Here is a 69,586-nt window from a genome sequence, read left to right as displayed (position 1 = left end):
CGAGGCAGTACAAGCTGAAAAGCACTCGTTAATGTGTCGTCTGCAAACTTTGCTTTCTCAAGAAGAAAGCTTCTGGAAACAAAGGTCAAAGGTCCAATGGCTTAAAGAGGGGGACCGTAATACCGGTTTCTTTCACCACAAGGCATCAAACAGGAAGAGGAAGAATCTAATCCAAGGTCTGTATGATGACAATGGCAATTGGTGTGAAGATGATGCTGATATTGAGAGAATAGTTTCATCCTATTTTGCTAACATGTTTCAAGCTTCAGAGCTGGATTTTGAGGCTATGGACACAACTATTGAGGCTATACAACCTTGTGTGTCTGAAGAGATGAACCATCAGTTGTGTTTGCCATATTCAGGAGAGGAGATAAAAAATGCCTTATTCCAGATGTATCCTACCAAATCACCAGGACCGGATGGGATGCCTCCCTTATTCTTTCAACATTATTGGGAGACAATTGGTGAGGAGATCATTGCTGCTGTTCAGTCTTTTCTCCATACGGGTCAGTTTTTAAAGCAAATTAATTTTACTCATATTTTCCTCATTCCAAAGGTGGCTAATCCGGAGAAGATGTCTGATCTTAGACCTATTGCTTTGTGCAATGTAATTTACAAGTTGTGTTCGAAGGCTATTGCCAACAGATTGAAGATTATTTTGCCTTCTGTAATTTCACCATTTCAGAGCGCCTTTTTCCCAGGGCGTCTGATTACTGATAATATTCTGGTTGCAAATGAAATGGCTCATTTTGTGCACAACAAGAGGGATGGGTCTGAAGGTTTCATGGCGTTGAAATTGGATCTTAGCAAGGCTTATGATCGTATGGAGTGGCTGTTTCTTAGGAAGGTCATGGAGCGATTTGGTTTTGCTCAGAGATGGATTGACATGGTCATGCCCTGTGTTACTACGGTTAGGTACTCTTTTCTTATCCGTGGGAAACCTAGAGGCTATGTGAGTCCCTCCAGGGGTTTGAGACAAGGAGATACCCTTTCTCCTTATCTTTTTCTAATCGGAGCAGCGGGTTTCTCCGCATTGCTGCAAAAGAAGCAAAGGGTGGGTTCTCTCCCTGGAATTGAATTATGTGAAGCAGCGCCATCTGTAAATCACTTATTGTTTGCTGACGATAGTATGTTGTATGCTAATGCTAGTCTAGAAGATTGTTATCATATCCAGGATGTAATTGAGACATATGGGAGAGCTTCAGGACAGTTGGTGAATTTTTGTAAAAGCTCGGTTGTGTTCAACAAAAATGTATCGGAGTACATGCAGGAGGAGATTGCTTTCCTTTTGGGTGTGGAGGTGGTGGAGTCACATGAGAAGTATTTAGGGCTACCCACTTATGTAGGCCGAAAGAAGTCTGCAACTTTTCAATATGTCAAGGACAAGTTGGCCAAGAAATTGGAAAATTGGCAGGGTAAATTGTTGAGTGGTGTTGGCAAAGATATTTTGATAAGGGTGGTAGCTCAGGCGTTACCTACCTATGCAATGAGTGTTTTTCAGCTCACAAAAGGTTTTTGTGAGGATCTAGAGCAAATGTGTGCAAGGTTTTGGTGGGGGAGCACTTTAGATAAGAAGAAGATCCATTGGAAATCTTGGGATGCCTTGTGTAACCCTAAGGAGGAAGGTGGGTTGGGATTTCGAAGTCTTGCTGAATTTAATTCGGCGATGTTGGCAAAACAGGCTTGGAGGATTATCACTAATCCTACTTCATTGATTGCTCGTATCTGTAGAGCAAAATATTTCCCTGCAGGTTCTTTTTGGACTGCAGAGCCCCATACTTCGCCTTCTTATTCATGGAGAAGTATTCTTTCGACAAGAGATTTGATTGTACAAGGCTCGTATTGGCAAATAGGAACTGGAATGCAGGTCAGAGTGTGCGTGGATCCATGGATTCCAGGCATTCCAAATTGCACTCCAGTTGTTCCTATTCCTGTGGTAAACATATCTCTCATGGTTAGTGCTTTAATTACTGATCATTCAACGTGGAATGAAGGTAAAATTCGGGATTTATTTTCTATTGAGGAGGCGGAGGCCATTCTGAGGATTCCTTTAAGCTCTAGAATGGTTGATGACCGGTGTGTATGGAGGATGGAAAAGAATGGGAGCTTTTCTGTTAAAACGGCCTATCGACATTCCTTTGTAAATTCTTCTTCTAGAACACCTAGTACTCTCAATGTGTCGGGTGTTTTTTGGAAGATTGTCTGGAAGGGGGTAATTCCTAATACTGCCAAGTTGCATATGTGGAGGGTGTGCAATGATATTCTTCCTTCCTTGGAACGATTGGCTTCAAGACATGTGGTCTTGGATTCTCAACTTTGTGTCCTATGCACTGTTGAAATTGAGTCTACATTGCATTTGTGCCGCCATTGCTCTTATACTAAGAGGGTGCTTCAAACTAATAGTAGGGTGCGTCAAGTGGCTTTGGCAGCACAAACTGATGGTTTGGATATGATTGGATGGTTGAGTCATTGTGCTAACCATTTGCAGAGAAGTGGCTTCGAGGAGCTCATGTATATGTTGTGGAGTGTTTGGAAAGAAAGAAACCTTAGAATTTGGGAGCAGAAATACTCTCATGCAAGTGATGTTGCGTTACGTGCAGCCACGAGGCTGGCAGAGTTTCGGCTTCACAATGGGAAGGATGGGGTTGCTGGACAATGCTCTAGGGTGGTAAAATGGAGTCAACCCCCAATAGGGATGCTCAAAGTTAATCTTGATGGCTCCTTCCTCGCTGCGTCAAGGAAGGGAGGGCTAGGTTTTGTGATTCGTGACTCGAATGGAACAATGCTTGCTGGAGGAGCTTGTCCGCTTCAGAATTTAATATCAGCTGAAGATGCCGAAGCTTTGGCATGGCAGGCAGCCGTGCAGTTTGTGTTACAACACAATCTAATGCCAGCTCTTTTTGAGACAGACTCGATGTTAGTACAAAGACAAGTCTCTGCCCATGGGAGCTTGAATACATCTGTTTTGGGAAGAATTTATGAAGATATTGGGGAGATGTTGGCTTTTCTCCCTAATGTGAGAATTAGTCATACGAAGAGGAGTGCCAATACTGTGGCTCACCTTCTTGCTGATTACGCCAAGTCTCTACAGCAAGAGACTTTTTTCTTTTCTGTACCTATTTTTCTTCAAGCTGCTCTTGCAGCTGACTCTACTGTTGTGTAATTGTTCCAATTTTTTTTTAAAGGGATGACATCATTTTACTAAAAAAAAAGATAAAATAGATAATCAGAATTCTATTTGGGTTACCAAGGCACTACGAGAATTGTTTTGATGTGGGCAGATAATAAATGAATATTATTATCATATTATGGATTAGAAATGCATTCCCTAATTAAATAAGGAGAAGACCCACAAGGAATTGATCACAAGATATATGCTGCTAAAGAGGAGAATTAAAAGAAGTTCAGATTTGGCAAAGGTTGGTATAATTGCATTGTATACAGATAAGGACTGTGGTGTAAATGACACCACGTATGGTTTTGTATTGGTAGGTGGTAATTTGGTGTAATTGCATCAAATATTTAAATGCATGGCACCATAAGCATTTGATTTCCTTGGTATCATTTTTTTTTTTTTTTTTTGAAGTGTTGGTATCATTTCTTTCATTTGCAATTGTTTATGTTTTTTTAATAAATGTTCACACGCTCAACATCAGACTAATAATTTTATGGTCACTCATGTTTTAATTATAATTTAGGATTGTTCTTTTTTTAGTAATATTCACACGCTCAAGTGCTCAACAGGTGATCTGTGGACTCAAGCGGCAGCCACGTACTCTCTCTCTCTCTAACCTAGGGTTAGGGTTTTTTCAACTGCGTAGCATCCTCTTTCACGTCAATGCACTACAACAGAAAATGTCATCGGCGACAACCCAAAGTTATCGTAAAAAGTCAACATTTCTCGCTGAACTGAAAATGCGACGACTTTGGGTTTCGCAACCAGTTGTCGCCTTATGTATTTTACTGATTGTCAAAAGCGACGAAATTACACAGTTGTCGTTTTTCCAATATGCCACGCAATTGGTTCCTCGCATATCACAAATTGTGACACTCACAAATGTACGTGTTACCAAAGACTATGCGAGACTTTATATTTGTTACTATTTTAAATATACGACGCTTCGTTTATGTCTCATATTCCATATGTAGGGCTTGGATGTTTGTTGCATTTTCAATGAGCGACGCAATTCGTTCCTCGCGTATGATATCTTGCGAGACAAGTGAGTGCGTTACAGAATGCTATAAGTGAGACTTTAACATAAAATTTCTAATATACGAGACCTCATTTACGTTGCATATTCCGTCTGCAAGGTTAATATGTTTGATCAAAAATTTATATGCGGGACTTTTATTTGTTGCAAAAAATAACTGCGAGGTTTCATTTTTGTTGCATATATTAATGTGTGACACATAGTTATTTGTTGTAGAAAACTATATGCGAGGCTTCTTGTTTGTCTCCTATAATTTCGTCGAGGAACTAATTGCGTCGCATATTGAAAAAACGACAACAATGTAATTTCGTTGCTTTTGACAATCAATAAAACACATATGGCAGCGATCGATGCAATGGCAGCCCGCTTGGCCTCCTCCTTAGCCTTGGCTGATGGAAAGAAACCGGTGGATCTGCGCCCGTCCAAAGGGTTGAGACAAACCGAAGCTTGCATGGTTGGCAAGTTACTCATGGTGAGGGAATACTCTCGTCGATCTTTCCTGGGAATGTTCCGGTCTGCATGGAGGAATAACGGCAGCCTCTGGGTTGAAGAAGTCAGAGAAGATGACAGGGTCCTGTTCTCATTCACGGACCCAAGTGATGTGGATAGGGTTTGGAAAGGCGGACCATGGGGCTATAACAGAGCTCCGATAGCCCTTGTACCATACGACGGTGTCAGCCCGGCGGCGGAAGTACCACTAAAGAAGTCATCATATTGGATGACGCTGCAAGGAGTACTGCCGGTGTTCAGATCGGAGCGCATCATGGGCCTTATCAGAAGCACATTGGGCTAGTTCAAAGAGATCGATTGTCCGGCGTTTAGGAACCAGGTCATGCGCATTCGAGTTGAGATTGACTACGTGAAACCCTTGCTGTTTCGTCGTCGTTTATGGGTGGAGAACGAAGTCCAGTTCAAGTATGATAAGATCTTTGGCCGGTGTGGCACATGTGGTTTGGTTACTCACGTCGACCTTCCCTGCTCCAGGCCAAAACTGATTGAAAACAATGATACACTGGTAGGGGTGGTGGCGTAACCCATGGTGCTGACAGTGATATGGGGACAGGTAGAACCAAACCCTAATATTAACAAGGTGGTAATGAACAACCAAACCTTAGTCTTCAAGGCCCAAGTACCAAATAGCATGCCAGAAGCTTTTCTTCCTCAATCTGTGGTGAATATATGCCGTTATTGAAGACAGGTACAAATCAGGGAATTAGATGAACCAAGGCACAACGAAAATCCGATCACAGGACAACGAGAACTTCGAGAAAATGATGAGGTAACAATCTTTAAAAAAAAACTACGTTTGAGTCTTGTTATTGGAAAGAAAAATCTTGATGCAGTGACCATGGGATTGCTGGAGGGACCTTCCACCAACACTGAACAACCCAAGAGGAAGAGAGGGCGCCCAATTGGTAGTGTGAACAAGCTGCCATATGGGACAGCAGGAAAAGGAAAGAATGCAAAGAAAGATGGGGAACCAGATACGGCAAAGAGCTAGAAGACCAACCTGATGCCGAGGTTGTTGGATGTTGATAAGTCTAAGGCAAGTACTAGCTCGATCTGACCCTAAGAGGAAATATAAGGTACTTGCATAAAGTCTCAAAAATCCAAACATTCTGAACTTCAAGCCTTCTCAAGTGGGAGTGATTTCTATATGCTTCTCTAAGATGTTTCTAGTTGATATGTGTATCACAATTGAGTGCTGTCAAATTAGACTAGATGATTGATTTTGCCTTAGAAAGCAAGATTATTCTTACTTAGTTTGTTAGCTTGCTGTTTTAGCGAGCGACCATTTAGACTACAATGAGTTTAGGTGTGACTTAGATAGGTTATCCAGACTATTTCTTGGATTTTCTTATGTAAGCTTGTGTTAGACTCTGGCCTGTTTTCATGGCTTTGATTTCTAATAATATCAAATCCTATTCAAAAAAAAAAAAGACAGGTGATCTGTGATTTTGTGGTCATTCATGTTTAAATTTATTATCAAGGGTTGAGATTAAAAAATTGAATTTAAAGAATTTTAATCTCAATCTTTAAAAATAAATCTAAGAGTGAGTGATCATAAAATTTATAGTCACATGGTAACCGTGCCATCATCACTGTGTTCTTTTTATTCATATGATTTGTCCTATAATTACTTATTTTTCCAAAATCACACCTTTTTTACATTGAGTTGTTATTTCAAATTAAAAAAGAAAAAAGAAAAAAGAAAAAAGAAAAAAGAAAAAAGAAAAAAGAAAAAAGAAAAAAGAAAAAAGAAAAAAGAAAAAAGAAAAAAGAAAAAAGAAAAAAGAAAAAAGAAAAAAGAAAAAAGAAAAAAGAAAAAAGCAGTGAACACTTCAAAATTTCAAGTAACAAGAATTCGAGTTTACAAGAATCGTTTCTAAGAAAAATGGGTTAATAGGTCAAGAATGGAGAGAGAAAGAGGCCGGAAGATAGAAAAAAGGAGCGTTTTAGGGTTGGGGTTTTCAAAACGGTTTCTACTGCTTGTCCGACGGCCCTTCTGTGCCAGCGACGGCGCCATACCTCGCCTGCATGAGGTAGGAGCAGCCGGACGGGCCTCTGGTTCTTTTGCTCTCTGCTATGATAAGCTTGGCTGTTTGGGTATGGTTTTCTTCCATTCTCTGGTGGCGGCGCTGCTGGTATTGATTGTCGGCCCACGCAGATCTGGTGTGGGCTGGGGGATGGCTTCGGGGCGACGTGATCTGGTTGGGTCTGTCCTTAGTTGCCGTGGTGGTTATGTCTGGTGGAGGGTCGGTGATCGACATGATGGTGGTGGGATACATTGGAGATGGTGGAGGTGGATGACTCTTAGCTTATGGAGGCTGCGCAGAGGTGAAGGTGGTGTTAGGATGTTGATTGACGAGATCTGTGGCATTCTCGACTAGGTTCATGATGTGTGGCGGTGGTTGATGACTCTGTGGGCATGGAGTTTGAAACTGGGGTGTTGGCTTGGGTTTGGGATGATGTATGGAGCTTGGTCAATCACCGACGGTTGGTTGGTTATCAGGTGGTTAAATAGATTAGGGCAGTGGCTGTGCAGTGGGTGGGTGGCTGTCCTTGGGCGGGTGGAGGTGGCGGTGCCTGAGCGGTTGGTCAATCATGGTAGTTTCTTTCAGTTTTTTATTAGGGTTTTAGTTTCAGGTTTTTGGTTAGGTCAAATAAAACGTCCCTACTCAATTGAGCTAGGGTTTGGAGGTTTTGGTCGTGTTGTGGAGCCATCTATATGGTGTTACTCCTGGGAACAATATGTTACAATTTCGATGTTGTTTGGTTATCAACGGAAATGTGGATTTCCCTTGCACGTGGTCTGGCGGTTTAGGGACACGGTGTGGAAGAGGGTGGAGTAATTCGTCTGGATGTTGGTGACGAGGTCGTATCGTGACACTCGGGATTGGTTATCTTTCTTGGTTAGGGGTTGGACCTTTTCGGTTCATGGATATTACTATTAGTGACGGACCCATAACTATGGATCTTGGTAGGAATATGTGTCGTGGTGTTGATACCACAACCGGTTATTCCAATGCTTTGTAATTTTTTTGGTTATTAATGGATTCTATTTCTTCTAAAAAAAAAAAAAAAAAAGGGTTAATAGATTCCGCATAATTTTGTTTTTAGTAACATTGATTATTGAACACCATCCAACTTTATACGACACCGTGTGGGTACTAGTCGTCATAGAGAAGTTGATAGTAGAGTGAAAATAATTGTGACTTGGCCGGCCACATCCTAATTAAATTCTAAAAGTGACATTTTTTATGATACATGTATATATATATATATATATATATATATATATATATATATGAAATGGAATGATGGATATGTACATTCTCAATCAAACCATGCTAGCTAGTATGAATTCATGACGAAGAAGAGATCAATAATTGAGTTAAAAACATGTGGACACTATTGTTTATCAATGACAACAACTTTATTAATTCAATATCAACGTCGTTGAATTCATTTCATTAATCATCGTCAAGTTAGTATTATTAAGATATTAAGCTTTCTTAGGAGAAACTGAAGAAATATACCAACAAAACCTTGAAATATTAAAAAAATCTGTTAATAATAAAATAGATAGGGATGATATAGTCAAATTACAAAAAAAAAATGGTGAAAGTGGGAAACATATAAGTATGAAAAAAAAAACCTACTTTCCTTATCAAAAAAAAAAAAAAAAAAACCTACTTTTCTGAAAAATTGCCCACTACCATAAAAAACTACCCACTCACTGTTAAAAAAAATGTATTAATTCTCACAAACATAGTATGTGGGGAATGTCTAGTTTATATTATTATTTGATAAATAATTTCACGGAATACATCAATTACTAATAGAATTCCATCTATGGATTCAAAACTTTTACTAATAGAATTCCATCTATGGATTCAAAACTTTTTCTATGTGGCTGAGATATACAATTCATACCGATTTTTTCTGCTTTCCTATCTACTTTTACCATGATCTCTTTGAAGCATTTGATTATTTGACAAAGCACATTCAACATTTTCCTAGGCATACCTATTTTAGATCAAGCAATACAAATCATTTCCGTGTGAATTTACTTTTCTTTCCGTTTCAATGGTCACGGAGATAAACGAAGTTCGGATACAACTAGCTTTGTAAATTTTAATTGAGAAGTTGTTTTAGCATTACAACAAGCTTAACCTTCGTTATCTTGCATGCCACATTTCCTTTATCTATATCAATTCATTACATACCTCGAGTTCTTGTTGTTTAATACCTAAAGAGTAATTCGGAATGAAATGGAATATTGAAAGAGATGTTTTAGCTATTATACCATCTACGGCTACCTTTCAACTAACCCACCACATGCACCCTAATATTTCAGAAGGGGGACAGATAGGAATAATTATGAAAGAAAAGAGAAAAAGGCAAAAGAAAAATTGATTAATCTGAAGGGGACAGATTCAATAAACTAGGGCAAGTAGACCTTAAATTTAAATTCCTAATTTGAGAAAGCAGGGAATGAAACAACATTAACTGATTTACGTGAACCATAGGAATAGAAGGTTAATTTCATACTGTAATGTAAGATGTCACTATCCCATGATAAGATGCGATGGAACATGACGTTGACTGGTTCAATTGGTCAACAACCCTAATCGACTTCGTCCGCAATCTCTCTCTAATCTATACTACAGCTAGTACTGGATATAATGAGGAGTAATCGAGGACGAAACAGCTAGCAGATTATAGGAGACATTTGGGATGGAAGGTTGCATTTAGTTTATTATCTATGATCACTGATCATAAAGTTTTTATCAAAAAGTGTATATTAATTAAGCAAAAAGGTAAGGTGTTGCAACTTGAAAATTTTTCTACTAACTAATTGTACCATTCATATTACTTATAACAATTTTCTTCCCTGTGAACATACATATCTGATAAACAAAAACAAACTAAATTCTTCGAATGCATGGGCAGCTAATTATACCAAAAGAAAAACAAGAATGCAAATATAGCTTTGGTACTGTAAATGTTTTCCAAATTCCAATGATTTCGTCTGTACAAATTAAGGGTTTTGACTTGCAATTGTGTCAAGGATGAAGTATGAACACACTTAACATTGGGACCCACCTAACCTTCCCAGTCCCCAGTATGGTTAGTTGGTGGGACTGGCCTCTACGCAAGCAGGGTTTCTAATTTTGTTTCGAATGGAACGCAGCGATTGACTTTGCTCGGTGCCAACTTCAAAGCCTTTGCTTATACCTGGTAAGAAAACAAAGAAAAAATTACCAGGACTGGACATTGAAGAAGGAGCTGGATGGCTTAGCTAGCTGGCTAGACAGACAGATCATATGATGGATACGTGTGGGAGATGCATGCTTTGTAAATAATGTGAAATCCATGGGGTATGCGAGGTAGGCATGAATGCAGTAAATGGTTTTGCCTTGCAGCGCCTGCGTGGCTCAGTTTCATTTATTTCGGGACGGAGAAGATTGCAGCAGAGAGAGAGAGAGAGAGAGAGAGAGTGAGTGTGAAGAACTGAAGATTTACAGTGCCACCAACCTTCACTTTGAAGGAGGTCCTAGGAGTCTCACAGGTCACACGCATGCAAACAAACCCTAGCTAATTCATCATGAGGCGCATGAGAGGAATTAAAATTAGAAAATATCTACCTACAGCCTACATTCCTATATATTTTTTTTGAAATGAGGGTTTGGTGCGGCTACTCTCTAGCCTTGATTAATGAAACTGCCGAATACAAGGGAGGGACATTGAGCCTAAACCCCTGATTACAAAAAGCATCTAAAGCACGTCCTGAAATAATATCAGAAGACTCTACAAAATACATGTATTCTAACAAGCACCAATTAGCAAATAGTGCACTATTGGCTACTCCATTTGCTTTGACAAAGCGGTGACATAACGGAAAGATAACTCGATTACAACGAGCATAAATACCAAAATCACAGCTTTCCTACTATGTTGCCGACGGAAAATAAATCCGACGACACTTAGTTTCATTCTGCCACTAGGAGGTTGCGACCATTTAACAATAGATCGTCGCCTCGCTAGGGCTGACAAGGCACTTAGAGTGCATACACACGCATGTAGCCCGACTCTCCCTACAAAATATAGCCTACATTCCTATATATATAAGGAAAGATTAAGAAAGGAAATATTTGAGGATTTTTACTATTTTACACTAGTATATGACTTAATTCAATGATTTCAACCGTTGATCCTTTAGATTCCTATGCAAGAATTGTGTCTACAAAAAATCAACCAAATCCATGATCATTTGGTCACTCCAAAGTTTGTAAACAAATGTAATCCGTTGGATAAAATTAAAATGAATATTGTGCTAATCAAATTGTTAAATGTTTTCCGATTTGGCTAATTTTTTTGTAAGATTCATATGTGTATAGGTAACTAGAGAATGAATGGTGTGATTATTAAAATACATGCTAAAAATAAAAACATACTCACTTTAAGAGTTTAAGGACGTCATCTCTTGATCCTCCCTTATATATATATATATATATATATATTTTTTTTTTTTTTTCTCAAAGGAAATGCTGTTAGATTAATGAGGATCCTTATCATTAACTTCTACAAGAACTAAAGCACTCTAAACTTTTTGATTAAAAATTGTTTTTTTGTAAAGCGTTCTTGTTGTGTAACTTCAAAAACCATGGACCGAAATTTCATTGGTATGATGAGTTTAAATCCCATTAACATCGAGGATATGTGAGCTGGGAATAGGAATTTATATAAAAAAAAATAGAAATGTTTTGTTTGCGTAGCACTATCATTATAAGTTACTAGAAAATGTCTACACACTTGGTGGACAGAGCTAGGGTTTGGAAGGGAGGACTATAGGGGTTTAACCGAGCTCCGATTGCTTTGGTGGACTATGATGGGGTGAGTCCAGTGATGGCGGTGCCACTGCAGAAGTCGTCATATTGGATGACTCTAGGGGTCATCATGGGCCGGGCTAGGGCTGGCCCTACCCTAAATTTTAGGGCTTAGGGTCGGGTCGGGCCTAGTCAAAATCAACAAAATTTAGGGCTGGGTAGGATCAGGCTGAGGCTTAAATATGCTAACCCTTACCCGCCCGAAAGGCCCGAGCCGCTAGGGTTGAAAGGATCGGGTCGGGCCAGCCTTCCGAATAGGGCAGAAATGGGCTGAAAATGGTCTTATTTTGTTTAACAAATAGAAATACATTATTTTTTTTTCTTTCTCAAAATGTGGCTCAATGATTATATAGGTAATACAAAACTCATTATTTTTGTTGATCATATTTAATACACACACACACACATACATACATACATATATATTGGAAGTCACTTATAACATTTATAAATATCAGTTAAGGTGGTTTATATTCAATTAACTATGTGTCTATGTCTCTAAATCTCCCAAAATTAATTGTTATTTAACGATGGAAATAAAAATTAAAGAAAATAAAGCTTAGAAAATCAATTAGAAAGAGATAAGTTGCATGTTATAGAGAAAAAAGAAACATATTTAAAAAATAGAAAATTATTACGGCTTAACTGGGCGGGCTTAAAGGGCTGGGCTGGCCTGCCCTAATGCAAGGGCTGGGTCGGGCTTAGGGCCAAAGGGCCAAATGATAACCCCTAGATGACTCTACTTGGTGTCCCTCTTTCCTTCAGATCCGAGCGAATCATGCGCCTCATTGGCAGCACGATCAGTGAGTTCATGGAATACGACCGGCAGGCGTTCAGGACAAGGGTGTTGCGCATCAAGGTCGAGATAGATTATGCTACGCCGCTGCTGCTCAAGCATTGTTTCTGGGTGGAGGACAATGTTCAATTTATGGTTAAGTTGAAGTACGACAAGCTTTTTGGACGATGTGACAGTTGTTGCCTTGTCCATGTCGGATTGCCTTATTCCAGGCTGGAATTAGTGGTGGAGGATGATGCACCAATAGGTGCGGTGGAGCCGCTTTCTGCCTTGGCAGTGTTGCGTGGAGGGCAGGGAGCAAGGGATAAGCGCTACTGCCGCTAGGGGTTTGAATCCTGGTCAAACCCTAGTCTTTCAAGCCCAAATCCCTCATACTATTTCGGAGGCCTTTATGCCGTCGGGCTCGACGGCAAGTGCAAATTAGAGACCTTGAAGAGCCACATCAGGATGCCCCACCAATCACTGGGCTTCACCGTCTTAGAGAAGGTGATGAGGTAACCATTTCTCCCAAGAAATTGAGACTTAGCTTAGTTGTTGGCGTAAAAAAAAATTAGATGCAGTGACTATGGGACTCATTGAGGCACTTGTTGGAGCTACTGACCATCCGAAGAGGAAGAGGTCGTCCTGTAGGAAGCCTCAACAAGTTGCCATATGGTACTGTAGGGAAGAGTAAAACTGTCAAGAATGATGATTATCAGAACAAGAAGACCGGCCACTAGGAAAAACAAGAAGACCAACCTGCTACCGAGGTTGTTAGCTACTGAAGATGGTGCTAACTCTGACTCTAAGGGGAAGAAGTTGACTCTATTTTAGTTACTTTGCCAATAAACATTCTATATACAAGTCTCTGTTAGGTAGGGTTCAATCTCTTGATTATCTAAGATGTTTCTAGTTGATCTTTGTACCACAATTGCGTGTCGGCAAATTAAACTAGATGAATGATTTTTTTCTTACAAAGCGAGGTTTGTCTCGCTTAGTTAGATTTGCTTTCAACGAGCGTCCCTTAGAATTTATTGAGTTTAGTTTTGGCTTCTGATTCTTTCCCCGACCAGTTTGCTTATGTAAGTGCTGTAGACTCTGACCTCTTTTCATGGCCTAATTATTAATGAAATTAATATCTATTAAAAAAAAAAACCATTCTATATTCAGGAAATATTTTATTCATCACATGTCTGCTACAAAACAAATTCTTGTTAGTAGACAAATCAAATTAGGTCCTTGACCCAAAGTACCAAAATAAAAGAAAATTATCCCACTTACCCCAGCAAGAGATTTTTATTCCCACCTACATAATTTAATGAGAAAAGACCATTTTCCCCTAAGCTTAATTATCAAACTACAACATTAGCACTCTCTTTCCACTCTCCTCCCTCTCTCACACCAGATTCTCTCTCTCTCTCTCTCCTCTCTCTCTCTGTCGCCGAGATATCAACGCCGGAGCTCCGGCAAAACCACAATGGTATCATTACAAACCGAAAAGACGCCATGGCAGACTTTATGAGCTCGCCGGCGCCGTTGAAGAAGAAGACGACGGTCGAAGATGTTGTTTGAGACGAAGGTGTGGCTGGTCTTCGCCGTGGCGGTGATCGTCTCTCTGCGAATCTCTTTCTGTTCCTCCGACGAACCACGCCTTCCGATTCAGACCGGATGATTTGCAGAACGGCGGCATGGCTCTGTCGACGACACCGAGCGCCCCACAGTCTTCCTCTTCCTCGGTCTCGATCTCGACCAGATCGACGTTATCGGCGGCGACGATAAGCACCTGGCCATAGAGAAGCTGGCAGAGCTTGGCGTCGTATCTTCTTCCCGGCCTTGGAGAGCTTGCCCATTGGCTTCCGGTTCCGATTCCGAAGAGAGAGATGGATAAGAGCTTTTCGGCCTCTCTCCACCGCTATACCTGCAGCGACTCCGACCGGGTCCTTGATTGGGTCGGGTTTGTTGGTGCTTGACCCAAATCAGTTTCTTTTTTTTTTTGGTGGTAAAATATGGCAGAAGCCCAGAAAGAAAGAAAAAAAAAGGGTTTTATTGGGCCCAATAGACGTCTATTGCCTCCCAATAGACGTCTATTGCCGGGCAATAGATGTTTTAAATTAATGTAATCTCTTCGTTTTTTTTTATTTAATCAAATTTTTATCTGTCTAATTTTAGAAAGATTAGTTTTCATTCTGAAAACGAAAGTTCTATTGGGGGGCAATAGACGACTATTGGGGGGCAATACATAGCTGATAGTCGTCTATTGGGGGCAATACATGGTTGATAGTCGTCTATTGGAGGGCAATAGACGTCTATTAGGGGGCAATACACTATCGGGGCAATAGACTTCTATTGGGGGGCAATAGGGGCAATAGATGTCTATTGGGGGCAAAAAAACATTTCCGGTGAGATTTTCAGCAAATTCCGGTGGGCGGCGGCCAGTGACCGGATTCCGGCGAAAGTTGGCCGGAATCCGGCGGCCGATGACCGGATTCCGGCGCCGGTGATGGGCTCCGGCGAAGTGTCCTATGGTTTTTCTCTCTTCCATTTTCTCTCTCTCTCTCTCTCTAAGTAACAAAGGGGTGAGGCGTAAAATGGTATTAAAAAAAAAATTAAAAACAAAAAAAAAAACTTAATGGGGTATTAGAGAAGACTCCGTTAGAGTGTATTGGGTAAGAGGAAATTAAAAAAACTTAATGGGGTAAGTGGGAAAAAAATTCCTAAAAATGGGGTAAATAGACAAAAACCCAATCAAATTATATTGTAAAAGGTATGAGAAAATAAGTCGGAAACATGTGGTACTTTTGAGTTTTGACCTATCAATACTTGATGATAAGATTATGTGCCCAAACTGTCCTTGTATTGTACAATGAAACAAAACAGAAAATTAATGCCCCAGAAGTCCAACATTCATATCTTCTGATTAATAGAGTGAACGTGTAATGTGATACAACCACCTAATCGTACATCTTATTTTCGAGGTGATGTCAATTTATCCTTCATAATTATTATATTATAAGAAGTGAATGTCAATTCAATTACATTATAATAAAGAAACTAATATTGATTCCGTTATCGCTCCATAATTCATGTCATTGTTCTTATAAAGATAATGTGTGGAGTACACTTTTTATATGGGAGGTGATAATTGAAAATTTCATGCTCGATCGACTACACTGTTATCAGAGAATTACAATTCTAATACAAATTAAGTACAAATTATTCTTATTGATCTCATATTGAGTTGTCTATTAATGTTTTAACCTAAATTATTAATTAGCTTAACTATATGATTTTGCTGGCGCTAAAGATTGAATTTTACAAAGACATTGCATGTTGCTGTCATTGATTCACATGATATCAATCATACTTGGCTGTCTTGTGTACGTATCTTAATTTCATCTCCAAATTAATACATGCATTATACATCGGAACACTTGGAGGTTATCTTCCTTTGTATCTACTTAATTACTTCCTTAGCCATAATTGACAACGATATTGTAGATGCACAAACCAAATTAAATTCATCATTAAAGGTGAACATTTTTTGGTTCACTTAATTAAGGAAATATCTCTTAGTTGTAACTCAATTTCTTACGGAAAGCTCCTTAAATAAGTTTTTATAATCCTTGAGTTGTACCCAGCGCGGCCTCATTTCGTATTATGTCGTATTTGTTTTTCACTTTCTTACATGAGTTAAATGAGTATTCGTCTTTTCTAACTTGCCAACGCTAGCTCCAGAGAAAAAACCTCTCGTCTCTCTCTAGGGTTTCGATAAAAGTCCCCCTTCTCCGTCCGGCGGCGTGCCCTAGGGGCTCTGTCGTCGGACGGGATGTGTTGTTCCGCCTACGACGGTGGAGGTAGTGGTGTCCTCATTTGTAGGGGGTTCGACCTGGGCCGCCGCGAATTGAGGAAGGTGGAGGAGGAGCTCATGGTCACTGTTGGGCGAAGATCTAGTTCTGGTCGGAGTGGTTGGTTGCTGAGGACGCCGTCGCTGGGTTTTGGCACCAGTTGGGTCGGGTTCTGGGTTGCTGCGAGGGTGGTGTCGAAGGGTGCTTGGAGGATCTGGGTTGGCATTATCGTTGTTTCCAGATCCGATCTCGAGATGGAGGATGGCTGGGCTGGTGGCGACGGGGTTGACAGGCGGCGGCTGGTGGCGTCTTTGCAGGTGGTGCTGCGACAGGTGCTGCGGCTTCTCGGCGGGGATGTACCAGAGCTGGGTTGGGCCTGGCATGTTGGCTGGGCTCTCCTTGCTTCTAGGGCTTGGGCTTGGGCCCTCTACTTGGGCTCAAACCAGGCTACTATTTTCTTTATAGTTTTTATTCTTTTATGTTGTTTAGTTTTATTGCGCGTTTTGCGAGTAATAAGTCTCTGCATTTGTTGTGTAGAGCTAGTCGGGCCTTTTGCCTGTGGGCGCACTCAAAGTACATTGTCTACACTAGGTAGGCGGCGAGTTCCTTGCTTCGTCAAATGGTCGCTACCTCCTAGTGGCAGGGTGAGACTAAGTGTCACTGGATATATTTTTCAGTGGCAACATGGTGGGAAAGCTGTGATTATGGAAATTATGCTATGCTGTATTCGAGTTGCAGATCGAGTTATCTTTCCGTTGTGTCACCGCTGCGAAGCAAATAGAGCCGTCTGGAGCGCGTTCTTTGCTAGTATGTGCCTATTTGAATACAAGTGTTTAGTAGAGTTTCATGATATTATTTCAGGATGTACTCTAAATGCCTATTGTAATCAGGGGTTTAGGCTCAATGTCCCCCCCTTGTATTCGACTGTTTCATTAATCAAGGCTTGAGGGCAGCCGCACCAGCCCTTTATTCAAAAAAAAAAAAAAAAAGAGTATTCGTCTAGGTCTCTCAAATTTGGTACCCAAATAAACAAAAAGAATCCAACTTGGTTAAAAATCTATATTGTCTTAGAAAAAATTTGTTTGACTAAAAAATGGCTCAATTTCTTCAGACTAAAACACAGTTCATTCAAATGTTTGATGTATTAATGATACTCCAAATGAATTTCAACATAATATTCATATATTGAAGACCATGATCATTCAACCTATTAGCATAAGTACGTTTTCCGTTATTAATGGATGGTTCTAAGGTTGAATTAAAAGAGGGACGAATTCTTGTGTAAAAAGTTGAAATAAAGAAACATATAAACAATGGGTCTTTAGGCATTAAGGCTTCGTTATAGTTGTTTGATTTGGGTTGTGTAGGTTTGTATTTTTTCTTTTGTTTTGTTCTTTTATTTTTTATCTTTTTTGTTTGACATTCTATTCTCTAGTCCTATGTTTGTCCCTTGAATGTGACCCATTCTCGGATGGTGTAGGGTTAGGGAACTTTTTCATTGTAGTCCCTTTAGGTTTTTAGTTTTTTGGTTAGGAGATTTCTGGCTGCTCTGTGCAGTATATATTGTGCTTGAATTTGTACTATGAGTGGTTTTTTGAAACCCTCTAGCTTGATGCAGTGACGTTATAACATATTGGAACTTGATTCCATTCCTCTAAAAAAAAAAAAAAAAAAAAACATATAAACATTCTTCCAAAGCTCTAATTTTTCATTATTATTATTATTTATACATTTTAATAATTCATTATATTTTAGACTTCGAAAATCTCAAACCGGGGTCGATGTTAGATCTCTCTAGCTAACGGCCATGTACTTATGCGTTTTTAATTTGGTGCTAAGGAGACTACTCTTTTGCAATATATAGCATCCTCCTTGTGACCAAGATAACCCTAATGGGAGTTTTATATCAATGCTATTTTATTAATTACAAAGTGAATGGTAATGATAACAATTTCATGCGATTAATTACGTTTACATCACCTCATCAACCTAATCTAAGTATAATAACTCAACGAATTTTGTAATATGTGTGTATGATTATATGATGACCGTTCATTGATGTAGTTCGATTGTGGTGGAATTCACGTTTATCAACGATTGACAATTATGTACCCATATATGTGTGCGATTGACAATATCAAAATTCGTATGCCAATATACTGGCTCTATATAGAAGAGTGATCATATCTCATATGTTATAATGCGCATGCATGAACCTCTTAATATCAATTTAATGTGGTTGATCTTTATTTCTGATTTCGCTACTTTTTTTTTTTTTAATCGAGATCACACAGTTTCTTAAAGGCTTCCTAGGTCTAAAGACTAGTCTATGCCGAGGGATCATCTCATAACGCTTCCTCCCCCCTGACCACCAAGAATAGATTGAGATTTAACTCCAATCAGCATCGGCGGGATTCAAACCCTAGTGTGGGGGTTCCACACCTAGAGGTTCTTACCAACTCGACCACCTGTGGTGGTTGATTTCGCTACTTCATCAATCCAATCTTGAGTATAATAACCGAATAGGTTTCATTTATGCATGTACTCGCTCATACATGCATGCATGGGTATCTATATCCATCGCCAAGTGAAAATTTTCTATTATTACGTTGCGTGCATGTGTATCAAACCGCTCTTTAACCACCGCACTTTTTTCATAACATCGACTAATTTACAAGATAAGACGAATTATAACCTATAGTATGATCTAAATCAAATTGTCTTCCCGATCCGAAGTACGATCCTGAATCCCTTTTTACTAATAGAAAGTTAAATTGAAATGTGAACTCGTAGAACGTGGGTGGTAAAAGATTCATAAACTACAGCAAAGAGATTGGAAGAAAAAGAAAACATAGAGTTTGGTAGCCGTCATCCGTTGCACCATACACTCTCCTAGGGGAAGAATTAAAACCCCATAAGAATGCTATCTTTTTCTTTCTCACTCCCTCCCTCTCTCTCATAGCAATTACACCTCTTAGTCTCTCCCTCCCACCATTAAATGCAATTGCACCCTCTCAATACGCTCTGCAATTACTCCTCGCTGCCATACTTTTCTCCCTCTGCCCCCTCTTTCTCCTTCCTTTGAATCCATCCTCTGCTCTTTTGCCTTTTTTTCTTCTTCATCATCCGTTTCTCTTTTTTTTTTCAACTTCAACTTCAACTTCAACTTCAAACCTATATATTATTCCTTACTATAAAACCTTAACATACCAAAGCCGTACACCGGAAAACCACTTCTGTGGCACCAAACAGTGGTTTCCCGGCAGCAAATCACTCCAAAATCGATCAGATCTGTAGCGCGTTTCCTGTCCAGGGCTTTTCAAGAACTCCAAGGAAGAAGATCATAGATACTGGTATTTCATAATTTTTATTATTTCTTCAACTTTATTTTTACATGTACTTTCATGTCTAATGCGTCGATTCCAGAATAAGTTTCCGTTTTCCTTTTTGCTGTCCTTCAGGCTTCTTTAATCTTTTTCATTTATTTGCAATATTATTTTTTCCAACAGATTTTTTTTGTTCATTTTAGGTTACTGCAGCTTACAAGGATATACTTGGGTGTAAAAAAACAACGAGATATTCGTTGGCGTTATGTATCTTTGTTCATTTGGTTTGGATTGAATTTTGGTCTGTCAAGAAAACTGTATCCTAAATTGTCATCTTCTCAACCCTATATATTTGCTCCTTGGACACTCTCTACCTCACTGAGTACAAAACCAGATAGGTTTTATAAGAGAGAGTGAGAGATCCTCTGGCCTTTTCAACGACAAAACCATTTTGTCATCTCTCTGTCTCTTCTTAACCAGTGAAAATTTCACATTTTCTCTGTTTCAAAACCACTGTCAGAGAATCAAATCTAGCTCAAAGCCACAAACCCTTCATATCTAGCTAGCCCTATACAAAAGAACCCCCAAAAAATGCACAGTGCCTTTCAGAGAGTACTACTCTAGGGTTTCTGGGTGTTGAATTATGCCGGCCGGTATTATGATTCCAGCGAGAAATATGCCTTCGATGATGGGAAGCAATGGGAATCTTGGTGGGTATGGATCATCTTCAGGACTTACTCTTGGTCAGGTCAGTACTATGCTGTTAGATCTATTCTTTTCCCAATTATTTGGTTACTTATCTGAAACAAGCTTTTTGGTTGAAAAAATTAATGGGTACGTTTGATCCATTATTTTCCTGATTTCTCTCCTCCTTCTAAATTATTATTTTTTTTCTTAAAATTTTATATTTTGACCCCAGTACTTAAAAAAATTAAAAATTCAATCACGTTGATGGGTTTGACGGTTTGACCTTAGGTAGACCAAAATTTTCCTTTTGAAGCAAAATCAGTCTCGATATAAGAAAAAAGTTGCATAGATGTTTTCCAGTTTCCACACACCACAGAGCCACAGAGGGCACAAAGACAGAGATCTCAGAAAATTCAACGGGTCTTTGTTTTTTTCTTTTCAAATAGTATTTTAATATAATGGAAAGATAGTACTACTCTCCCTGGACCATTTTTTGAGTGCCCATTTTCTGTTTTGTTTTTCGTTTCTGTTTGTTTAGATTTCAAAACAATAAAAAACCTTGCTTGCGGAAAATCTTTAAGAGCTAGCTATGGATTTGTTCCAGCCAAACATGATGGAAGGTGGAGGTCATTTCGGAAACCCACTGGACATGATGGCCACTCAGAACACATCAGAAAGCGAGCTGAATGCACGTCTCGGTGATGATTTCGACAGTGCTACAAAATCTGGCAGCGAGAACCTGGAAGGAGGTGGCTCCGGCGACGATGGACAAGACCCTCGCCCCAACAAGAAGAAGAGATATCACCGCCACACGCAGCACCAGATCCAAGAAATGGAAGCGTAATTATTTTAACTCCGCTTTTTTTAATACTTGATTAACAAGTTCATTATCATTGTCTGAGAATATTAATTACCTCTGAATATTTACTTGTTTTTATTTTCAGTTTCTTCAAGGAGTGTCCACACCCTGATGACAAGCAAAGGAAGGAATTGAGTCGAGAGTTAGGTTTGGAACCATTACAAGTTAAATTTTGGTTCCAAAACAAGCGCACCCAGATGAAGGTATACAAATTTATTTCATTTCCGTAGCATATTACTATTTCATTCATTAATGTGGGATTACTGCTCAACACTAGTCACATTTTAATTTCTGATGTGAAACTGAATTATGTTTTATTATTTTCCCACTCAATTTTATTGTTTAATATTATACGTTCGTAACGTTGTCTTGCAGACGCAGCATGAGAGGCATGAGAACACGAGCCTTCGTAATGAAAATGAAAAGCTTCGAGCTGATAACATGAGATATCGAGAGGCACTGAGCAATGCATCATGTCCTAATTGCGGAGGCCCAACGGCTATTGGAGAGATGTCCTTCGATGAGCATCATTTGAGACTTGAAAATGCTCGATTAAGAGAAGAGGTACGTAAGATTAGAAATTTGTTAACAAAAAAATGATCGACCAATTCTCATTGCATTACACCGGTTCTTCAGTCTAACGCCTCAGTAAGGAAGGACGTTGAACCAAATTGAAAATTAGAGAAATTGGAATTTGAATTTGAACCACATTCTTTAAATAGGGGATAATATACCTATTTTGTATTTACAAAATCATATTATGCATGCATATTGATTTAATGATCGATCAGCTTATAAATCTCCATGTCCTAATCAATTAATTACTTTTCAATTCTTTCCAGATTGATAGAATATCAGCAATTGCTGCTAAATATGTCGGCAAGCCAGTGGGGAACTACCCTCTTATATCTTCACCAGTTCCTCCTAACCGCAGTCCACTTGATCTTGGAGTGGGAAACATGGGGACCAGTCCTCACCACAGCTTCTTATTAAACTCAGACATGTATGCTCCAGGAGACATTATGCGGTCAATCGGTGCACCTAGTGAGGCAGATAAGCCCATGATTATTGAGCTTGCAGTTGCAGCTATGGAGGAGCTAATCCGAATGGCTCAAATTGGTGAACCTTTGTGGATGAATAGCATTGATGGATCAACTACTGTGCTCAATGAGGATGAGTACATTCGAACATTTCCTCGTGGAATTGTGCCAAAACAATCTGGATTCAAATGTGAAGCTTCGCGGGAGAGTGCTGTTGTCATTATGAACCACAATAACCTTGTTGAGATTCTCATGGATGTGGTAAGTTTAGTAATTCAATTGAACTACCTATATATATTTGGATGATATTCTTTATTTTTGGATGATATTCTTATGCATGGTTGCAATTTATGTTGTCAAATTTTGATTTATCCACGTGTTGAAACAATATTATAGATATATTAGGAGCACGATTGATGTTTTTGAATCGATCTATGTGTTATTTGAACACGTGTATATTCTTTAATACATGTACTATTACTTGGTTTAGATCAATGCACGAGGTCTATCAATATTAGAACTTATTGTAGTAATACATGTAACATTCTTGGATCGATATATGTGTCAACATCATATCGATTAAACACGTGTTCTACTATTTAGCACATGTTTTATAGGTAGATTTAGATTGGTCCACATCTTAAAAAAGTATGAGAATTTATTTTTTTGAGGAAGATACTTCGCTGACCATACCTGGTCAGCTTTGGCTGACCCTAACCACTAAGTGGGAGACACGTGTCCCCCTAAGCCAATTAAGCCTTCTACACGCGCTCGATCCCGTCGGTGGCGCTGTGCTTCATGACGGGAATGGAGGTGGAGGAAGCAAGCATAGTACTGCTGCGAAGCAAGGTAGTACCCCGGAGGAGGACTTACCGTTGCCGGAGACGTGCCGTTACCGGAGACAAGTAAGGAGATATCTCGATCCGCGGTGTAGACTTTGATTGAGAGGGTGGGTGCGGTGGTGGTGACTGGAAACCGGCGATAGGGAGTGGAGAAGGGGTTGAAGATTAAGGAGGAGGAGGAATGAGGTTTGGGGATGGTCAGCTTGGTCGAGGTGAGCAGCCGATAGGGAATGGAGAAGAGAGAAGGAGAACAGGAGAGGAAGAAGGAGAACAGAAAGAGAGGGGCCCAAAAAAAACACGTGTTGGACCCTGAGTGGCGTTGGTCAGGACGGGTTGCCCATGGCTGGTCAGCCAAGTATTGTCCTTTTTTTGAACACGTGTCATATTCTTTAGTACAATTATATTGTTAGATTTAAATCGATTCCATGCGTCTAAAAAGTAAGAATTTATTGGTTAAGCATGTCAAACTCTAATGTAATTGTTCTGTAGTAATATTGGGATAGATCCACATATTCAAACATGGTTAAGATATAATCTTTTGAACATGGTGTAAAGTATCACATGTTTTTATCAAGAACTCTCCGTTTTAATCATGTTTATAGTATGACAATGTAACATTGTATAGTGAAACGTTTTTGAATATGTACATACAATTTAATGCCTCAGCAAAGAAGTACATGGGAACCCTATTAGTAACTTGTTTTTCTTTTTTGTTTACTATTCAGAATCAATGGTCAACTGTATTTTCGGGGATTGTATCAAGAGCTATGACTCTGGATGTGCTATCAACTGGAGTAGCAGGAAACTACAATGGAGCCTTGCAAGTGGTATGCATAGTGTTTAAATATTTGTATACATTATACTATTCAAGACAAGTCTCCTTAATCATGAATGTACATGTATTGTAATTTGGCAGATGACAGCCGAATTTCAAGTACCATCTCCATTGGTTCCAACTCGTGAGAGTTATTTTGTGAGGTACTGTAAGCAGCATGTCGATGGCACTTGGGCAGTGGTTGATGTCTCCTTGGACAATCAACGCGGCTATACTTCTGCTCTGAAATCATGCCAAAGAAGACCTTCTGGTTGTCTCATCCAAGAAATGCCAAATGGATACTCAAAGGTAGTTCAATTAGATTAAACACGCTATACATCAGTATATGTATGCCAATTTGCATCAAATTTGATTTCATTTTGAAACTCTGGTGCCTGCATTAGGTTACATGGATTGAGCATGTAGAAGTGGATGAAAGAGGTGTTCACAATCTGTACAAGCAGCTGGTCAACTCTGGCAATGCATTCGGGGCAAAAAGATGGGTTGCGACCTTGGACCGCCAATGTGAGCGTCTTGCCAGCGCCTTGGCGACAAACATCCCTACCGGTGATGTTGGTGGTATGTAGTTGACCACACTTAACTAATTAGTATAGTGATGCGCGTGAGTGTTTAGAGACTAGATTTAACAACCCTAGATTTAATTTGGTTAGATTGTTTATTTAATCAATATTATATATTTTAAATGCATGGTTGATTAGTGATAACAACTCAAGAAGGGAGGAAGAGCATGTTGAAGCTGGCCGAGAGAATGGTTATAAGTTTCTGTGCTGGAGTGAGTGCATCTACCACTCATACATGGACGACGCTCTCTGGAACAGGGGCTGATGATGTTCGTGTGATGACCCGAAAGAGTGTGGATGATCCAGGCAGGCCTCCAGGCATTGTTCTCAGCGCTGCAACCTCATTCTGGCTTCCTGTCCCCCCCAAAAGGGTCTTTGAGTTCCTTCGTGATGAGAACTCACGAAATGAGGTACGTTAATTACATTTCAATAATGTTGGAATTACTAAATTTGTTTACCGCGTTTTTGAAATATGAATGTTCATACATTTTGGATATGTTTGGCAATTGTTTGGTAGATTCATGCATCTGTTATGTATAATTGACCAAATCTAATACTGTAATACATGAACCTTTTCAATAACTTTCTTTAATTGGAGAATTATTTTCCATTTTAGAAAAGATTATGGTTATGTAGTTGATATAGAAAACTAAATCTGGGAACGTTATTTTGGATTGCCAAACACCAGGTAGATTCATGCATTTGATATGTATCATTAACCAAATCTAATACATGAACCTTTTCAATAACCTTCTTTAATCGGAAGATTACATTCCAAATTGGCCAGAAATAATTCCATTCTAGAAAAAATTAGGTATTTGATGTAGACAACTAATCTGGAAAATGTTATTGGCATTTAAAATTGGCCTTGTAGCCTCATATGGTTAGTATTCTGGTATTCAAAGATAGTTTTACCATTAGAGAAAAAGCATATATAGGAACCATGCACATTTCAAGTAATTGTCCAGAAAGGAAGAAAATTTCACATCTCACCTAATATGGGAATTGTCTGGGTGGAAAATTCAAGACCCAAGATATAGAAACCCATCTGCATATGCTGAAAAACGACTATAAAAGCGTAGTATTCCACGAATCAATTAACGGATTCTGTCTCGTAATTGTGTTTGATGCAGTGGGATATCCTCTCCAATGGTGGCGTCGTGCAAGAAATGGCGCACATAGCCAACGGACGTGACACTGGGAACTGCGTGTCACTACTTCGAGTAAATGTACCTTCATATCTTCCTTCTTATTATTGATGTTATTTGGATAAAATACTTTTAAGCTTACTTACCCTAATGTATTTAATTTTTATTTTGCAGAGTGCCAATTCAAGTCAGAGCAACATGCTCATACTGCAGGAGAGCTGCACTGACTCAACGGCATCATATGTAATCTATGCCCCTGTGGACATAGTTGCTATGAATGTCGTTCTGAATGGCAGTGACCCTGACTATGTTGCCCTGCTGCCATCTGGGTTTGCTATACTCCCAGATGGAACTAGCGGGAGCAACAACGGGGAAGGTGAATCTGGAGGGTCCTTGTTGACTGTTGCCTTCCAGATCCTGGTGGATTCAGTTCCCACCGCAAAGCTGTCCCTGGGGTCTGTTGCAACAGTCAACAACCTCATAGCTTGCACAGTCGAGCGGATCAAGGCCTCATTGTCCTTGGACAATGAAGCCTGATCAGCTCTTCTTGCTGCCTCAACACAGTTTTTGTTTTCGTAGGTAATTTCTGATCTTACTTTGATATGCTAATATTTGTCTATTTTATTTGAAGTGTTACTGATCATTGTTTGTATTTTGTCCGCAGTATTTTAGGGAGCAGGAGGGAAGAGAAAGGAAAGAAGCAACGATGGTGGTGAGGAATTCAGCTTATACTAGAAGAGGGGAGAAGTCAAGAGCGCACCCTACATGATCATTTTCAGATGAGGGATTAGAGGGGTTCGGGAATTGACTTCCTCGATCTAAGTGAAGACAAAAATTAAGCTACTAGACCTTATTTATTTTTGAGTTGTAATTTTCTTTCTTTTCCCCTTCTTTAACTTTGTAATCAGGATTACAGTTTTGCCTCACTTAAGTGGGGTTTAAGCTGTTTTGAAATGGATATTCCTTCTATCATGTTATGTCTTTCTTCAAAAGAAAGGTAATGAAGAATTGGTTTTACCTGGGTTTTTGTTTGTCTTGGTATGTGATCAACTTCTCTGTTTTGGTCCCAATTACATATGGATTCCATAAGATGAACAATAAATACCATGGATGCTTGCTGCTGGGTAGTTGAGCAGATGATGTCAGACCATGATGTGAATTCTGAGCAATATGGTTACATTTAATGTATCAACTACAACCTGCCATCAAAGTAATGCCATTTCTGCATTCAATTGCAAGCTTGCAAGTCAAAGAAAAAAAAATTCATGACCAATTAATTTACCTAAGGAAAAATAAAGACACAGTAAAAGGTTTTCATGATGCTGATGGTTGGTGGTTGTAAGCCAATAAATGGCATGGTTGAAGTACCACTCATCAAAGAGGGAGGATATTTGAAATTCAGAGTACTTATACAAAAGAAGGAAAATGATTTTAGGCCATAAATACTCATCACACAGATGGAAAATGCTTAAAAGTAGTTGATCTTCAAATCTGTGAGATATATTATAATTTAAAGACTCCTAATACTTAGAGCAAGTTCACCGGTTGAGTCACCATATCACCTACTATTCACTGCTTTTTAGTGTTTATTTCCACTCTCTAGGTCACGGGCATAGTTTCCAATAAAAACTGGGTCACCAGGTCAGCTTGCAGGTCACCAAGGTGACCCAGGATGACACAAGGCGACCCAGGGCATGAAATATACTATGCCCGTGACCCAGAGAGTGAAAATACACATAAAAAGCAGTGAATAGTAGTTGACCTAGTGACCCACGGGTGGACTTGCTCTTACAGATACAAAATGATATGAATGAGAATGAAATCAAAGGGGAACAATAATGAGTAATACCTAATAGGTATATGAACATGACAACAAAAGCTGGCATCATATGGGAAGGATCTATCAGACCTTATTTTAAAATTCCTTAATGAGAATTTGACAGCAAAAAAAAAAAAAAAACCACTACTGCACTACTACAGCAATATCAGTGTTTTCCCATCCTGTGTTCTAATTTTTTTTTTCCCTCCTTTTCTCTTTGGGCTTATCTCCTCATTGATTAGTAACAAGAATATTAAAACAAGTACCCTAGAAGGGCATGGATACTTCATCTCTCCAAAGCTGATTCCATGCCTTGTCTACAAGCTATTTTGTAAATTATAATTGCTGGCAAAGGTGACTATGATAAATGCAGATCTGATGAGGAGCTCAATATGAGTCATGTAAATTAACATATTAGAAAAGAGATCTGATTTGTATAAATCTTACCTGTCCTAAATTTCAAATCTTTAAGGAGTATATGGTTATCAGAGAAGGGATGTTTCATGTTAATAGAATGGAGATGAAAGCAGTTTATCAGAGTATTCATATACAATCTCTAAGGAGTTGAGCATCAAAGCAGAGGACATCTAACATGGAAAGAAAGGAATTGGTCAGATTCTGGATATATGGAACTACCAACGAATCCATTTGTATAAATCTTTCATTCATTCATAAGATCAGTTTCATCAAAAGATTCAGGTCACAAACACAATGAGCATTTCAATCAGAAAAAATGACAAACACAAAACTCTCAAAATGACGATAGAATTACAAAGTCTGAGTCAGTGAGTTGTGTATCTCAAGCCTTCTTTTTCCTGCCCAACATAGGTCTCTTGCCGATCATTGAACTACTCGTCCTGGAAGGTGTCAGCAGCCCACGCAGTATGGCCAAAACACCCAACCCCAGGAAAGGGAAGTACATAAACAACAGCTTATCAGAAGCCTTGCCGGACTGAATCAGTTCTGATAATATAGTCACCTGAAATTTCACAATAGCAAAGCATATCAAACAAAAGAAAGTTGCAGAGATAGACAATCCAATATGAGACAGAAATCAATATTTCAGACTTTGGAAATATAAAACCTCCACCCCTCACAACCCAATTATAAAATTTTCATCACCATAAGTAAACATTAAGGACAAGTCGGCGGCTTAAACACATTTCTTAACCAGCAATGTTGTTCTGTTTCTAATCCAATGCATACTTAAAATGAGGATTCGAACATAATCTGACATATGCTGGAAGTTCTTAGCCAATCTTGGCTAAATGCATCATCAGAGGTTCAGACTGAGCTGACAACTTTTACACCATTTTGTTGTTACAATTTAACTGATGCTAACAGCAGGTAAAATAAGCAAAAAAAGTTTACAGAATTCTCTTAACTGGCTAGTCTATTTCAAGTTTCAACCAATCTATAATTCTCAGGCCACAGTCTCTCACAGTATGAGTTTAAATAAGTTACAAGCATCACCAATCTGTAATCTTTACATCATTTTCCTGAATCTGAACAGCTCCAAAATACTCACACACTATAAAAAGTTACTAACTTGATCTAGAACAGAACTTAAAACTCAATAAAACAAGGAATTGGATACAAGTAAAAGTAAAAAAAGAAAGTTGGAAACTTTACCATGGAGGTGAAAACAGAGACGCCATAGATCAAGCAGGTGGTGCTAAACCAAGACTTGGAGGCCAAAATTCCGTACAGGTTGGCAAGAGCAAGAGGCCACTGAAACAGTAGCTCAAGCCAGACGATCCCAACGATGAAATGAGGCTTCTGGGTCATGAGATAGTCGCCGTACTCACGCGCGTACCAGTTCTTGAGCTCAACTAATACGCTTGGGAAGAGGCTCTCAGGCAGACACGTCTGCGCGTCGATTAACGGCGCCGCCACCGCGATTACGACGAAGAAGACGAAGAGGACGGCGTCCACAAGCTTTAACAGAGCACCCATTTTGAGGGTATGAAGGTAATTGCGCTTTTTGTATGGGCGTCTGTGTTTCTCTTGGGGGGGTTCTGTGAAACTGTGTGCGGGAGGAAGGAGATGATATGCGTCTTGGAAGTTTTGAGGAAAAGTCGAGTCTCGCAATTTCGACGACTATCGTTTGGTTTGATGTAGGCCTGGCATTTAGACCCGCAACCCGTAAACCCGCACTAAACCCGCCCGCGAAAAGCTCGCACGAACCCGCACTATTGTTAATCCGGGCTGAAAAAAGCCCGCACGTAAAAAACCCGCAAATAAACGGGCCGGGCCGTGCTAAACCCGTTATTACCCGTTGAACCCGTTAACTAAAACCCGTGTTCTTATTTTCCTCTCTTTCGGCAAGAATTTAATGGTTTGATGCTTTTCATATATATATACGCCTGGTCGTTTTTTCGTGACATGAAGGCCTCAGGCCTGTGCTTTTAGTTTTAGGTGCGAGCAACCAACTAACCGATTAAGGAGTAGTTTTTCTTTTTTTGGTCTGAAACCAAGGAGTATTGTTGTGCTCAGATTTGGTTGGATAATACTTGGGTTTTTTTTGTTAAGAGAACGTGAGTGTCCATTAGTAGTAAAATGTAAGTAACATCACACAAATAGCTCACTCAAATATTAGGCTACGATAAGATTGAGTCATTCTTAAATAACTCTAAGAACGGGTTGCTAAAGTATCATTGGGAAAGTTTCTAGAGAGAGAGGGTCTACATTCTCTTTAGAAATTTTCTCTACCCCAGTCACTATTTTGAGAGTCTACCGATCCCTTTCTCTACCTCCATCTCCAACCCCACCCGTTCAATCCCGTCCATCCCCTCCACCCCTTCAATCACCTTCTGGTTCCTCTCTCTTCCCCACCTACTTCACCCATCTACCATTTCTCTACCTCTCCACACCATACTGCTCTTATAGGCTTTATGTTAATGAGAACAGCTCTCATCTTCACCCCCTTCACTCCATCTGCACCCCTTACATTCTCCATCCCTACAACCCAAGTATGGCCTTTTGTCACCGATTTTCTACTCCTCTAGTCCAGATCTACCTTCGAAATTTTCCATGTCCTCTTTGGATGGCATTTGTTGCTAGTGCTTCCGGATTTGCTTCGTTCTCCACCACCACTAAACGAACTTACGCCCATTGGCGTATTTTCGCTCCGCAACAGCGAGTGGATCGATTTCCGCAATCACACTCTGCTAGGTTACTTGGTGTTTCTTGGGCATATTTGAGCCCTGTGTGTTGTGTCCCAACCGGTGTAGAAGGAAGCAAGATGGTGCTTTGGTGGCTAATACTCTTCAAGCTTGGACATGGAGGTGGCGGCGGTGGTATTCTTGAGATGGAGCTGCTTTTCTCTTGGTGGCTGCTAGCATTAGTACTAGGGTTTTTCATTTTCAAGTTTGGGCTTTCAAATTGTATTTGGGCCAAGCCTATTAGAGGCTTTAATTCTCTTTTGTTGGGCCTGTGTGCCTTATTTGCTGGGCCTACGTGCCTCTATTTGTTGGGGTCTTTTGTACCTCTTGTATTGTGGTGTATCATTTGACACATCTAATACAAACTTTATTTTCTTTGACCAAACTTTATTAGTGGTAATTTGCTTTTAAATAAATAACTCTAAGAGGTTCAAGATCAAATATCAACTTTGAGATTTCTATTATATGGGATTTCAATGACCAACTAATGTCCCTTCCTGCTGGCTTCCTTGAGTTCTTAATTGCCTTAAACAAGATAAACATACAAATGAGATCCAACTAAAGTTTACAAACGTGAAATGATAGCTGATCGAGATCTAAATCCTTTTCTTTTTTGTGGCATTGGCTGTTGAAGTAGAGGTTGATGGCGGCAGCAGCCCACGCAGCATGGCCAACACATAAACCCCAAAAAAGGGTAGCACAATAGTAACAGCTTGTTCGATGCCTTGCCAGAACCTATCATCTCTGTTAACACGGTGACCTGCAATTTTCACCAAATCAGAGATATAGAATATTTATAAACAGAATTAGAAACTATGGGAATTGTATTTGATTGCATATCTTTGGTTGTTGTAATTTTTCTTTTTATTATTAGACAACAACTATTCGTTCCTTGAGTCATTATCAAAGATCCCATAATCACTGAGAAAAGATTACTCTTGGGAGATTGTATATAAAGCTACAAACCGCTACGCTAAATAGTTTAAGATATAACACCACCCTAATTTGAAGAATCAGTTACAACTTATAAAGAGATAAATCAAGCAAATTCTTTACCATGGTGGTTAAGTAAGTGGCGCCATGGACCAAGCAGGTGGTGTTGTACCAAGACTTTCCAACCAACATGCCATACAAGTTGGCAAGGGCAAGAGGCCACTGGAATACAAGTTCAACCAAGACAAGACCAACGATGAAATGAGGCTTCTCCACAAAGCAATAGTCATCGAACTCGCCGACGTACCAGTTCTTGTACTCGGTACTCCACCATCCACTCCAGAAAGAGGCTTGGAGGCAGAACTAGCTGCGCGTTGACCATCGGCGACATCGCCATTACGATGAAGTATAAAAAGAGTATGGCGTCAATTAGCATCAGAAAAGCACCCATTTCTTAGGCTCGATCAGAATCGGGTGCTTAATTTGCCAACACTTGCTGCTCTTGTGCCTTGCTGAGTTGCTGTGATGGCAAAATGGGACTTGGAGATGATAGCTATAGCTAGTCAAGGCTCTCTGCTCGATCCGAACCTTGTTGAAAATTAAGCTGTCGTGTAAACTGTAAAGTCTGCGGTTCAGTATTTTTATATTTTATATATCTCACTACTTGTTTAATCATCCATGTTAGTCATCTTTACAGCAATTCTTTTTATATTATGCACGTTGATCTTCTAGATGGGTTATTGGTGTGTGTGTGTATATATATATATATATATAGGATTTTTCTTAGGTGCGGACGTCCGTACCAAAATTTCGGTACGGATTTCCTGTTTTCACCCACTTTTCGATCACATATTTTTAACCGTTCAGTTTTTAGGTCCTAGTGTATATATCATCTCTGCAAAATTTCAGCCAATTTGGTGATCTTTAAGGCATCCAAAACTGCAATTTACACGAACGATCCGAATCTGTTGAACCGGAACCGTTCGTGTACATTGTTGTAATTTTCAGTTTTGGATGCCTTAACGATCACCAAATTGGCTGAAATTTTGCAGAGGTGATCTATACATTAGGACCTAAAAACTAAACGGTTAAGATGTGAAAATGTGATCGGAAAGTGGAGGAAAACGAGAAATCCGTACTGTCCGCACCGTAGCCGGATTGTATATATATATAATCATCATACTCGTGTAGATAAAATGGAACTTCAACCATGTTGAAGTTTCTATCCCTCATTTTCATTTATTCTTCTCATCTTTTATTCATTTTTCTTCATCTCAATCAATTTATTCAATTTATTCAGCATCAATAAATAAATTGAAGTCAGATGGCAGCCCCACGCGCCGCCCACAGTGGCGGCGGTGGGCCACTGGCCACCATCTCCGATGACCACCAAATTTTGACAGCAGTTTCGTCTCAACCATATGAACAACTTTCTGAACTGCAACAAATTCAGAAAACAACTAAAAGTACCTCAACAATTAAGAAAACCTTACACCCGGATTCGTGAATAGTGGCCGGATTTTCAAACCGTCGTTTCTTCCTCCACGCTTCAATTATCGACAAAAGCTTCGGGGAGGATCATCTACGTTTCACGGCGCTTCTCAGGGGCCAAGTTTGGCTGTCTGTGGTGGCCGAAATTTGGAGAACTCGGCGTTGACTCAAATCCGCCCCGTGAAGTTTCCTGCCTTGTTTCTTCGTTTTCCGGCCACGACGCCGTGATCTACCACTATAGGGAGGCTGGTTATGGGCAAAGGAGTCGAACGGTGCTAGTCACTCGTTCCCAGGTGGCCGGAGGAGAGAGATGGCCGGAGTTGCAAAGGAGAGAGAGAGAGAGAGAGAGAGAGAGAGAGAGATAAATAACCGGATGGGTGGGTTCTGACCTACCCACAGTAAAAATTCAAATTTATACTATCTACCACCAACAGTAACTTTCGTATTTCGCTTATAACTTTCGTAGGGTCCTTGACCCATAGCACCAAAATGGACTAAAATTAGCTCACTCACACCACCAAGAGATTTTTTATTCCCACTAACCTCATTTAAAGGAAAATAACAGTTTTGCTCTCAGACTAATTAAATAATGACACTATACCACACTCATCTCATCTCTCTCTCCAATCGGCTCTCTCTCTCTCTACCCCTCCCCGATCACGAGCACCATGTCGTGGCCAACGGCGTCGTCTACATCAGAGGAGGAGGAAATAGACTGATGGATCTCAGACCACCGTGTCCTCAATCGTCGTCGTTGTCGTTAGCGGAGAAGAGATCAAATCTCTGGTTTCAGGAGGACTTTGCGAGAGCGGCGAGCGGAAGGGGGTAAGACGGTGGAAGCGGTGCCGGTTCTTCGGGTCTGAGCGGAGCGGTCGACCACGGTTTCGCTTCTGATGGTCGTCGGCCCTCTGCGATTGGGGTTCTGCGGATACGAGTTCGATGTTGGTCGGCCTCTTCTCGCCTGCGTCGAAGCCTTCTTTCATCCTTCGGTGCTGGTTTCAGGTCCAGCTCGTCAGCGTCGAGCGCAGGAGCTTCTTGGAGGATTTCGGTACGGGTCATGTGGCTTCAAGAGTTGGGTTGGTTGGGTCGCTGGCGTCGTTGCCAACAATAGACGTCTTCTGATGCCCGCGCCGGATCAATCTGATTTGGTCAATGCTTGCAAGACTCCTTGCCCAATTTCTGATGTTTGTTATTGACCTCTGTGATACAGGATGCTGATGATGACGAGAAATTCGATGAGGACGAAGTTGATGAATAGGTGGTGCAGATCCTTTTAGGATTATATTGAATTCTGGTGTTCTGCTTTTTCGTTTTCATTAACACTAATATTCACCGGACCTTGTTTTTGCTTTCCATGACTTATTTTTTGCGAACTTTATGTGTATTTTTTTCTTAGAGGGGGATAAAACCTTGGTAAAATGGTGGCAGAAGGAAAGAGAAAGAAAAAAAAAATTATTGGGGTAATAAAGGTATATTGGGAGGCAATACAGGTCTGTTAAAGGTCTATTGGGGGGCAATAAATGTTTTGAATTGATGTATTCTCCTCATTTTTTTTTCCTTAATCAAAGTTTTATTTGTAAATTTTAGGGAGACTAGTTCCCATTCCGGAAATTGAAAGTTCTATTAGGGGGCAATAGACGTTTTTAAATTGATATAATCTCTTCGTTTTTTTCTTTAATAAGAGTTTTATTCGTTTAATTGTAGGAAGATTAGTTCCATTCCGGCTACTGAAAGTTCTATTAGAGGGTAATAGACGTCTATTGGGGGGCAATAGAGGTTTATTGCCCTTTATTGGGGGGCAATAGACGTCTATTAGGGTCAAAAAAACATTTTCGGTGAGATTTTCAGCAAATTCCGGTGGGCGGCAGCCGGTGACCGGCGGCCAGTGATCGGCTCCGGTGAAGTCTCCTATGGTTTCTCTCTCTTCCATTTTCTCTCTCTCTCTAAGTAATAAAAGGGTGAGGGTAAAATGGTATTAAAAAAAATTAAAAAACAAAAAAAAAAGGCTTAATGGGGTATTAGGGAAGACCTCCTTAGAGTGTTTTGGGTAAGAGGGAATTAAAAAAACTTAATGGGGTAAGTGGGAAAAAAATCCCTAAAAATGGGGTAAATGGACAAAAACCCACTTTCGTATATGAGTTCCGATTTTTACAAACCGAATATGCACGCGTTCGGTTTAACGTCCTCTATGACTTTCTTGAAGAAAAAATTTTCAAATTTTGACCCTAGTAAAAAGTCAATTTTTGGGCCACTAAACGTATTGAAAGCAGTTAAAATGTAACCGAAATCGTCATCCTTCGTTTAACAACAATTAAACATGTAAAATTTTGGTTCGGGACGTAACACTTATGGTGAGTACGTCATCTTCGAGTCTTTGTCTATCAAGGTGCCACTCTTTGAATCTATCTTATTGTTCGTCAGATTGAGTTAGATTGTGACATTCAAGCTTCATGGCCTAATTAGGGGCCTATCTGGGATCAGTCAAGTGATATCAGTTAAGCCAATGCAAGTGGCTTTAAAGAGACGTTATTGCAAGACTAGTGCTGACTTAAGACCTCTTCAGTCAAGACGAGGACCTTTGACTTCGAGGTCTGGGGGGCAATGTTTGAACCCAAAATTAACATTTTTTCCCGACAAGGGGGACTCGAAGAAATCCGGACCAATTAATATCCATGGCGCAAGCCTATATTTTTAATAAGTTCGGAATATATTATTTAGAGGCTCAATAAAGCATACTTGGAGATCGAGCAATCTTGAAGCAAATCTGGATATTCCTTGATTTATTGTAATTATCAGATATGATAATTAATGGTGATTCGTTTGCTTGATTACCAAGTATTATCTAAGAGGGAAGTTGGTTGAGGTGCAAGCTGCCACTATTAATTAGGATTAATTGGTTTACATTGAAGGTCCTTAATGGACATGGGCTATGCAAGTTAATTAGGCTGCACTCAGATATGGCAATTAATGGGCGTGGGCCTCACTATGGATCAAATAAGGACAGCGAATGTATGTGCAAGCAATCAAGTCTCCCATGCAATTAAGGAGTGTGGTGGACGTGGAACATATGGAAGGAAGGATATAATGATCCTTGAATTGCAATAAACAGATCCCCTATACATGATTGTGTGAGGGCTATTTTGTGTTTTGAACCTTTGCAGCAGGGCCTTCTTGATTAAGCGAGACTAGGCCCGAAATTGATTAAAGGTTGAACCTGAGAACAACTTCGTTGTGACTAGCTGGATGGTAACAGCAACTTTTTGGCTTGAAGATACCAGCAGCGATTGGCCCAGGTGATAACAGCAGCAACTGGAATTAATTCAAATGGAACTTATAGGTGGATGTGGTGTGGGAGCTAGATGCATGAGAGTTTAGCAGAGAGGGAAAATTCCAGCAATGGCATGATTTCTGGATTTTGGGTTAAGGTTGGTTGGGAAGAATTGATGGCTAGTGATTCAGAGATAAAGCTTGATCTCTTGCTTGATGTTTCTGGGCTGTTGTGGCTTGGTTTCCTACGGCAATGGACTCGCCCTTTATAGCGGTGATAGACGGGGAGGATTTGCGCCAAGAACCAGAGGCTTTGAAAGGGTATTCTCAGTTTTGATGGGATCATTCTAAAACTTTCAGCTTTTGTTTTCCCCATGAAATCAAAAGAGTGAAAGCTTGCTTTGGCTAAGTGGGTAAAGACCGGTGGCGCAGGTATAGGACGGTGATGGGGATCCCAGATTTCGTGCTGCTGTGATTTTGGAGAGATCATAATCCCTTGATTTGTGCTATTGTAAATTGTGATCACAAAAATCTAAGGATTATTGGAAATTGAGATAGGATTTCGGAGGATGAGAGTTGGGAAGCTTTTGTATAGACTTGGGGTTCTTACCAGAAATGGGTGGAGTAGTAATCCCAGCAACAACTTGATGGAACAACGTTCCTGATTTGGGGAAGACGACTCCAACGATTTTTTGGGCTACCGGTTCTAGTGTAGTGGACTTTGGGTAGGGGAATGACTCTAGTGGGCTCTAAGTCTTGTTGGGCTTGCTTTCATCTCTCTACTAGCCCATGTTAAGATTTTGGTCCATCAAGCATGAATTTTGGTTCCCAAGTCCAAAATTATCGATGGGCCTTATCGTAACAATGGGCCTCACAGGATCCGTTACCTTCCACACCACATCTCGCCGTATAAGCCCCAAACGTAGCTTGGGTCTACGCGTATTGCATGGTAAATAAGCGTGTTAGCTCCTTTGAAAATGCATGTCAATCGTTTGAGAATTTGGGCTTCTCGTATAGCTTGCTAAATAGAGAGCTTCCTTTTGACGTGAAATGGGCTCGCTTGAAGGCCCAATTAGGTTACGAGGTTGATGACTTGCCCTCTTCGCTTATCACTCATAGAATTTGAACTTGTGGAAATTTGGGTGTCAACAGATTGTATGCAGAAAGATTGCGAAGGCATATACGTATCAGAGTTTACATCCCAAGAGGCAATTAACCTTGCCTATATTCTAGCCACGAGGCAAATCTTTTATTGCCTACGATAGTTATCAAAACTATTAAGAGTTTTGATTTTTTTTTTTTTGAAGTAATTAAGAGTTTTGATTTTTTTTTTTTGAAGTAATTAAGAGTTTTGATTTGATTCAAGGCTAATAACTGTGGCCTAAAATATAGTATTGCACTTCTATTAGGAAGGTGAATCTACAAGTAGCCTATATATAAAGGCTAAAACAGAATAACGAAAACGCACAACAACTCTCCAATCAATCTTAATGATTATCAAAGCTTCTCCGGAGCAAACCTATCTTCAACCTAGTTGAAACCAGCGAAGCAAGGGTAACGCCCTCGCAACCCAGTCATGTTAAAGTCACGCTTTAGCAAAACCCATGCTTTCTCCTATTTTCCGGTGATTTCTCTGCTTAACCTACAACGTTAAGTATCGACTCGGTGACGCAAGAGATCACTCCACAAGTCCTTATCCGTAAGGCAAGAAGTCATTTTCCGAAAGGCATAGAAAAGAACCTGGTGACGAGGTTGGTGCTCTCCTCGTCCACAGCGTTTGATCAAGAAGTTAGGTCAAGGGACGCCCCGACGACTACACTGAAATGTGTTGGCACGCTCGCGCATTAAAAAAAGACTGTTTGCTAGCCAGACTGGTTTTGGAGCTGTTAATGTTTGTGACCGAGGGGTCTATTTAACGTTAAAGATAGAGAGTAAGAGAGAGAGAGACGCACAAGAAGCTAGTATAGTGGTTCGTCTCCCGCCTTAGCGGGAGACTACGTCCACTTGAAAGCTTAACTAGTGTGTTTGGGCCTTGCGGCCCAAAGGGATTACAAGAGATGTAATGGGATGGATGTTTAAGTGGGAGGAGTCTCATTCCTTTACATGTTTTCCAATGTGGGATGCTAAAACTACTATTCTAGTGTAGAAAGGCCTATTATGGAGGCAACTTGGCAAGGCCGGGAAGGTGGCTTCCCGGCGAGGTATTGATAGGAGCATTTTAAAGTGGTATTTTAATAGTTAATTCCTCACATTTTGCTTAGTTAATTCCTTAACGAATCGATTTTTAACTCAATTTCTATTTTCTTAGGTACATTGGAGTAAATGATGGTGAAATGAGCATTAGGTCCACACTTACCTATAAATGGTGGAGAAAAATGGAAATGTACTAAAATGTCAATTTTACACATTTTCCTACTCCGGCTAGGAGAAACCAAGCCAAGCAAGGAAGAAGGAGCGGCCGCCGGACCAAATGAACTTCAAATGAGCTGAAACTTTCCAGATCCATTCTACACATCCTAAGGATCATTTCTTATGAAGAGTGCCAGAGCTATAATTGAGTGGAAGGCCTTCAAACAGTCAGCCCAATTTCCTGCAGAAGCAAAACTGGAAAACTGGACCTGTAAGAGGTCCAGCAGCATTTCCAGCCCAAAGGCATGGAAATAAATTCTGAAATTTTACCAAAATGATCTACACTCATGGTAGATCATTTCATATGAAGAAGTCACGAGCCAAAACTGAATTCCTGTTGGAGAAATAATTGAAGGAATAAAAGGGCAGAAACTGACCTAAAACAGCTCAACACCACATGTTCAAGTTTCCTACCCACATGAAGAAAGCTAGATGCTTTTCTCTTTTTCCTTGGATATATTTTTCTGCTCCAATAGATCATCATCACTTCCATACTTCTGCACCTTCATGCCTTGCTTTCATTTCATCATTACTCCATCTTTTCCATATTTTACAAACCACTTTCATTATTTTTCTTCCATTTATCATTTCACTCTTCTTTTTCTTCCCTATATAAACACCTTCTCCTCTCATTCTAAGGACATTCCTTCATCCATTCCATCTTCTTTGTCTCTCCATTTCCTTTCCATTTTCCTTTCCAACATCCTCTAGGGCAAGCCACGAAGTTCAAGCAAGGCCAAGGAAGAGAAGAACCAAGCTGTGAGCATCATCATCCATCCTCCACCTTTGAAGCTTGCTTTCGAGTCTCAAAGGATTCAACGTTATTCACCCATCTTCATCTTCCATCCACGGTGTAATTCGACCTCTACTTTGTAACCTTTGCTTTGTATTTCGTTGGTTTTGCCTTAGTTGACATATATGTTTGAACAATTGTTAATTTCTGGAATTTTATGATTAATTGAGAATTTTCAGATTCATATATTGTGATTCAAGAGTTGCTTATGTGGGTTTGTTTAATTAAATTTGCATTATGGATAACTTTTGTATTTTAATCTTATGTGGTTGCAAACACTTAGAGTTTCGATATAATTGGTGCTAGGTTTAAGAACATGAAATCGACTTTTCGTTTTGTGTAAACTTGAATCAAAGTAGTAAAGGTTTTGTACAAAGATCGAATTTAATTAAAGAGAATTGCAATTAGGTGGACTTTTCCATACTAAGTTGTACACTTGAGTTGATAGCCTTTCTCTATGTGTAATGCGTTAAACATGACATGATTGACTAGCTTTCTAGGGTTTGATTGCATGTTTGATAGGATTAATCTAGGTGCTTTCGCTTAGGTTAATTAGCATTGAAAAGTAAAAAATGGGAATTCATTTGCTTTCGAATGTTTCACATGATCAACTCCTTTCTCATGACTTAGATGAACAATATTAGGGTTTGAATCAATTTTAATCATAAGTTTCGGTTTTGATCTTTGTTCCTTCATTCCATTCGTATTTTTATGTTTTTGCATTTTTATTTGTTTTCTTAACTTAGTTTATTTTCGAATCCAAAATCCAAAATTCCCCCTTTTTCGTAAATATGTTTATACTTGTGAATATCTTTGTGATTATATTACTTTGTTTTAATTTTAATTGTTTAATTGTTTGACAATGACAGGTGTACCCTCAATCCCCGGAATAGAACGATCCCTACTTGCTTATACTACTAATGATATTTTTAGGGTTAAATTATGCGCTTGCTCAAAGCGTATCAGGTATTGACCACTTCCGACTATCGTGGCGTAGCTTGGACATCGGGTTATGGGATGCATGTCTCGGTTAGGTCCCACCATGGCTTGTGGGCCCCCCCAAGAGGGTGTTACTTATGCTTGGTGATGTAGAAAATAACTTTGCTAGTAGAGGTATCTACAAGTCCTCGAAGTCCCCAAGTAAGAGGAGCTTCTTGGTTGGGGAGTTATAAACATGAAGTCATCAAGCATAAGTAACGTCCGGGCGGCGTCCAGCCCCTACAAGTCCCCGAACTCCATAAGCAAGAAGGGACTCGTTAACCTGCACAACAAAGACAAAAGCACGCACTTGTAGAATACTTATAGTACTAGGAAACGTATGTGAGTTGCATAGATATGCGTTGGCATATACGAATGTACGAGGTGCATGATACATGTTGATGTATACATGTGAATGGCGCCGAGTACGATCGGTTATGGCATATAGACTCGAGAGCGCATATGGTCGTGTGAGCATATGGATTGCATATGAAAAATGTGTGACACGCGAAAGGAAATGAATGAGGTCAAGTTTGACGGGGTTATGCTCGTGAGATGTAAGTTGCATGAGTGCCATGAAGGCAAGCGTTTGTAATTTCGTGAACGATGAATACGCGAACGCTTGTGTTTGTTTGGTTTTTGCTCGTATTAATGGAACGCGAAAAGAATTCGATTTGTTGCAAATGACAAATGGTAGAAGAATTCAATGTTCCATTAATGTGTATTATGTCGAGGGGATGTGAGTGTAAAGCTTGGGAATGCCGGAAGGCAAGAGCGTGAAAGCTCGGGGGTGCCGGGAAGACGTGAGCGAGAAGCTTAGGGTGCCGGGAAGGCACGAGAGGGAAACTCTGGGGTTACCGGGAAGGCGTGAGCGAGAAGCTCGATGGTTGCCTGGAAGGCGTAAGTGGGAAGCTCGGGGGTTGCCTGGAAGGCGTAAGCGGGAAGCTCGATGGGTGCCGGGAAGGCACGAGAGGGAAACTCTGGGGTTACCGGGAAGGCGTGAGCGAGAAGCTCGATGGTTGCCTGGAAGGCGTAAGTGGGAAGCTCGGGGGTTGCCTGGAAGGCGTAAGCGGGAAGCTCGATGGGTGCCGGGAAGGCGTAAGCGGGAAGCTCGATGGTTGCCGGGAAGGCATGAGCGGGAAGCTCAATGGTTGTCTGGAAGGCATGAGCGGGAAGCTCAATAGGTGCCGGGAAGGCATGAGCGGGAAGCTCGATGGTTTCCGGGAAGGCATGAGCGGGAAGCTCAATGGTTTCCGGGAAGGCATGAGCGGGAAGCTCGATGGTTTCCGGGAAGGCATGAGCGGGAAGCTCGATGGTTGCCTGGAAGGCATGAGCGGGAAGCTCGATGGTTGTCGGGAAGGCATGAGCGGGAAGCTCGATGAGTGCCGGGAAGACATGAGCGGGAAGCTCGATGGTGCCGAGGAGGCGTGAGCGTTAGAGCTCGTGAGCGGGAAGCTCGGGGATGTCGTGAAGGCGTGAGCGCGGAGCTCGTGAGCGGGAAGCTCGGGGATGTCGTGAAGGCATGAGCGGGAAGCTCGAGGGTGCCGCGGAGGTGTGAGCGTTTAGAGCTCGTGACCGAAAAGCTCGGGGGTGCCGGGAAGGCGTGAGCGGGGAGCTTGTGAGCGGGAAGCTCGGGGATGCCGTGAGGGAAGAGCGTGAAAGCTCGGCGATGCCGCTGAGGCAAAAGCGTGAAAGCTCAGAGATGCCGCTGAGGCAAGAGCGAGAAAGCTCGGCAGTGCCGCTGAGGCAAGAGCGTGAAAGCTCGGAGGTGATGCCCTGAGGCATTAGCGCGACCGTTGCTAATTATGCTGGGTTGTATGTACAAGTCCCCGAAGTCCCTAGTCAAGGAGGGTTTTCTTGCAGGGTTGATACCAAAGCGTAGCTTTATACCGTACTGTGCATAATTAGTGCAAGTGCGTCGTCCATCTAGAATTGGTCGGAGCGAACGCTTATGCCCTTTCAGGTGGGCCCCTGCTAGGCCCTCCAAGGAGTCCCCCACTCCTGACTATAGACCTCCATTTGGTCGGAAAATTGTTTGATGAGGGGAGTTGCATTAAAGCAGTTGGTGTTAGGGAGTGAACCTAATCTTTGATACCCAAGCGTCGGGGGTTAACTGCCGGATCAATGGCTGCCGTGGGCTGCGTTAACCGGTCCCTTTACTCTTTCCCAGAGGAGAAAAAAGCTTGACTGCAATGCCGTGTAGCGGTCATTGTCATTATGAGGCGTTGCCTTACCGCTTGGCGGTTGGTAGTGGACCATAGACTCATGGAGTCTAGACCCGTTTAGGTTTATTTTTTCCGTAGGGAGATTTGACAAAGTATGGTGCCCGGAGGCTAGACCATATGTTTACATATAGAGTACATGTAAAGTTTTGTATTTGTATGAACAATGACAAAATAAGTATAGCAAGTAATAATATATGGATCTTATGACCATGTAACATGCACAATAGATAATGGCATGTGTAATGGGTGTCCATATAAAATTCTAGGAGTAGCTCCCGGTGAATGGTATGAAGCATTGTGAAGTTGGAACTTAATTAAAGCATGTTCGATGTATTTGTGCGAGTTAGGTTGTGTTCGAGCAAGTTTGGTGTAGTTGAGCGGATAGGCGCTGTACTAGCATGCAGGGCGTGACCCAAGCAAGTCGTGGCCATGCTCGATACCCAAGCGAGTCGTAACCATTGCAAGTGTTTATCCGAGCATGTTTAATTAAGTCATAAGTGTCACAAGCTTCTAGATGTGGCATAATATGTTTAAGTGAATGTCACATGTTTATTTAATTGAATTGCAATTAAATAGAAGCATAGAATATGTGTATAGCATGTACTTGTAGTAAAGTTGCTAATAATATTTTTGTATTTTTGTAAATATGCTTAGAGATCATTGAGATCGATATGTGAGGCATGGCATATCTAGCATGGTAGACGTACTAGCTAGTAACATTGATACATAGTGTACGCATGCTTAAAGTCATAGAAGCATGTAAATGCATATCAAGTATGATATATTGTAGGCATGCTTAGAAGTAGCAAAAGCATGTAAAGGCATGGCAATAGCTCTAATTTGCAAGAGCATGAATTGAGATATAGTTACTTATCTTATGCCGATTTGGAGTGAGTTGGGGTTTGAAATTGATATAAGTACCCAAATCATGTTGGAGTTGTCCAAGCATGACGCTCCATTGCTCCGGTGAAGTTCCTTAGAAGAAGGATGATGATTTTTCTAATTGGAGAGGTGATCGGTGATTATGTCTCCTTGGAATCAAAAGAGGTGATTAGTCTATGAGTATGTAAATCAACACTAATAGCTTATGTACTTTGATAATATATTTAGGCAAAGTGTATAAGCGATGTAGTCGTTGATGACAAATGACATGTTTGATTGTGAGTCTAATATGAATTTCAAATTGGTAATGAAATTTGTTGACGTACACACATGTAGACTTTGTAAACATGTGTGGATGTCAAGGCTGGAATTCCATATATATGATCTCGTGTAGACGCACGTTTGAATCCCATTTGAATTAGGTGAAGCTAAAAATGAAGTGTGATTCTACTGTGATCATGAGATATTAAGCTTAGATAGGCATAAGAATCATACATACAAGAAGCACAATTGTGTCAACGTATGAATGAATTAATACTCAGTTGCTAGAATGCTAGAACATAACCAAATTGGTCACAAGTTATGCAAAGATGCACTTTCTGACTATGATTAATTATCAATGACCATAAACCCATAGTAATGTGGAGTTTAATTAATAGTGGTATTGAGTGAAACAATATTTGAATATCTGAGGTAAGCAATTTAAGCGATGTTATGCTGAGAAGGTATTTAGGCACAGACACCCAGATAACCACATGTTTGTATTGTGTGTGTGGCCTATCTGTGTATAGCAAAGCATAAACAGCAAAAAAGTTTAAGAAGCATCAAGCATGCCCTTAGAATTGTCTTACGCACGATTTAATTTGCAATGATAATTGGAGCATAGCTGACTATGTTATAGGCATATACTGCAATGATAACTGGCAGGATGTGGTATTCTTGTATCGAACGTGTCTAACATAAGTGATAAACAGCAGCTAACTGTAATATGGTCTTCCCACGAAGATTAATATGGTAGAGGGTATATGTTCAATTTCCTAGATGACATGTTTGGTCTAGGACGTGTAGGCAGCAGGCAATAGTTATGCTTAAGTGTAGACACGATATGCTTTATACCATAGAAAGATAAAAACAAGATAAGCTTATCTTTGAGTAGTTAAAGCCTATCAGATCATTTAGGAAGTAAAGCATAGCAGATACTATATTGCAGTACAGTAGACCACGTCTGTTAGAAGCTATGCACTTATTGTACTGTTAACATGCTCTAAACCATTATAATAATAAGAAGCACATAAGACAGGTTCAAACGTGGTTTGAAAACTTATCTTGTTCTCTGGTTTTGCTATAGAGCTGCGTTAAGGTGATGAGCTGAAGATCGAGAAGATTGACCGCCAAGGAACTGAAATGACAAACTCGGCATGTGCGCTAGCTAGGCGTCAAGTGAGTGATTGATGATATGCGCTGGGTGCTAATTTCGATCAAGGAACATTGAATAGGTGCCCAAAGTAGTTCTCTGGGTGTGAAGAGAAGATCCAAGTGTGCTGGGTTCCCACAGCTTTTACTTCCTCTTTCATTCTGCCATTTTTCTGACGAAGTAGAAATGGTAAGCGTGATTGATTTTATACTTGATGACCGTGTAGTTGACATTTCGTCAATAATCCCCGTTAAGAAGCTCCGTTGAGGGGCTGATTGAGGCGGGGGCCGAGATATATGGCGGGTCGAGCGTCGTGTTACGCATAGTAAATAATTGGGTGTTGGCGGCTTGCTGGCACCGTCGCGCTGGCTTGCTGGCAGAGGAGTTGCTCAGAGGAGACCACCCAGCGGTGAAGCCTAGCGGAGGGCTTGCTGGCGGAGGCGCTGTTCGGCGGAGACCACCCAGTGGTGAAGTCCAGTGGAGGCCACCCAGCGGAGGGCTTGGCAGAGGCGCTAGCGCTTGGGTGATTAGCTCGTTTGGCGGTGGAGCTCTGGCGCTGGGGTAGAGCTCGCTTGGCGGTAGGTCGCTGGCAGAAGAGCTACCCAACGCTGGCAGTAGAGCTCGCTTGGCGGTCGCTGGGCGCTAGGGATGGCTGATGGCAAGTGCTGGAGACCAATTAATGTCGCAAGGTCTGCCGCTAGGACTGACATAGCGAGGCCGAGGATTGGCGCTGCGGGAGATGGCCGCTGGGGCTTGGGCCTGCTAGCCTCGCGAGGGTCACTAGCTGTCGCTGGCTATCGATGATTTTTTTTTTTTTTGGCCAATTTTGAGTTGGCGTTGACCATTCCTGATCAGCGTTGACCGAGAGTTGACATGTCGCTATGGAAGAGTGAAGTTGTGGCGGCCAAACTCTCTGGGTGTCCAGAGTAAATTTTTTTTTTTTGAAGTGGAGTAGCGTTGTCCTTTTTTGAGCTGGCGTTTGACCGGCGTTGACTTTGCTGACCAGCGTTGACCGGACTTATGGGAGTTGACCAAGCATTGATCGACCCCGATGGGCGTTGACCAACCCTGATTTGATGTTGACCGAGCGTTGACTCGACGTTTACGGGTCAAAGTTCGTGGTAGGTGACGAAGCCTTTGTGTTGACTTCCCACAGACGACGCCAATGTTAATGTTTGTGACCGAGGGGTCTATTTAACGTTAAAGATAGAGAGTAAGAGAGAGAGACACACACAAGAAGTATAGTGGTTCGTCTCCCGCCTTAGTGGGAGACTACGTCCACTTGAAAGCTTAACTAGTGTATTTGGGCCTTGCGGCCCAAAGGGATCACAAGAGATGTAATGGGATGGATGTTTAAGTGGGAGGAGTCTCCTTTTATAGAGGAGGGAGGCTCCTTCCTTTACATGTTTTCCAATTGGGGATGTTAAAACCACTATTCTAGTGTAGAAAGACCTATTATGGAGGCAACTTGGCAAGGCCGGGAAGGTGGCTTCCCAGCAAGGTATTGGCCGCTTCCGACTACCGTGGCGTAGCTTGGACATCGGGCTATGGGATGCATGTCTCGGTTGGGTCCCACTATGGCTTGTGGGCTTCCCCAAGAGGGTGTTGCTTATGCTTGGTGATGTAGAAAATAGCCTTGCTAGTAGAGGTATCTACATGAGCCAAACACCAACATCCCGTACAAGATGGCAAGGGCGAGAGGCCACTTGAACACAAGCTCAACCAAAACTAGACCGATAAAGAAATCAAGCTTCTCGACATAGAAGTAGTCATCGAACTCGCGCATGTACCAGTTCTTCTGATCCACCATCCACTCCCGGAAGAAGCTCAGAGGCAGAACAAACTGCGCGTGCACCATAGGCGAAACTGCCATTATGATGAAGAACAAACACAGTGTAGCGTCAACTACCTTAACTATAGCACCCATTTTGGAGGCTTACAATTGGAATTGCTTGGTTAGTTTGCTGTTCTTTTTGTCTCACTGGAATGGAAAATTTCGGATGTTGGAGATAATAGCTAGTTAGCTACCCATCTTGGAAAGTTAGTTGGGCAAGTCTACGATCGATTATTAATATTTTATGCACATAAGCAGTTGGCCTCCAATTGTTTTTTTTTTTTTGAGAAGAGAAAGAAAATTACAACTTAAAGCCCCTACTACAGCCAGAACTAAACTGATCAAAATTAAAAGCAGACAAAGCAGAGAACAGCAACTTTTTGGACCAAGTGATAGGAGTAGATGATCTATGACCCATATTTGTAACAGCATCAGCAACGAAGTTGGCTTCCCTGGGAACATAAGAGAAGGAAACAGCTTCGAAATTGCTAGCCAAACTCAAGATGTCTTTCACAAGAGTACGAAGACGCCAAGGAGGAGCACATTTTTTGTTGATAGAGTCTATAATTAACTTGGAGTCACCTTCGACATAAATCTTTCGACAATTAAGGAGGAGGGCATGATAAAGACCATCACGAACAGCACTTCCTTCAGCAATGGGGACAAAAGCATGACCAATAGCTCTCGCACTAGCAAAAAGGGGGGATCCATCATGATCCCTGATAACAAAACCACTCCAATTGTTTAAATCATCCATGCATAGACAAATAAAAAATAAAAATAAAAAGTATCCATTACGATTTACGAACATGCACTATGCACGTTTACAGATATTGTATATTGTACATGTTTTCAAACACTCAATAAATCAAGAACAGCTGCTCCATATAGGGGCACTTTGTTCATTTATTTAGCCATTTATATAGAAGTATAGTATAAGAAACCAATCCAAAATCAATTGATGGATCAACAATTGAAAATGGTCGAGGTTTCGAAATCCATTATAACGATGGTCATTTGGGAAGTGAAAACTTGAATATGAATACTAAAAATGAGGCTCTATATGTTTGAAGCATAGCAATTCCCCTAGCGCCCTCAAACGTTCCAGTACCTCCTACGATCGAAAGCACGCTAGCTCCCCTGGAAGCCCTGTTGAATGTTCCTTGTGCCTGTAAGGTGCTGCCATTGTACTCGCTTCTTGTGAACATACACCACTACAATTTCGGGCAATAGCCACTAGGGCTGGGCACGGGCCGGGACGGGCCGAAATCTTGGTAATCCCGATCCCGGGCCCGGAAATATTAGTCGGGACGGGCCGGGACGGTTTTAAGCTATTTTGAGAAGTGATCCCGACAGGCCCGAACCCGATCGGCACCGGGCCGGGACTGGGCCCAATCCGGGACAAACCCGAAAGGAAAAAAAAAAAAATCGAAGTTGTTCTTCTGGAGTTCTGGGTTTGTGCTCCTATTATCAAGAACTGTGATACTTTATCACCATCAACAGTTGCCGAAGTAATCAGCTCCGGCACTCCGTCAGTTGCCCTACGGTCGATGGACCACGCTGTTGTTGGTGAACCTGCATGCCCTTGTAGTCTCCGACCTGGTCAAATAGTGACTAGGCCGGGCGGACTTGGATCTGGTGTGGCTGAGGACGGTCGGCCATTACTGATATGCTTAATTAGCTTTCTCAGTAGCGTAGGAAATGAATTTTGGCTTGCAAGGATAGTGATTGAAAGTTTGAAACCAGAGAGGTAGAGGTGGTCAACTGGTCATATTTTATAGAAGGTTTAAGGGTTAGAGGTGGTGACACGTAGTGGGGGGAGGGTGAATTGGGGCTGTGCATGAGGAACAAGTTTCAGGGTGGTGTTTCGGGAACTCAACCCTAACACGGTGAGAAGGGTTTAAAGCTGTGAAAATGAGGTGGCTTCATGTCGAAAAGACTCTACTGCCACATTTTGCATGGGGTTCTGATCACATTGTTTGCTTGTCGTCTTCTTGTTAAACGGGGGTTTTGCTCGACTTGTCGTTGTGTGTGATCATCATCGTCGAGACTCGAAACTTCTCATTAGGTCATAAATCATATCGTGCATGTGGGCGACAAGGGAAAAAGGCAAGGGTTTGTTCATGGTTAGGCAGCACAGAGAGATAGAGAGAGAAGAGGAGGGTCTAAGACTCTCGCTGCTGTGTGTGTCTGTGCTTTACAGTGAGGATCGGCTAACGTGAAGAGGAGAGAGTTTGCTGATTTGAGATAGCCTCATCTGTGAATGATTTGAGAGAGTAGAAGAAGAAGTGAAGAACTGGAGAGTGGAGGAGAGACTCAGAAGAGATCAAGATCCAAGAGAAATAGGGATCAGTTAGCATTTTAGGTTAAAACGGGACGGGACGGGCCTTTGCGGGATTCCAACCTTCCGAACCGAAGCCCGTCCCGTTAAAACGGGACGGGTCGGGACGGGCCCAAACAGTGAATTTTGAAGATTTCAAACCGTTCCGTCCCGGTAGTTTTCGGTACGGGCCCGGGTCGGGTTCGGTTTTCTAGTTTCAAGTGCCCACCCCTAATAGCCACATGCACTATTGGTGACAATTTTGGGCCAAAGGCCACATATGTGTGTGTCTATGACCCATTGCCACATTACAGCCACTTTTAAATGGGTCAGTGCGCTGTAGGCCAGTTGCAATGGTCTGATGTAGTCACGTTTATATGCTTCCGTGGGCTACAATGAGTTTGTCATTGTGGTGGGCCATCTGGTGGGTCCCCTTAAATATTTTAATTTCTTTTTTATTTTTTGGTTAATCATGAATTTGTTCTAAACCTTTTTCATTCTGGACACAAACCAAATTGATCCGTGGGTTTCATTCAAAATACCAAAAAAAAAATTCACATGAATAAAATTTTAATTACAAAAACATATTGAATCCTTCATTTAATACTTTAATATTACATTAACCACTCCAAGTATAATACCTGACAGATATACACAAACTACTATAGAGTCCAAATAGTAGTTGAACACTATTAAACTAAATCAGACTTCACAAATATACATCCAAAACCTAAATCTACCTATGAAGCTAAACTTAAAAGCCGTTGTGCACTTATCCCATGATCAGGTAGCTACCACCAATATACTAGAGAGATCATAGATTAAGTCCTAAACAACAAACACACAGAGGCCTTAAGCACAATTGTTACTAACCAAAAGGTGAAGTCTGAAGTGTGCCTCAATTTCTGGTAACTTGCAGCTGCAATTCTTCAAAGCAATGTGGTATGTAAACATCATCCAAGTTCTGCTCATATGAAGATTGAATATGGCTCATCGATGGTTAGAGAGAACCACCCTTCATTCTTAAAGCTGCAGCAAGCATATCACTTGACTCATATGCCCCAAGTAACAAAGCCATAAGAGCTTCCTGTTTTTTCATTGCAATCTCCATATTTTTAAATTTATCTTTTGTGGCCAGAATTTGTTTGTTCATTTCTGCTTATCTTCCTTTTCTTGGCTCTCCTTCCAAATCGTTTCAATCTCAAACCTCATGTTGTTCTCTCATTGCTTGTACCTCTAAATGAACACATCTCTTCTACACTAGTACACCAGGAACTTGTTCAGGTATGGCTCCAATGCCAAATCCTCACACCCCTCCACGTGTCTCTTTTCCAAGCACAGCCACATATACTTCATTGATTTCAAAATCATTAAGAACCTCTGGAAGTTGGGATGCCCTCTTTGTAGTCTTCATCTTGTCAATCTTGTCCTTCATCAAGGCCTATATCAAACAATTGGTACAACTGATCACAATAAGTACAATATCAATGCTGAGTATGCTTAAGAACTTGAAAATAATAAGTCAAGAAGTCATAAGTGATGCTTACAATAGCTTTAGAATTCGGTTCATCAGGTTTTTCATTATCGTGGACATGGGTAAGCTCAAACATTTTGCAACGGTCTGGGTTTACACCTCCATTTTCTTTTTTCTACATACATATGAACCAAGAATCTAATTAAGAAAAACAAACAGAAAAAAGCAATATGAGATATGTGAGTACCATGAAGGACAAGTAAATAACACCCTGCAACAGCCCTTCTTATTTCATTGGAAATACTAAAAAAAAAAAAAGGTTGCAACAAGTAGAGTACAGGGTATGCAAATGGCAATTAAGGTCTCACATGTTTTAAGAGCAGAACAGAAGAGAATACTTCATGATCAAGGCTAGTGAAAATTGAAAACCAAGTAATTACATAAGACAAATGGTAATCAGTAGTAATTATGAAACCAAACAACTTAGAATAAAAGAGGTCCTTCATTACATGATTAACAATAACAAACTACTTGAGGCAATACAACAATTGAAAAAATAATCTATAACTACGAAAACTAGAAAACAAACTGCTCTTACAATGACATAATACTTATTGAAAATAAAAAAACTCATCTGCCACAAAGCAACAGGATTTGAAGTCAAAGATGTTTCTTTATTTTGGTTGGATAACTCATCTGCCGCAAAGCAACAAAATAAGCCAAACAATACATGATTATACTTCCAAACCATTTTGTTCTAATCACAATCCAAGAACCAACCAGATTACAACAGTGAGTAAGATTCACTGACCAATTCACTTTTCCCTTACAGCTTACTAACTAAGAATAGTACAATTGATTAGCCCTGGGAAGATCCCTTATGTAGTTAGATAGAACAAACTTTGATTCAATATAAGTTAATGTTCACAGAGATTCCAATTAACCTTTAATGGGATCTTGGATAAAGCAATTGATAACCAAGTTCTGCAGTATTCACAATAACGATCTACTTTTCAGAATATAGACCGGACACTCCATTTTTAGAAGATGCACATGTACTGCAGTGTTAACTCAAAGATTCGGCTAATTACCTCATCCTCTTCCTCGTTGTCATCGTCTTCGGAATGATCGACCGATGCAACTCTCTCCTCCAAAATCAAGCACATCAAAATTTCAATTTACCGTAATCCTAAATCAAATAATACCCAAATTTCTCAAAAACACATAAACAAAATTCCATCAGAGTTAAACATTCAAGATCTGTAACATGCAAGCTTAAAGATTGAAGCTTTAAAAACATAGAGAGAAGATCAACAAGTTGGTGGAAATAGAAACTAATTTGCATATCCAGTCGAAGACGAAGAGCCCGTGCAATCCGAATTTTGGTTTCAGATCGGATGCTTCTTTACTTTCTTCCTGTCCTCCGAACCCTAACTCCACCCAGAGGAAGAAATTCATAAGCAGAGGAAATAAAAATTGAATAAATGAATAGACAACAAAAAGAATTGCTAAGAATCAGAGAAACAAGAATCGCAGTGGCCATCAATTTGGTGGTTCAGATGGAGATGAGATGGAGAAGAAAAAAGAGTCGGCCCTCTTGCTAAGGAGAGAGAAACAAGGGAGCCGAGGGTTTTTTTTTTGTCTGAGGGAGACAAGGGTTTCTCTTTCTCATATATATATATATATATATATATATATATATATATATATATATATAAGCAATAAAATGAGATAGAGTTCCCACCGTAAACCGAGCCTTAAGGAAAATTTCAAAATTTAATAGTGGTGGGCCCTGTCATACGCGTTTCGAGAAAAGAACAGTAAATAATACATCAGCCACACTTCATGCATGTACGTGAGAGATATGGACACCAACATGTTGAAGGGCAGTGGGTATGACCCCAATTCCCACAATTCATTCATTCTGTGGCAATGGGTCAGTGGCTGTTGCCTAGTATTGTTGTAGTGATAGTAGAAGATCGAGGAAATATAGTTGTACTTTCCGTCTTTTGATGATGCCATTACCAAGCCCCGGACTTGGCCAACTTTTCGTGAGTATGGGCTTGGGTCTTCAACCAACGGGCTATCACCGACGAGAATTGTTCCCCAGTTGGTCGGGGACCAAAGCTTTCCGGCTATACCTGCAACAGGTACCACTGTGGCATTGGGACCGGACTGGATTTCCATGATGTAGTACTTCATCTCAAATTCTTTTTCAGACCCAGATTGCTCAACAGGTGCAGCTTGGGCTAAAAATAGAGTCATGGATAGAACGAGCAGAAACACTGGAGAAAGATGAGGGGTCAGCTTTGGTATAAAATTGAAAGCCATTTGGGAAACCAAGAGGTTATTAAGGCTAGGTTAACCGAGTTAACTAATGCTTTGTGATTTTTCAAGTTGGGTATGGTTCTTATTTATAGTATGAACGAAGGGTGTATCCATAATGCGTATAACAGTATAAATGGAGAGTAGTTTGAGCATCAAAATCTATAAAAAGTAGCGCAAGTAGCGAACACCGGAAGCAAGAGTCTAAAAGCAGGTAGCTAGCTTAGACAGGAAGCATGAGTGTTGGTAGAAATTCACAACGTATTAATTTTGATATTGAGATATCAAAATGTGTCATTCTCTGTGTTTCTGGACTAAAGTTGGTTGGGTGTTGTCTGTTTAGAACCATCATCGGCGCCTCTCAAGGTCTCTCGAGCATGTCGGATCGTGCAGCTTGGTGCTCCTCCTTCTGCGGCAGTGCATCAGCTGTTTATCTTCTTTGTTGGCTTGGGGCTTGGGTTTGGGCCTGTAGAGTCTTTAGTTGTTTTGTGTAGTTTGGGCGGGTCTGTTATTTTAGGCCATTTATTGGGTCTTTGTTGTACTTTCCCCCCCCCCCCCTTTTAATGTTTATGCAATTATGGTTTGTTTGCAAAAAAAAATATTAAAAAAAATCAAAATGTGTTACTTGGCTTCACACATTTTACAGTCATTTTAGAAAATAAAATTTCTGCAAATAATTTGTTTTCCTATTTATCTTAAAAGTTTGACAACTGTGGCTAATTCAAACACACACACACACATATATATAGGATTAAATTTAGTTTAACACTTTCAACTTTGGGTCCAACTTAACCACGTGGTGTGGTGTGTTGGTCGAATGGCCTAGTTTGGAACCCCCAGGTCTAGCGTTCGAATCCCAGCTCCATCCCGTGGCCAGCAGATTTGAGGGACCCTTTGGGTTCGTGCGTCTGCGGTGCAGTGGATTAGTCTGGCTTTGCCAGGCTTTCGCCGCAATGTCGGTGCAGGTGTCCTGGCGCTGGGATACCACTGCATGGGTGTGTGAGTTACTAACAACTAACCCGATCAAAAAAAAAAAAAACTTTGGGTCCAACTTCATGTGAAACCCTTGTTGTTCTAATTTAATTTGTAACACCTCTGCAATTCTAATTGTGTCCAATGTTTGGTATCATGTTTAAATTAGATGTTAAATGTTGACATGACATTGCACAGTAGGTTAGTTTCACTTGGCTGGGCCCATCTGAAGGGTGAAATTCCCTTGTTATCACTAAGTTTTGTTTCCCTCCATTAGTTGACCCATTTACCTTTATTTCCTCATGTCATTCTTGAGAATGTGAAAAAATATAACTCCCACAATGGAAAAATATAATTTTGCTTATGAGTTTATAAGGGTTTGGGTCACTCTATTCATTGTCAATTGGTTTTGGATGTGAACCCCAGATTACTTTATCATGGTATCAGAACGGGTTACCCACATGTTTGGTTTCAACGATGGTCATACGTGCTCACCGTCACCTAATATAATTTGTCCACGGCTTGAGAAATCATCACACGTGTGGTGGCATGTTGAGAATGTGTATAAATATAACTCCCACATGCGGTGGCGTGTTGAGAATGTATATAAATATAACTCCCACATTGGAAAAATATAACTTTGTTTATGGGTTTATAAGAGTTTGGGTCACTCCATCAATTGCTAATTGGTTTTGGATGTGAATTCCAGATTACTTTTTCAGTCATATGACTGCCTATTTCAATTGTGAGGCCAAGATTTAATTGGTGTTACAGAAATCAAACTCTCTCTCTCTCTCTCTCTCTCTCTCTCTCTCTCTCTCTTCCCTTGAGTGCGACTGACCAAGCAATGGTGCTACAGAGATCAAACTCTCTATTAGATCGCCTGGGCAAGTTGGTAGAGAATTTGACACTGTCATTCTAGTGCAAACTTCGTCACTTAGATATTTTAGGTTTGGTGTGGATTTTCAATATAGGGACAATAACAGTGTCACGGACCACAGACCAAACCGAGCATGCATGATAACATCTCTAATAATTAATGATATGGACTACATAGTCTTTTTGTTGGCAACATATACCAGCCTACAAATTAAATGGATTATGTTGCCTCTAGATGCCACAATTAAAACTGAATTCTTAACAATGGATGAAATACAAATGCTCTCTGGATGATTACAAACTTTGGGTTACTTTTTTTTTGGGAGTCAAAATAACTTTGGGTTACTTGAGTCGCAAGGTACTGTTCAAACTCTCTTCTTCCTACCGGAGGCAGGTCTCTTGCCAATGGTTGAAGAAGAGAACTTGGTCGATGATGAGTTGGGAAGCAATCCACGAAGTATGGCTACAACACCCACACTCAAGAACGAATAGTACACCGTCAATAACTTTTCCGGAGCCCTTCCTGATCTTGTGAGTTCTGCAAATATAGGCACCTGCAAATGCATGGGAGTGACCTATCAAAATGTTTGAATAAGAAACATGCATAAAAGGATAATTAGTGATTCTTGCTGAAAGAAAAATTTAACCAACGGAACCAACCACCCAAATTATTCTCTACCTTATTCTTCTATTGATTTCGGGGGACATCCAAACGAACATGAACTTAATTGAAAAAAAAAAGAGTCCTTGATGTCCCAAATAATTTTACCATAAATATGTCGTTAAATCATACTCACACAGTCACACGCTGAATAAGATGATTTAGTGTGAAACGAATGAGGTGACAATGGTGGTTAGAGTATTTTGATGAATTTTGCCATCGTCACCTTGGTAGTAGTGTAACATATTTATGATGTAGTAGGAAGAGTTCCCAATAGAAAGAAAAATGACCAGGATCATAATTTTCATCTAAATTATGGACAACATATGATTTTTTTGGTCAAAATTGTATATTTTTTTTTTCTCACTAAATTTTTTCCACCCTCAAATCATGATTTTTAAGCAATTCTTAGACCGATGGAACTCAAAATTCTTGACCTGATTTTGTTTTAATGATTTTCTAAAGTTGGACAACGAGAAATTTCATAAAATAAAACACTGGGTTGAGATTTTGGAGATCTGTTACTTAGAGAACCTTCTAAAAATCATGTTTTACCAATAGTGAAATTATGGTATCGGAGAAAAAAAATAAATAAATGGTGTTTATAAGGTTTGACATGCATGGTTTAACATGCCATGAGTGTTGTCATGATACCTTTAAGGTGTCAAACCATATCAAGTCTATTTTTTTTTTTGTGTGAAATTTTTCCGAATCATAATGTCACCTAGTAATGCATATACAGATTATAAAAATCTTGAACGATTATTTTGTAAATGATTTTTCAAAATCAGAAAACCGAGAAAATAGTAAAAAAAAAAAAAAATGAGGAATACAAAGTGGGAACAAGGACCTAACCTAATTGAAAACAAAGACTGGAAGGACCAATCTTTGATCTTTCATAAAGAGAAATTATAAATGTAACGTTGATAGTGAAGAACTGTTACCATGCCGGTGAATAGAGAAATGCCATAACTCAAGCACGTGGTGTTGAACCAATGCTTCCCAGCTAAAATGCCATAAAGATTCACAAGCACCAGAGGCCATTGAAAAAGAAGCTCAACCCATATGATCCCGACGTAGAAATCCGGCGTCTCAGTCATGAGGTAGTCACCAACTTCTCCTGCGTACCAGCTCCGGAGTTCGACGAGAAAATCTGGGTAGAGGGTGATAGGGAGACATGCTTGCCCTTCAATCAATGGGGTTTCAAAAGCGATCGCGAGGAGCAAGAGGAAGAGCAAAGCATCAATGAGCTTAACAAGAGACCCCATTTTTGTTGCTTAATTTGGAGCTTTTACTAATTTGCGAGAGGAATGGAAAATCGCTAGATAGAGGGAATTGGTAGCAAAAAGAGGATCTTGAAAGTTTGGAACGTTTAAAATTCAACATGAGGTGCAATTTATACGGAATGGTTTGACTCGCTCACACAAATCTCATCCCTTTGCAAAAATTGATGATGGATATATCATTTCATAAAAACCATTGGCTAAATAAAGTAAATATTTCCTTTCTTCCCCATTTTAATAAGAGGAGGAGGAAGATTCAAAATTGGAACGTGGTAACAGGATAAATATTCTTTAACTTGCTAGTAGAGCTATGAAATGATATTTTTAATAAGTTTAGTTTCGTATCATATTTTTACAATTTGAACGATATTGTAACGCCCCAAGCTGCACCTCACCAGCTTAAGCACGTCACAGTGCCGCGAGCCTCTAAAACATAAACCGAATGCTCGATTTACATTCTAGAGAACCGCAAGGCATTTTTTTTGTTGAAAACTTTTCGTAAAACACAGCGAAAGCTAGAAATATTTTTGAGGTGAAAATCTTTGAGTTGCCCAAAAATCATTTTGTTCGTTCAGACTTGAAATGAATGCTCACTCAGGAGGCACAAGATTTAAGGACTAGGAATTTAACCACGTTTGACCCAAGAATTCCGGGACACAAAGTTCGAGAAATAGAAAGCAGTATAAAGCCCAGAAGGCGGTTTACCAAACTTGTTCCGCACACCCAGCTCCGTCCGCCATTGTCCCGTCACCAGTGCACAGTACCTGCATCCATACTGTTGTAGGGGGTGAGCTTTCGTCCTCGCTGCTCAACAGGAACTCTACCTCAACTAGACTTAAAACCAATAAACAAATATTTGGGCTGCCCAGTATGAAAACATATTTAAACCAAATATATAAAAGAACGACAAACTTTAATGATTTTCAACTTGAAAACCGATGCATGATGCTTAAATAAATACGGCGCCAAATCCAAGTATTACCTGATGGCCGGTCCCATAGACCCACTACACAACCTTACCTCAAATTAATTTATCACCAGGTAAGCGTAGCGAGAGCGTCCACTACCTAGCTACACACACGTACCGGGCCCGTCATTACAATCGGAATACCCGGACGACTGGCGTAACTAACCCTCCGGAGGTTAAGGGGATCGAACCCAAGGAAGTCAGAGCCACCCTTCGCTCTCAAGCCATCACACATTTTCTCATAGATTGGTTAGTATGCATTGCATTTTACATAACCAACCCATACCACTTATCATGCATCACATTAATAAAATATAAAAGAAAATCACCAACCGAGGAGAGTCCTGAATCCCTACCTGGATTCTGATGCTTTCTCTCACGTACTCCGAGAGTCGCGAACCTTCCGTTCCTCGGGTAACTGGAGTCCTAAGTTCCGACATTTCGATAGTTAATAATCTATTGAACAATTATATGAAATCTCGACGATTAATATATCGTCCAAACCACCTTTTCCTGGTTTGACCAGGAGTTGACCAAGGTTTGACCGACCTTTCCTGGTTTGACCAGGATTGACAAACTTTGACCATTGTTTGACCAATCGCTTAAATTATCGAACATTCACTTGAAATTACGGTATCAACCAAACATATATTGAGTGCACCCGACTACTAAGGCCACCCAATATATATATACTTATATATTAATTTCTTTCACTTTCTATCCATTTAACATAAGCACAAGCATAGAACATGTTTCCAATTTCATCAACATTTTATCTCAATCACGCTACACTTGGTCTTTTACTTCCATTTCGTATCTTGTCGCATAGTAATTACACGGAATTTACTATGGACACCCAATACTTTCCAATTTCCATATAAGGTGTACCCAAAACTACTATGGACACCCAAACTTGACCATTTTCAATTATTCCACAACATTTCGAATAACCAGCCTTGGCAACACAAGCTTGTAAAACCAGAGAAAATCTCAAATCAAGTCAATAATAACCCACTCTGCATATGCAAATAACATAGCAAACAATCCAAATCCAAAATTTCGATACCAGTAACTAGCGGATTCAACAACACCAAATCGAAAAGCTTTCAGTTTCACATACACTCAAATTCCAACAATTTTCAGAGAACAGAACTTTGATTCGAGGTTCTGTATTATACCTTTGAAAGCTTTGATTCGAAAACTGTTGCCTGGGTGCTCAAACTCGGTTCTCCAGGACAAAGTCGATGATAAACTGCTGATTCGATGCCCACAACCCAGCGAGTTCCCGAACCCAGTTCCAAATCGTGGTCAGCCTTCGTCAACAGGAGCAGCGAAGCCAGAATGAACCAAGAAAAGCTAGAGAAGTCGCCGGCGTCGAAGCCGAGATGAATCCAGAAACCCAATTCATCAGAACTCACTCCAATCCGAAAACTAAGTATCAAATTGTGCATATTATGACGAAGGGATGAATTTCCATACCGAATGCGCCTTGAATGGTGGCCGGAAATTGCAGAGATGGCCGGAGAAGGCTCGGGGCTTCCTGTCGTTGCTGCTCCGCTCACCGTTGTTGCATGGATGATCTGAGGCCAAAATCGTGACGGCGATGACGAGAGGAAGACATCGGTGGTCGGGCGTCGTCGGTCGGTGGCCGGAGAAGCGGTTTCCGGTCGGATTTCTCTTCCGGGTCGGCGCTCTCCCTTCGGGTCAGAAGCTTCGAGCTTCTCTCTCGAGATTTCTGGATCACTCCTCTGATCCCAGGCCCATTTATAAACTCCTTTATTTGCTTTTGGACGGCAGTGATCAAGCGGTGCCTAATGGACGGCATTGATTGCACCGTTGGTTTTCTTTTTATTTTCTAAAATCTCTGAACTTCAGAAAATCACGGTAAATAGCTCGAGTATCCGAAAAATCTCCCGAAAATTTCCACGAACTCGTCGGGTCGTGTACTTCATTATCCAACTTCTAAATTGAGGATTTCCCTTCACGAAATTTTCTGAAAATATTCTCGAGTACTTTAACTTTTATCGAAATCGATAAGTAAATTATCGAACTATTTCACTTAAGCTCAATAAATTTTTCCGGGGCTCACAGATATACTAGTTACCGTTGTAGTGAAGCGTAGATATTTAGTTTTTGTAAACTTTTTTTTTTTTTTTTTTTAAATAGGAGTTTGGAACCCAACCTAGTTGGGAGGCTCAGCCTCACGCCCAGTTTCATTTATTGTATTATTATTTAGAACCGGGGGATATAAAACCTGAACCTCATGCTACAGAAGAACAATTACAATTATTCTCGTACAGTACATTTTTTTTTTTTTTTTGAGAAACTGTCAACTCAATTTTATTAATAATAAACAAAATAAAAATTACAACTGATAGATGTAGAAACTACATCAAAATATAAAATAGCAAAAGAAATACTAGATGCAACAAAGCATCGGAAATAAAACCTAGCAAGGATACGAAAGGATGCAATTAAGCATTTGATGAGGCACCAGACAGAGTCCGGGCGATGTAAAACGGTACCAATAGTATGGTCGACCATACTTCCACGCAAAGATATACGTCTAATAGAGGGTAACCTTCTATCAAGATGACCGCCGGTAGTATGACCGATCTTGCCTACTCCACGCAATAAAATGCGCTGAATAGAGAGCAATCTTCTACCTAAGTAATCAAAGAAGCAATTCCAACATGCAGATAAATTTAGGGCCCAACAACAGTCTCCCGGATCCCAAACACGAATCCTAACAGCTGCAGGCTCATTCACCAGGTGCAAAGCCCCAAGAAGGAAGGCCCAGCCCAAAGTCCTTCTTGAACAATCCAACTGAACAGAGGTCCAACCAACCCTAGCACAGGCCCACCTTGAGTAGCCCAAACAAGAAAGGGCCCAGGTCCATAGTTGGGCACCCAAAATCCCTCTGGGCACCCAAACCTGCCTTATCCTCGACCCCAATCACTGAGCTGCCAGTCCTCGCCGGAGGACCCCCGTCCCGGCCTTGTTCGCCCGACTCAAGACGTCGCCCACAGCCCCATCAGTCATGTGGCGTTGTCCGCAGAAGACCGAAGATCTTCTACCCCAGAACCAACCCCCACTGATCGGATCTATAGCAGAGCAAACGCCGAATCCAGTCTCTGACTCCGGACATCGATCTGTCATCTTCCTATCACCAGTGATCATGATCACGCACCGACCCGCTGTACGCCGCACCACCACCGGTCCAGATCTAACCAATAAACCCACTTTCAGACGTGCTCGACTCGGTCGGAGACGGTTCACATCCGGTGTTGTTCCAACCCAACAAGGCGGCACAACCACTGCTTCTCCCCACCAGCCACGATCAGATAGAGTCTGGGACCAGAAGGTTGTCGCCGGGAAGCAAGCTTGCTGCGACTGGTAAACATGCACGGTAGAAGCCGTGCGCAAGGGTAACGACGCCGAGAACGGTGTCGGAGATTTGCTCCATCGACGAAGGAGGAAGGTACAGAGAGGCCAAGAGCGGCGCTCTCCCAACCCTAGCAGAGCACTAGGTATTTTCATTCTTTGTAAAAAACCAATCCGGCCTAGATACACTTCATCAGCACCTTGAATCAGCTTGAAGAGTTGTTTGTGCAAAATAATGCCTTAAAAGGGCCTATTCCTATGGTCGTCTTTCGTACAGTACATTCTGAATAATAACAAAAGTCTCATCTAACCAAACATCATTTAAACCATCAATACCAACAAGGTGCGCAGACTTATGCTACACCATTTGCTTCATGATAAACATGTCTAATTCTACATGACTGAAAAGCAGAAAGATAAAGATAAGGAAAACTCGACTTACTCCGAAAACTTCTCCTCCTCACAATGATAGTGAAATATAAAATTTTTGTGAATTTTCGTCCCTAGGAAAAAAGGGTTTGATTGCAAATGGTAGTGAAATTCAGGGTCCCTATGGCACAGAATAAAAATAAATCGATCGAAGTACAAGGACTATAAATGTAATTCTTCCAAGAACTGTCCTCTGAGCAAGACGTCGTCGTTTCCGTCAGTGTCATTGTGATTTTGCAGAGGCCCAATTTCAGCAAAGTCGGAAGCTTGAAGGAGGAAGTGAATACGCGATGAGCGAGAGTCGACCAGTGCCGCGAAGAGAGAGCCCATGGGGCACGCCGGAGGGAGACCATCGTCAACCCAAGGCCCATCGCTGCAATGACCGAGCTGAGGACGTCATCCAAGTAAGAACACACAAAACCCTCTCTCTTCTCTTCATCGCTCTTATCATTTCCAATTGACACGTTTGATGCCGCAATGTTAGTTTTGGTAATCAAATTCTTCAGCTTTTTTTCGTTAGGGTATAGATTCGATATTGGGTTGGAGTTTTTTTGGTTCTTTCTTGACGTGATTGAGACCATGATTGCTTTGTGTATGTGGGTTTTGAGTTTCAATTGGTGGGTTTATGGGAAAGTGAATGCAAGTGAGTTTTTTTAAGATGAAATGTACTTCAGCGGCTTTGTTCGAATAGATTTAGTTGTATGGTTGGGAGTTCTGGAGTATGGGAAAGTGAATGCAAGTGATTTTTAGCTGAAATGTACTTCACCTGATTGCGTTTTATTGTTATGAACCAGATTTCATGTGTCAAACACTCAACGGTGGTGTACATAGTGCCTTGTGATTAGATTTCACGTTCATGGCTCATATTCATTGAAGTTTTAGTCGAAACAATTTTTCCGCGATTGTCTGTCAGTTCACAAATTTCAGTATTGAATGAATTTGTTCATTGATCAAACTTTGTATCAACATTTAGTAAATTGTAAAATGTATGTCCTCTATGGAATTACTCTAAAGTTGTTGAATATGGAGCAGTTAACAAGTAAATAGTACATCAGGGACGAGGGGAAGGGAATTTCAGGTGTTGGTTTTGTCAAAGTGAGGAGAAAGCTCACAAGCAAAGGGTTTTATCTTTAATGTGAAGGTCTGATGAAGTCATTTAGTTTCACGCTGATTTTGGTGATCTTAATGGGGGCGTTGATTCGAAGGAATTTACACTCTGTTTGACTTAGCTATTGCCAAACTCAAGTTAATACTCCTTGGACTAATTGATTTGACATGTTAGAAATCAACAATAGTAGTGTTCTCTCCTAATCTTATCAATTAATCTTGTCTGTGTATTATGTAGGCTTGTTTTGAGGGAAACCCCTTTAAGACAGTCCCAGGGCCATTCAAACTCTTCTATCAGTGCATGCGATCTAAACCTGGGTATGATATCGACCTTCGAATATACTCTTATGAGATCATTTTTTTCTTTTCAAACTTTCAAGTGAGTTTATAACTATGTTCTGCTATAAACATTAACAATAGTTAGTGTGTCTTGTTTTGATGATGCTCCTTAGAGCTGGTCATGTATTCAGTCATTGGCTGAGCCATATTAGAGGCTCCGCTATCTACCTGTTAGTAATTTATATGCTATTTTATCATTCAATACATTGTGATATCTGAAGCGTTTGTGCTTTTCTGCAGGGAGGAACCAACAGAGCCATATACATATTTGCAGCTGGATCCTCCAACAAGGGAGGTGAAACTTGAGTGAAGACATCTTTGCTTGAAAAATAATCTCTTGTTTAGTTTTTTTTTTTTTGTCTAAAAAATTCCAAACTTGTTACATTTGCCTAAATAATATGATTGGATTGTGCTCAAGATCACAGCTTCTTTGCTTTAATACATACTGTTGAACTCAACAGCTTTTTTGAATTCTGTCCGCACCATCTACTACACAATTCAACTCTAATGTCTTTGTTCTTATGTGTACCGTAATTGCTTTTTTCTGCTCCGGAAGCAAATCTCCATTGAAGCCATTCAATAGCTTTGTCAGCTATTCTATTAGGATCTTCATGCTCCTTTTATGAAATGTAGATGCATAATCAACTTGCTATACTTTGATGTGCATGATGATGAGATATGAACTGCATTGTAGGCAAACCAATGTTTTTGTTGTTGTTTGATTTCTTGTTTTTGAACTCTCTACAATTGACTTTATTTGTATATGGAGATGTGGGCTTTCCGCCTCTGCCTTTCTCCAAAATCATCAAAAGGAAACAACCCAAACTGTCATTGAACTGAAGAACTATGACAATCCAGGAACCCGTCTACCGCTTACAATTTCTGTGGTTAGAGAGAACCTACTATCTACAAAAAGTATGAGGACTAGAAATCAATAATGGGCTCTCCAATGGTCAGATTCCGCTCGACGGTCCACGGTAAGTCAAAGAGCTTGGCTGTGATGAATTTGAAGATCTTGTTCACATTTATGTTGTAGGTTGCACTGGAAAAGAAAAGTGTTGCGTTGAATGCCTTTGCATAAGCTCTTGCCTGCAGTCACAATAGACACAGTTTCATATCAATTTTCTCATTTTCCCAAGAACCAAACATAGACTTCATCACAAGTGGGTGGCTGGTATGAATTCTTGATCAATTAGTAGTTGGTGAATCAATTCATTTGAAGGGTCCTTGTCCCTTCCATGGTTTGCTTAAGTTCTGTATTAAAGGAATATTCTTGATGTAGTTAGTTGGTGCATGTTGAAATTGAATGACTTGTTCTATTGAGCATTGGCCTACACGTCTCCAATTTTTCTTGCTAGTTCTAGAAGATTACCTACTTCAAGCTTTACCGACAAGATTAGCCCCTAATAATTGGCATTCTTTGACTAAGCACATTTTCTTTAACCAACAAAACAACTATGTTTATTATAAAATATTCAACTGATTCACACATCAATTTGTAAATCATGAATTTTAGGGATTTTTCTATTGTTTTTTTCCTACAAGTATCTGGGATTAGAATAAAGATCAAATAATTTTGAAGAATAATATATGATTTGTTTATTAAATGTCATTGTTATTTCTTACCTGACTCGCGATTGCCCATTGCAAATCTAATGGGAGCTGGATGAAGTCATCGAACTTTGTTCCTATCAATATTGGGATTGCCGTCTGCAAAACAACCATGCAAAGAAATTCTTCTATCTCAAACATGGAATAATAAAACCGATCTTAAATTTCGAAAAAAAATTGATTCACCTTGTTTTTTAGTAAAAGAAAATACAGTGCATAGAAAATTACCTGATTCCATTTTCTGGCTCGGTGATACCATGTTGGAATACTGCAATCACAGAAATCAAAATTCCATGGATTTGTAATTAAGTTCCTATTTAATCAACGTGATCAAGAATACTAATCAAAACAGCATGAACAATGAAAGTGAAACACACCTATTTAACGTACAACGACTTGTCAAGTCGAACATGAACAAAATTGCTACGGAATCCATGCAAGCAACCTGCATATTGTCCTGGGATTTCTTATCACCTGCACCAAAATAAAGCATAGAAACATTATCCAAAGTTTGATGGTATTGTAAGATGAAGAAACTCGATAGAATGTATATAGGACAGACGAGAGGCCCTATATCGAATGACCACGATACACAGGGCCCTCGCCTGACATGTGTTTGATTAACCACACTTCCGGTGAATGGTAGTAGAGAATTACCTCCAACTTCCCAAATACTATACGAAATCCGAGCATCTCTGACGATTAGAGTTTTATCCATGAAATTCAACCCTGTAGTCTGTGGCTCTCCTTCTTTCTCATCACCTCCCACGTACTTTACCTTCAATGATCAACAAATTTCAAACAAACTTCATTATTACTTACAACACAAGAATATAAGATGAAATGTATTCTGATGGTACATGAAAGATTACCAAAAAGCTCGTCTTTCCGATTTGGCTATCCCCTAACAGACTAATCTTCAATGAGACCAAGTTGGAGTCTACGCTTTCCCGACCACTCGTAGCAGCCGACGACTTCTGATGCCGGACGGCCTTGACAGCGGAGTCAGGGCTGGCGATAGAGCCGGAAGGAGGAGTCATAACCGAAATCGGCAGCATCCGGTAGTGAACCGGCTTTCCTAAACAGCAAGTAATAATCCTATCCATGACGTGTCGAATGCAACGGCGGAGAACCAAAACGCGACGGTGAACTCTTCGCCGGAGGGTGTACTGGACCATATCTTTCTTGAAGCGCGAAGAGGAAAGAAAGTAGTCAATCTTTGTTTTCTAAATAATGGATGATGATCATGGCATGGGGAGATGGCCTCAACAACAAGGCTTACTGAGCGGCTCTTGGTGTTTTTTGGCCATGGAAAATGAAAGCGAGCTTCTCAAGCTTCTCATATTTTCATTACTTGGTGGTATTTTTAGCATTTTTCTTTGTTTGATTCTTAATCCTTTTTTTTTTTTTTTGTATTTTTCAGTTACAACTACCTGTTGCTATCAATATGACTGATTTAACGGGACAGTTGACAGGTAACAATGTGGACGAACTCCTAAAATCCAAATAGAGAGTCCTAATTGCCGTCTGAGATTAGCTATCAATCTTGGCTTTCTATCTTGGACGTCCATTTGGATTGAGGAGCAAGGTTGACAAAAAACAAAGATGATCTAGAACTCACCGTTTTCGCTGTTGTTTTTAGTGGATTAGGTTTGGCCTATTTTTCCTTAAAAAGTAAATGAAGAGATAGATATAAATCCGCAATGAGATAGGGTTAGTGCGAAATGAGTTTGTAATCTGTTTTTGTTCAGGTGCCGGACATTTGGAAACGCGGGTTTCAATTTATAACATGTAAAATTCAGGATAACTTGATCATTTCACCAGGTGAGAAATGAGATATTTTGAAAATTCTTAAATATAAGAAGGTTCTAAGTCATAAAAGTAAAACCGAGACATATTTGGTTCAATAATATATATGTCTACAATTTAACAATGAAATTCATTAACCGTGATCTGTTTCGAGGGATTAAGTTGAATAAATCAGTCACATACATGATCTCAACAGGCCATCTGATTTAAAAGGTAAATCATTTCTAATGCCTATGAAAAACAACTGAATAAGAAAAAGAAAAAAAAAAAGGTATCTCATTTCTAAAATCGTCAAAATTTCTTCAAATTGTACGAGTTTTCTGTCCGATTATACCAAAAAGCTTTGGCTTCAATAGGAAGTCACTTTCTGGTTTCTTTCCTTGCAAATTAAGTCCATCTACACCAGAAAATTGGTGTACCAATCAATCCATGTGAGTGTAATGGACAGAAACAGAATACAATAATTTTCGAGTCCGCGAAGATATGAACAAGACTTTGGATTGTTATATTATAGAATATGAATAATATGGTTGAGTCTTTATATATATAGACCGACTTGAATTTAAGTTAAAGAGGCATTCAAGCCCTCAACTCAGCAACAGCTAGCTTGTTAATCAATTAGTTTCTAATGGGAATATTAAGGACTGCACGTATGATATCGTATTATCGTGGACGTGTCAAACAGTAGTACTCGATCTTCCCACGTCGTCAATCTATCGAATTAATATCAATATTATTGATCTCACCTAACAAATTTGATTGAGGACTTATAGTTAATTAAGCTTATTAGTGTCTTAAAGCAGTGTGGTTGGCTGGGTTGTGAACTTGTGATTGTGAATATCTAATTACCTATGTATAAAAAAAAAAAAATATATATATATATATATCTAATTACCTAGCATATATAATGAAATTTTGATTTGGTCTTTTCTAGTGTAGGTAAGGCTACTAGGGATATACATTACATTAGCTAACAAGAAACCTTTCAACATCAAATGATAAGGGTAGAACTTCAAACTCGATCGATCACTCTCGTGTCCAACGCGTGTTTCAAAAAATTCTAGCAATCTTCATGCTGAAATAAATAAATCAACTGGATATTTTTTATTCGGTTTTCGAGTAATATGTCATTATCAGAGCAAGAAAAATAGAATGAACACTGTGGAAAATAAAAGTTAACTTGGAATGTAAGTAATTGCTTACCACAGCCTTAATAACCAAGATATTAGGCTCCAAAGGAGCTTTTGTTCGACTAGAATTCAAGCCGCAGCCGCTCTCTAACCTAGGGTTAGGGTTTCTTTGCCGACTGCGTAGTTTTTCTCTCTTTGTCACGTCAATGGCAACGATCGACGCAATGGCAGCCCGCCTGGCCTCCTCCCTAGCCCTAGCGGATGGGAAGAACTCGGTGAATCCGCGCCCGTCCAAGGGTTTGAGACAACCCGAGGCTTTCATGATTGGCAAATTACTGACGGCGAGGGAATACTCTCGCAGATCGTTCCTGGGAATGTTCCGGGCTGCATGGAGGATTAATGGTAACCTCAGGGTGGAGGAAGTTGGAGAAGATGACAGAGTTTTGTTATCCTTCACAGACCCAAACGAAGTTGACGGTGTTTGGAAAGGCGAACCATGGGGCTATAACCGAGCTCCGATAGCCATTGCACCGTATGACGGTGTCAACTCGGCGGTGGATGTACCCCTCAAGAAGTCATCATACTGGATGACGCTGCAAGGAATACCACCTGCATTCAGATCGGAGCGAATTATGCGCCTCATTGGAAGTACGCTCGGCGACCTCAAGGAAATCAATCGTCCGGCGTTTAGGAATCGGGTTATGCGCATCCGAGTTGAGATCGATTACGTGAAACCTCTGTTATTCCGCCGTCGTTTCTGGGTCGAAGACGAAGTCCAGTTCGTAGTGCAATTCAGGTATGACAAGATCTTCGGTCGATGCGGCACATGTGGTTTGGTTACTCATGTTGGTCTCCCCTGCTTCGGGCCGGAGCTAGTTGAAGATAATGATACACTGGTAGGGGCAGTAGCGCCACCCACAGCCTTGGCTGTCATGCGGGAACAAACAGTACCAAACCCTAACGTTAACAGGGTGGTGATTAATAACCAAACCCTAATTTTCAAAGCTCAGGTGCCAAGGAGTATACCAGAAGCTCTCCTTCCTCCATCGGTGATGAACATGCGACGTCATAAGAGACAGGTACAAATTCAGGAACTGCTCGAACCAAGACACAATGAAAATCCAATTACCGGACTGCGTAGGATCAGAGAAGATGATGAGGTAACAATCTCTCCTAAAAAACTCCGTTTGAGTCTTGCTATTGGAAAGAAAAATTTGGATGCAGTGAATATGGGTTTGCTAGAGGGACCTTCAAATGCCAATGAACCATCTAAAAGAAAGAGGGGACGCCCAATTGGCAGTGTCAACAAACTACCATATGGGACAACAGGAAAAGGGAAGAATGCAAAGAAAGATGGAGAATCTGCCAAGACGAAGAGCAAGAAGACCAACCTGATGCCGAGGTTGTTGGCTGCTGATGAGTCTGAGGCAAGTACTAGCTCTAACCCTAAGGGGAAAGAGCAGGTGCTTGCTTAAGGTATCAAAATCTCAAGACATTCTGAACTTCAAGCCTTCTCAAGTGGGAGTGATTTCTATATGCTTCTCTAAGATGTTTCTAGTTGATATGTGTACCACAATTGAGTGTTTGGCAGATTAGACTAGATGATTGATTTTGCCTTAGAAAGTGAGATTATTCTTGCTTAATTTGTTGGCTTGCTGTTCAACGAGCGACCATTTAGATTTTAATGAGTTTAGGTGTGACTTAGATAGGGTATCCGGTTTATGTCTGGATTTTCTTATGTAAGTTTCTGTTAGACTCTGGCCTGTATTCATGGCTTTGATTTCTAATAATATCAAATCCTATTCAAAAAAAAAAAAAAATTTGCTTACCACAGTAAATTAATATTTTGTACGTTTTAACATCGACCTTAGTTTTTAGGAATAAAATTTATCTGGGATCTGCATTTGCTAAATGCTATTACTTCAAGCACTAATTACTCTATAAAAAAAGAGGACATTGCCCGACAAAAATATTGTAGGAAAATATTTATTCAAGGCTTTTAATTTTATGTTCCGTCAATTGAACGCGTGTTAAAAATCATACTCTACAAATGGTGAGCTTATGGTATAGAAGAATTTTAAGAAAAAAATAGTGTTAACAATGTTTAACATGTTTCGACATGCTATTGCATTACACTTGTGCCCCAATGACACCTTTCAACGTGT

General features: G+C 40.4%; 6 protein-coding genes and 2 long non-coding RNA genes across 12 annotated transcripts; 2 read left to right on the top strand and 6 right to left on the bottom strand.

The window, feature by feature from the left end:
- Positions 1 to 19,169: 19,169 nt before the first annotated feature.
- Positions 19,170 to 26,553, top strand: LOC133726050 (homeobox-leucine zipper protein HDG2). Of its 3 annotated transcripts, none has more exons than XM_062153500.1 (13): positions 19,170 to 19,578; positions 19,755 to 20,299; positions 20,843 to 21,078; positions 21,183 to 21,300; positions 21,473 to 21,661; positions 21,940 to 22,398; positions 23,705 to 23,806; positions 23,896 to 24,102; positions 24,198 to 24,372; positions 24,513 to 24,784; positions 25,508 to 25,597; positions 25,697 to 26,101; positions 26,187 to 26,553. In XM_062153500.1, exons 2-12 carry the CDS (start codon positions 20,195 to 20,197, stop codon positions 26,057 to 26,059), a joined length of 2,316 nt encoding a protein of 771 aa, XP_062009484.1. In that variant the 5' UTR covers positions 19,170 to 19,578; positions 19,755 to 20,194; the 3' UTR covers positions 26,060 to 26,101; positions 26,187 to 26,553. The 3 variants fall into 3 exon arrangements, with proteins under 3 accessions (XP_062009484.1, XP_062009483.1, XP_062009485.1); XM_062153499.1 differs by having other exon boundaries at positions 25,508 to 25,603; XM_062153501.1 differs by having other exon boundaries at positions 20,777 to 21,078; positions 25,508 to 25,603.
- Positions 26,554 to 27,970: 1,417 nt separating this feature from the next.
- Positions 27,971 to 29,446, bottom strand: LOC133744360 (uncharacterized). The gene is made up of 2 exons (XM_062172484.1): positions 28,974 to 29,446; positions 27,971 to 28,320 (listed from the first exon to the last, which is right to left on the bottom strand). Exons 1-2 carry the CDS (start codon positions 29,295 to 29,297, stop codon positions 28,141 to 28,143), a joined length of 504 nt encoding a protein of 167 aa, XP_062028468.1. The 5' UTR covers positions 29,298 to 29,446; the 3' UTR covers positions 27,971 to 28,140.
- A 1,536-nt stretch (positions 29,447 to 30,982) lies between these two features.
- On the bottom strand, positions 30,983 to 32,032 carry LOC133744353 (uncharacterized). Its single transcript, XR_009863416.1, has 2 exons — positions 31,562 to 32,032; positions 30,983 to 31,265 (listed from the first exon to the last, which is right to left on the bottom strand). It is a non-coding gene; the product is annotated as an uncharacterized LOC133744353 (long non-coding RNA).
- A 17,611-nt stretch (positions 32,033 to 49,643) lies between these two features.
- On the bottom strand, positions 49,644 to 52,176 carry LOC133744346 (uncharacterized). 2 transcript variants are annotated; one of them, XR_009863415.1, is made up of 3 exons: positions 51,617 to 52,176; positions 50,599 to 50,723; positions 49,644 to 50,492 (listed from the first exon to the last, which is right to left on the bottom strand). XR_009863415.1 is itself a non-coding variant. In XM_062172471.1 (3 exons), the coding sequence occupies exons 1-3, from the start codon at positions 51,689 to 51,691 to the stop codon at positions 50,358 to 50,360; spliced, it is 312 nt and encodes a 103-aa protein (XP_062028455.1). In that variant the 5' UTR covers positions 51,692 to 52,176; the 3' UTR covers positions 49,644 to 50,357. The 2 variants fall into 2 exon arrangements, 1 of the variants encoding a protein (XP_062028455.1); XM_062172471.1 differs by having other exon boundaries at positions 50,599 to 50,700.
- A 2,662-nt stretch (positions 52,177 to 54,838) lies between these two features.
- On the bottom strand, positions 54,839 to 56,843 carry LOC133726048 (uncharacterized). The gene is made up of 2 exons (XM_062153498.1): positions 56,307 to 56,843; positions 54,839 to 55,255 (listed from the first exon to the last, which is right to left on the bottom strand). Exons 1-2 carry the CDS (start codon positions 56,628 to 56,630, stop codon positions 55,067 to 55,069), a joined length of 513 nt encoding a protein of 170 aa, XP_062009482.1. The 5' UTR covers positions 56,631 to 56,843; the 3' UTR covers positions 54,839 to 55,066.
- Positions 56,844 to 58,681: 1,838 nt separating this feature from the next.
- On the bottom strand, positions 58,682 to 59,335 carry LOC133726049 (uncharacterized). Its single transcript, XR_009854635.1, has 2 exons — positions 59,092 to 59,335; positions 58,682 to 58,968 (listed from the first exon to the last, which is right to left on the bottom strand). It is a non-coding gene; the product is annotated as an uncharacterized LOC133726049 (long non-coding RNA).
- A 2,279-nt stretch (positions 59,336 to 61,614) lies between these two features.
- LOC133726046 (uncharacterized) lies at positions 61,615 to 63,391 on the top strand. The gene is made up of 3 exons (XM_062153497.1): positions 61,615 to 61,829; positions 62,771 to 62,850; positions 63,112 to 63,391. Exons 1-3 carry the CDS (start codon positions 61,716 to 61,718, stop codon positions 63,179 to 63,181), a joined length of 264 nt encoding a protein of 87 aa, XP_062009481.1. The 5' UTR covers positions 61,615 to 61,715; the 3' UTR covers positions 63,182 to 63,391.
- LOC133726045 (septum-promoting GTP-binding protein 1) lies at positions 63,209 to 65,853 on the bottom strand. 2 transcript variants are annotated; one of them, XM_062153495.1, is made up of 6 exons: positions 65,355 to 65,853; positions 65,140 to 65,260; positions 64,860 to 64,956; positions 64,669 to 64,750; positions 64,498 to 64,581; positions 63,209 to 63,960 (listed from the first exon to the last, which is right to left on the bottom strand). In XM_062153495.1, the coding sequence occupies exons 1-6, from the start codon at positions 65,658 to 65,660 to the stop codon at positions 63,796 to 63,798; spliced, it is 855 nt and encodes a 284-aa protein (XP_062009479.1). In that variant the 5' UTR covers positions 65,661 to 65,853; the 3' UTR covers positions 63,209 to 63,795. The 2 variants fall into 2 exon arrangements, with proteins under 2 accessions (XP_062009479.1, XP_062009480.1); XM_062153496.1 differs by having other exon boundaries at positions 64,711 to 64,750; positions 65,355 to 65,849.
- Between the last annotated feature and the right edge of the window lie 3,733 nt (positions 65,854 to 69,586).

The sequence above is a fragment of the Rosa rugosa genome, chromosome 1 (assembly GCF_958449725.1).
Source record: "Rosa rugosa chromosome 1, drRosRugo1.1, whole genome shotgun sequence".
In the NCBI taxonomy this organism is placed as follows: domain Eukaryota; kingdom Viridiplantae; phylum Streptophyta; class Magnoliopsida; order Rosales; family Rosaceae; genus Rosa; species Rosa rugosa.
Note: the sequence above shows the minus strand (reverse complement) of the source record. Positions and strands in the feature narration are given on the sequence as shown.

Excerpts from the sequence above, each read along its gene's own strand:
- LOC133744346 (XM_062172471.1), bottom strand. The coding sequence starts at position 51,691 with ATGTGCTTGATTTTGGAGGAGAGAGTTGCATCGGTCGATCATTCCGAA. Across the intron at positions 50,701-51,616 it reads ACAACGAGGAAGAGGATGAG|AAAAAAGAAAATGGAGGTGT; the intron begins GTAATTAGCCGA and ends ATATGTATGTAG. Across the intron at positions 50,493-50,598 it reads AACCGAATTCTAAAGCTATT|GCCTTGATGAAGGACAAGAT; the intron begins GTAAGCATCACT and ends TGTTTGATATAG.
- LOC133726048 (XM_062153498.1), bottom strand. The coding sequence starts at position 56,630 with ATGGGGTCTCTTGTTAAGCTCATTGATGCTTTGCTCTTCCTCTTGCTC. Across the intron at positions 55,256-56,306 it reads TTTCTCTATTCACCGGCATG|GTGCCTATATTTGCAGAACT; the intron begins GTAACAGTTCTT and ends ATGCATTTGCAG.
- LOC133726045 (XM_062153495.1), bottom strand. The coding sequence starts at position 65,660 with ATGGTCCAGTACACCCTCCGGCGAAGAGTTCACCGTCGCGTTTTGGTT. Across the intron at positions 64,957-65,139 it reads TAGTATTTGGGAAGTTGGAG|GTGATAAGAAATCCCAGGAC; the intron begins GTAATTCTCTAC and ends ATTTTGGTGCAG. Across the intron at positions 63,961-64,497 it reads AATGGGCAATCGCGAGTCAG|GCAAGAGCTTATGCAAAGGC; the intron begins GTAAGAAATAAC and ends TTGTGACTGCAG.
- LOC133726046 (XM_062153497.1), top strand. The coding sequence starts at position 61,716 with ATGAGCGAGAGTCGACCAGTGCCGCGAAGAGAGAGCCCATGGGGCACG. Across the intron at positions 61,830-62,770 it reads GAGCTGAGGACGTCATCCAA|GCTTGTTTTGAGGGAAACCC; the intron begins GTAAGAACACAC and ends TGTATTATGTAG. Across the intron at positions 62,851-63,111 it reads TGCATGCGATCTAAACCTGG|GGAGGAACCAACAGAGCCAT; the intron begins GTATGATATCGA and ends GCTTTTCTGCAG.
- LOC133726050 (XM_062153499.1), top strand. The coding sequence starts at position 20,195 with ATGCCGGCCGGTATTATGATTCCAGCGAGAAATATGCCTTCGATGATG. Across the intron at positions 21,079-21,182 it reads CAGATCCAAGAAATGGAAGC|TTTCTTCAAGGAGTGTCCAC; the intron begins GTAATTATTTTA and ends TTTTATTTTCAG. Across the intron at positions 24,103-24,197 it reads TGCCAAATGGATACTCAAAG|GTTACATGGATTGAGCATGT; the intron begins GTAGTTCAATTA and ends TGCCTGCATTAG.
- LOC133744360 (XM_062172484.1), bottom strand. The coding sequence starts at position 29,297 with ATGGGTGCTCTGTTAAAGCTTGTGGACGCCGTCCTCTTCGTCTTCTTC. Across the intron at positions 28,321-28,973 it reads TCTCTGTTTTCACCTCCATG|GTGACTATATTATCAGAACT; the intron begins GTAAAGTTTCCA and ends GTGAAATTTCAG.